Source organism: Ixodes scapularis, unplaced genomic scaffold, assembly GCF_016920785.2.
Source record: "Ixodes scapularis isolate PalLabHiFi unplaced genomic scaffold, ASM1692078v2 PGA_scaffold3__209_contigs__length_174095766, whole genome shotgun sequence".
NCBI classification, from domain to species: Eukaryota; Metazoa; Arthropoda; class Arachnida; order Ixodida; family Ixodidae; genus Ixodes; species Ixodes scapularis.
Window position 1 is genome coordinate 25,513,205 of NW_024609868.1, and position 72,089 is coordinate 25,585,293.

The 72,089-nt window shown below is 46.6% G+C and overlaps 1 protein-coding gene across 1 annotated transcript; it reads left to right on the forward strand.

The window, feature by feature from the left end:
* The first annotated feature begins 23,981 nt into the window (after positions 1–23,981).
* Positions 23,982–52,825, forward strand: LOC121837038 (tachykinin-like peptides receptor 99D). The gene is made up of 2 exons (XM_042292357.1): positions 23,982–24,045; positions 51,309–52,825. The coding sequence occupies exon 2, from the start codon at positions 52,412–52,414 to the stop codon at positions 52,823–52,825; it is 414 nt and encodes a 137-aa protein (XP_042148291.1). The 5' UTR covers positions 23,982–24,045; positions 51,309–52,411.
* Positions 52,826–72,089: the final 19,264 nt, after the last annotated feature.

A 72,089-nucleotide genomic window follows, 5' to 3' on the forward strand; every position in this document is an offset into this window, starting at 1 on the left:
CATCGGCGCGTAACGGCGGCTGCGCCTGCGCTCTGATTTACGTTAAAGTGAAGTGAAGTGAAATTCTCAGCGTCTCGGGGACAACGTCACTCCAAAATGCTCGCTATGTCAAGCCCGAATTTGAGGAACTCGGCCGAAAGTATGCGATCTAAAAGTTATCGCGATATCCTAACACACGTCTTGTTAACCGGAACCGTTCCTTATTACCCTCTGTGGAACTCTTAGAGTACAAACGTACTACCGGTTAACGGTAAATCGCGTTCGAACAGAATTTGAGACCGTGGTAATGTCAGGTGATCGCACGTAGGCATTGATATTGCCGTTCTTCGGCTCAGTTTCAGCTTTCGTCCGAGCATTTATGTGCGCGAGGCGTCGTTGTTTGTCGTTTAACTGTACCAAAGCGTTCCTTGCAGCGCTCTGCGCGGTGAGATTAGTAGTTGAGAAATTTATGCGCAAGTATCGCTTTTTTTGCTTTTTTTTTCAGTACTTACGGCGATTAAACGTACGCTGTGGAAAATCACCGGCGAAGCTGACTGCCATTTTGAGAGGGGAGAAATAATTAACGAGGACGGCGTCGGATGTCGCAATTCACTTCCCTCCCATTTTTAGCGCCGTACGCTGTTCCGTCGCACGCACGTTTCATCGCGAGAGTGGTCGCCCCCGCCGAGCGTGCACGGTGAACTTGATTGAGGTCGTCTGTCCTCTCGTCAGAGGATTATAATTTATGAACGAATCTGACACAAACCCTTTAGCCGCCCCTAAGTGCGAAAATTATTGAAACTCTTCGGGTTTGTAGCGCTTTGTATCCCTTTCGAAAGACACACGCGCGCGAAGGTTAATGCATTGTCCCGCTGAAGCAGTACAGCAGAGTTGGTGAGGGCTAGCTTTCCCAGTTCCGTGTCCGTGGACAAATAAATCTCGACACAACCTTCCGGATAGCTACCACCATCTATGAACTACAACGGATACCAGACAACCAGCTTGCCTGTTGTCTGGTTGCCGCTGTCGATCATAGATGGCGGCACATAGTATAGCTCCGCTGCTCTTCTTTCTTCACCAGAATAAAATGGCTGAAAGTTTTTTTTTTTTTTTTTTTTTCCCCATTTTGCCTTACTATGAAGGTTGAATGTAAAGTAATACCTCCAGTGCTCGGGTGATTAAACAGCGCTGCGAAGGAATAGAAATAATGACGCTGAGAGTAGTAATTAAGACGACACCGCGAAATGCACGAGTTAACGCAATTCCTCCATCTTCGTAAGCAGCAAACAGATGGCAGATCTGACCCGCGACAAACAGTAAATTGAAGTGTGGATGTTTTTCTTGTTTTAGACCTTATTTGGTGTGAGGTTGTTACAGTGATTGATTTGTGGATTTATATTGAAGAGAAATAAAAGCTCGTACAGGACCCTCGTCATGATGATGTATTACTAAGTATAAGCAAGATAACCGCGGCTTAAGCAGCGTGCTGGCATCGGGTGCTTGACAACAGAAGGTGTCACCCCAGCGAAAACTTACAGCGCGGTGCAAGCCGTTTGTGGTGATTGTGTTGATATGAGGACAGTGCGCTGTCGAGTCTAAAATATGCGATGATCGCAACACGAAAAGAAATTTTATTGTATGTAAGACTTTATATGAAAAGGCTACGGCAACACTTCTTGTTGTTGCTGTTTTGCGCAGATAGATTTTTATATGTACGTTTGATATACTTATTTAAAATATTACTATCGATGGACTATATTAGATATAACTTAGCCTCATAGCCGAACCTTGCAGTCCGCGTAATGGTTGAATGCAGTGTATATTAGTTTCCAGCTAACCAAACAGCTTCAAACTTTCGAGATGAGAACGTCCCCAGAGAACGTTTTGGCGCCAATTTGTTCGCGTGTATCAAATTAATTGGCGCGCACCACATGGAGCTGGTGGGTATAGCGAGGAATCGACAACGCGTGCACCTGGGAATTCTCACTCCTTCCCTTAAGAAAAGAGTTCAGTTGGAATAACAATAGGGAAACCTAAGTTGTACCTAAGCCCCCCCCCCCCCCCTCAAAAAAAAAAAAAAAGGAGCGATTAAAATCCAATCTTGTTTAAAAAAAAAGGAACGTAATTTTTATTTTTTTGCACGAAAAAACGAGGTAGGAAAAGAACGCACGCTGATGGCGCGCAGCCGGCTGCAGCACATCTTGCCTGGGCTTGTAAATTTTCCCCGGATGTGTGAGTTACGCTGAAACCCTAACGGGGCCATCTATAAGCTACGATCCCAGGGCGGCGATGATGCCTGCCTTTCGGGAGATGAAAACAAAAAGAGACGTAGTAAAAAGGGTGCGGAAAATTTTTGCGCCGGCGAGCTCCCGTCAGAAGAGCGCCCCTCCGAAAAACGACCTTCCCCGAGATGGTCATAACTCTGCCAGCGTTTCAATCGCCGCGTGGCGTGCCCGCTACGACCCTTTTTCCGGACGCTGCTTCGACACGCGGAGCAAGATAGGACATTCCTCGCGGAGAAGAGGGGAGACACGCACGAGGTGCTTACAGGAACATGACTTTGTTCTGTTCTAGAATCATCTGCACCCTCTCAGTGTAGCTCGAAACACAGCCAAATGTTGGAATTAACGGAAACACGGACGGGTAACCTGAAAAGGTAATAAGAGTGTTTTGAAGCGGCAGAACTGAAAAAAAGGCAGAAAAAACAAGGTTTCACTCCCAACCAAATGTGCTGATGTGCATTAGGCATGAGGAGTTATTTTCTTTTATTTATTTTCACGATAATTTAGAGGAAACAAAACGAACTGAATCATGTTTCTCTATTTTCGCTGCGTCAGAATGCAGGTGCATTCATACTGAGTAACGTATACACTCTAAGGAAAAAAAAACAAAAAAAAAACTAAGACGGTATAGTTTTACACCCCATGTCCCATATATTACACCCTAAACCTTCAGTTCGACGCACAGCGTAATGTCGTCGAACCAACGAAGCCAACCTTCACGAGCGGCTTGATAGCCGAGTGGTACAACGTATACTAATAACTAATGTACGTGTTACTGACTAAACAAAATAAAATCCTAGTTTTCTTGGCTTTACTGCAAAACCTGAGTGGTTTTTTTTTGTTTTTTTTTGTAGTTTTTGATACGTAGTTTAGCTATTTAATTAGTTATATCGCACCTTTATCAATGCCCTCGTGAAAGATGGGGCCGTCAGCTCGACATCAGTGCTGTTTACGTCGAACTGAACTTGTGTGGTGTATTATGTGGGACAAAAATTGTAAGCCTACACCGGCCCTTTTCTCTGAGAGTATAGCTAATCAGTTATATCTAGGGTTCCGCGTTTTCGGTTATTATTTTTTTCGAAATTCGGTGTACCTTTTTCGGTGTTTATTTTAAAATTCAATTTTCGGTTTCTTCGGAGTATATTTATGCCCATGAAAGTTTACCGTTTTTTTTTTCGTTTTTTTAATGAATATGAAATAAACACTATACGACACCGGGTCAGATGATCCTTGTAGCTCTGATATTTGTGATCACTCGAAGAATAATGCACATATACATACGTGGTCTTCGTTACAACTTTCGTCGGGACACACTTCAAAATCGCGCAATTCGCGGGCATAACCTTAAGCGCGCTCCTTTTTCCTTCCCATTTTGACGACGTGACCGTCTGAGGTGATGACCGTACAGGAACCAGCGGAATGGTAAAAAAAAATTTATTGTGTTTATGTTCTGAACCAGGGGTAGTTTGAAAGAGGATTCTGAGAAAAGTATTAGCGGCTTTCCTCGACGTCATCTGAAGTGCGTGAAACAAAAAACCATATACTAGCCCAAACCCGAACATTTTTTTTTTTTTTTAGGACCACGAACTTGACTTACAATGCCCGATCACAGAAAGGACACCGATGCCCCGCGAAGGCTAATCCAAGACCTCTTTTGTTGCATGCTGAACCTCGGAAGATGGCAATCACAAAGAGGTCACACAATGTCGAACCTTGCAAAGCCCTCTCTCTCTCTCTCCTTCCCCCCCCCCCCCCCCAACCCTCCCCCCGGCCACCTCGATGCGGCCCTAAAAAAAAAGGACCTTACTTGGTTAAAACCGAATTTTAGAAAATTGATTAGACGTACTTTTATCGGTTTAAACTGAAAACGCCGAACCTACCAACTGACCCTTTTGGGTTAAAACCGAATTTCCGAAAATGAATTCTGCGTACTTTTATCGGTTTAAACCGAAAACTCCGAACCCCAGTTATATCCTTGATTTCGACTGCGAAGCATCAGCCGTATTATCAAGGAACCCGGCACCCACTCTCTCTTTTGTCTTAGTTAGTAAATAAAGAAAGGTGTCGCGCATTCCAACAAACATTCTTGTAATTTCCGTAATACATTTCGAGCATTGTCACTGCCAGCAACATCCGATTGCGAACTTTATCCGAACCTCTTAACATTTCAGCGCACAAACTGATTATCTTAGAGCGTTTTCGTGGTAGCTCGTATAAGTATTTCAGTAGGTTTCTCGATTTGTACAATTCAATTAAGTAAACATTAATTATTACAGCGGATCTACATTTAAAAAAATCCAAACTACAGACCCGTATTACTCCCGCTCCCGTAGTGCTTCTTTTTTTTTTTTCTTTTTCAGAAAAAGGAAACGCCGTTGGTAGTCCATAATTCCTGTTCTTTCTTTGCAACGAAGGTAAACTCAGAAAAAGAAAAAAGAAATCCCACGTGAGCACTAACCTCTGCCTTCGTTGCGAAAGAGAGTGAAAGGAAGTAGAAAAAAGCAAGAGAAAGAGATAGAAAAAGATAGAATAAGAAAGAGAGAAAACTAAAATCTACAATAGGGGCCTTTGCGTAATACCGTGGGCGCGTATACCGCTCCGGTCAAAACGTTTCGCAAGGAAACACCTGCTACGGCGTCCTCGGATCAATGTCTGTCTGGGGCGTTCCGGGCCACATACTAAGCATGCCCGGTCGGAGTCCGTCGACACCAGATTTGCAATCACGTAGCCGTTCCGTGACGCGTTACGATACATGGAGTTCGGATTACGCGCGAATAAAGCATATTAGGCGGCTGCAAAGTGTAATGAGCGCTTGTACCGCCTGCGTGTTTCTTCTCCTTCGTCCGTGTTTGTTTGCGCTGTTTTTACATTGTGTAATGACACATACGAGAAGTGCCCATCGCGGCACACCTCGAACCCAATTTCAGTGCTTTTTTTTTTTTTTTTCGGTTTTTATTCGAATAGATATTGTGAACTCGCAACGGCTGCCTCGCGTGCCGCGCCACCATTTGTAATCGATGTAGTTTAGGTTTTCTTGTTTTGTCTTTTTAATGCTGAAGGAGGCTGACTTACACCTTCTAGACAAGAAGGTCGTATTGCTAAAGTTTCTGCGTCGCCTACTGGAGGCTAGTGCGAATCGCAGATAGGCACCTAGTGAATACCTTATATGCATAGCTTGCTAGTGTCGCCATTGCTAGGAACTGACGGTTATTTCTTTTTACGGGGTTCTCCCGAACTCCTAGTTCTGCGATGTGAAAAACGGTGAAGCGAACGCTCACGGCACATAAAATACCGGCATGGCCGCAAATGACTTTACGGGCAAGCTATGTACTGGCTATAGGAAGTACAGTCCTCGGATATTACTACTAGGCGAGATTGACACGCGTTGGCGCCACCAAGCGGCAATGCTCGCAACTACAGTACCCTTGGCCATGCAGAGGCCCTTGACGTCACGAACGCAATACGCGTTGCGCTCCTCGCTGGCCGATTTTGAAGCGACAAGTAGGGAGCTCGCGGCCGCGTCATGTCGTTTCCGTACCCCTTTATTCGGCAGGAGATCGAACTGTGGGGGGCGCTTTATCGAGCTTGTTGTCCCCATAGTTCGGGGTTTGCTAACACATCATCACAAAGAAATTAAACCTGGCCTAGCACGATCTGGTCACGAGCGCTTCGCTCTGACCAGTGCTTTAGTCTCATGAGCGGCGAGATGTTTTGGTGGCGCCCTCCTATGGTTCCCCCTTGTGACGTCATTACTTTGCGAACAACAAGTTCGATGGTGTTTGTAAATAGCACGGTGGAAGCCTGAAATCATTGCGCTCTCAAAGCAACACTGCCAACACCGTCGAAATTAAAGTTCTTTCATTCCTCTTATTTCCGTCGATGGTATACCCTTTCCGACGTCATAATCAGCTTTTGCGCCAATCGTGGAAGGCAGAGCCGTGTATTGGGAGAGTTTGGCCAATAGGCGGAGCAAAGGCCGCCGCCAGCGCCGAATATTCCCCCCGCGCTTAGAGCGTAAACTAAATTTGTGACATAGCGTAGACCAATCAGGAGACCGCGACGTCGCAATATTGCAAACGGCATTCAAAGCGTGAAATAGAGGCGTTCAATCTCGGCCTTTCTGCTCCATCTCACAAATGTCGGCAGTGAAGACAAAGGTACAGGCGCGTGAACCTATAGCTCAGCAAAACGCTTTTGTTTGTACGAGAACTCGTGCATAGGAGCCACTTTCCAAAGCCACGCGCTCGTGCCCGTGCCTTTCTCTGCACTGCTGATGTTGGCTTGTTATAACAGCGTCTTGTGACTGGTGGAAAGAAAACAGTGCAAAGGGTGAGGCGCGCGAGCGTCTGGAGACGCGGAGTCCCGCTCGGCTCGTGCGCTGGCTTTGGCAGTGCTTTCTTTCACCGTCTCAGCTGAGACGCTGTTTCTAACAAGTTGGCCCTGGTTTGGAGCGCACGTTCGTTTATTCTACAGTTGAATATTGGCGTGACGAAAACCTCGCACGCACAAAGTTTTCAGTCACTGAGAGTAACACCTTTTAACTCTAGCGACGCTAAAACGGCTTAAATTAGCCGTGTCACAAATTTAGAGTTCACGACCACCGCTAGGGGCTGTTTCGCGGCCTGTGGTTGGCCCCGAGATGCTCGCCTATTCAAACCAATGTATGGCCAAACTCTCTCGATAAACGGCTCTGGTGGAAGGCCGACCACAGCGACGCTTTCGGTCGCGCACGTCGCCAATAGACCGATCTCACCAGCCAGTTTGACAACGCCACCGCTGCCCCAATGCGTCGAGGGAACTTTAGTATTTCTGCGCGTGCGACAACCTCGCTGGAGCTCTGCGCGTGCAGCGCACGAACAGTGATGTGCACTGCCATTTGCCTTCTGTGAAGTAAAGTTGTGGCTGCCTTGCACATGCGTCGAACGATTGGTGAGATCGGTTTATTCTCATCTTCGATTTTTCGGATCAAAACAACAATAAAATATATTGTTGTCTCCGCAGCTGAAGCGTAACAGTAGAGGCGTGACTGTTCGATCTCCTCCCCAATAGGGTTGCTGAGCCAAATAAATAAGTGCCCATAATAAGTGGCGCAGGACGTTTCCACGAGCCAGCTAGCCCCTGTTGTGCGCGAGCACACGGAACGAAAATGGCGTCAATATTATCCATTCACACTAAAGATGACAGTTAAATGTAAGGGCTCCGGGCTAAAGAATAATAAAGAAATACTTTTTATCTCCACAAGGGAAAGCTACGTGCTCGTTTGGACAATTAATCACCTACCTCTTATCGCCAGACCCCACAGTGGAGAAGAAAAACCTGTCCTTATTCTCTTTTTCCCCGGAGCCCGCACATTTCAAACGGAGGATACTCACGTCAATATTGTTGCGTGTGCTCGCGCACACCGGTGACTGGGGTGCGCTGGCTTTTTTGAAGCATCACTTAAAAGGAGTCTTGAAACAATTTTTCTACTTTCGCTAAATACTACTTAGAATCACTCCCTAACTTAAAAAAAAAAAAAATCTAAAATCTTGCCTCAGTATTTTTCTTTTTTCTAGGCCAGTGGCAGTCGCCCCAAAAAATTCGAGAAATATGAGCATCGTTCGTCTCCTCAACTTGGAGCTATACTTTGTTTCATCTTAGGTACGAGCGCGGCCGATGTTAAGAGCCGAAGGGCCCATCAAACAGCGAAAAAGGCACAACGTCATGGCGTGCTCTCTGCAACAAGAGGACCAGCCGTTGTTCGCCGTCTCTCTGTGTGTGCTCGTCCGCCGGCTTGTCCTATCAAAAGGAAAAAGCACGCCATGACTATGCGCTTTTTGTGCCGTTTGATTGGCCCTTCCGCTCATAACATCGGCCGCGTTCGGACCTGAGGTGAACCGAAGTATCGAACAAGCGGCCACGTGGCCTCGTGTTTATCCTACGCCGCCAACGTTAATCATAGCCACGCGCTCGGGTCGGCAAAGCAGAAAACGCGTTCTGAGCTCCAGGCATATTAAAGGTCTGCGTCGCATTGAGAACCGAAAGCGAGACACCGGCACATCTTTGCTTCATGTGAAGCGTGGAATCAAATTTAAGGAATCATCTCGGCACGCGATATAAGTTGCAGGGACGTTCTGGTTTCTCGCAGCTGCCACGCAGTCAAACGGAACTGTCTGAACCTAAAAATTGGGGGGTTGTGGGGATATTTATACAGCGTGTGGTTGGTCAGCCATTAAAGTTGCGACGAGTCACATGCTGTAGATGAGCAATTTAGCCAGTGCAGTACAACCGCTAGCCTGGGGTCTTGAACGTGCACCACGCAGTAGTGATACACGACCGCACGATGCTCATCCAGATCGAAAAGGGCAGGGGTGCGGCTCGAACCCAGGATCCCTGGGTTCTATAGCGCGAGCTTTCGCTCCACGCGCGTCGAGCTGGGTGCGCGCTTCAGCCCACTCGGCCACCGATCCCCCCACTGTCTGAACCTGGCTTCAAAGTTCGGCAATTTTCATCACTGCAGTGGTTGGACACGAGCCGCTGCCCGAGTGTCTGCCGAGGTGTCGATTGTTACTATAGCCAAAGTCAAGTGCTCACGCAGTTCTCGTGTCCAGTCCACAAGCCGCGCTCGACTGTCGTCAGGTGAATGGTGTCGATCCCACAATTACGTCATCGAGCTTTCGCGAAGGCAACACTGAAAGAAATATGGACACTTTTTATCCTCGCAATATCACCGCGACAAACCAGCTCCTGAATCACAGTTGCTGTCCGTGCGAGTATACTCGAGCCAGACAAGGGCCAGTATGCACGTCTCTGCAAAGTTGTGAACATTCCAAACCCGATATAGTTTCACGACCCTGTTTAAGCGGCGTTAAACTGCATTGTCACAACGTCTTTGTGGGTTTTGCTATCAGCGGTTGAACTAATCAAGCATAAAGAAAAAAAACTGCAGGACTGCGGAACATTCGATGTGCGCGATTGGTTTAGTGAGTTACTGATGGCGAACGCGCAAAATCGACGAGCGCGGTGACTGTGCACTTTTGGCGCTGCTCGAATGGTTCCCTCCGACGGTGGCGTAGGTTGCGGACGAACTTAGAGTCAAATGAAGTATAACAGAAACCTAACAATTTCCTTATATTTTGAGCAATATTTTCGCATTCCCCTAAAGTATGCTTTCAGGCTGTTGTAGACACTTCCGTTTGCCACAAAGAAATAGGTATGTCGTTTAAAACTTGTCGTAGGCAATCGAACACCAATACTGCGAAAACACTGGATTTGATTTGCCCCGAATTTGTGATGATTAATCGTCACCCTATACCGTTAACACCTATCGGCCCCCTTCTGGGCGAACAAAGCGTAAAACACGACAGCCGTGGGTTGAACGCTAATGTGCGCTAGCGCGAAGCTTCTTGGATCGATAAATCGAAACTCGCATTGCCTAATTCAAAGCGGGGAATTGTTAAAACATTATTTGCTGCGTGTTTCTTTTTTTTTCTTTAAGAAACCATTTTTGAAAGAAAGAAAATGTGCTGAGTACACGATAAATCCTTTTGCGTAATGGCGGGTACCTTTTATGTGAACACTTTTATTGATCAAGTGAACGGCTATATACATTTAAGTTTATTTTATTACGTGGACATTTGGTTAGAGTGCAGGATTCATATTACGTTTGGTGTTTCGCTGGTCCGCCTGCAGCTTTGTCATCCCCGCCTCTATCTTAAGAATCACGGGGATCATAAAGTAAACTTTAAGGAAAAGCTGTTTTTTTGTGTGTGTGATTTGGAGTTTTACTCGAGCCGGTTGCCTTTCATCGCATTTTTGCGCGTGTGTTCATCTTGGAGGCTCACACGACGGCGAAGCATTATCGAAAGTAAGGAGCTCCCCCGAGGCGCGACAGCTGAAAGACCTCCCGGTCGTTCTAATCCTCTCCGTGACTTTAGCGTGTTCGAAGCTTATTTCCCTTCGTCGTGCACAATATTCTGTCGACGAAAAATGAACCCGAACTTAAAAGGCTTTGCGTCGGTCCATTCCTGATATTTGTCACGCAACCGTTTCCACAACGCTTGTATATTTGTCCACTATCAACATACCGGTTCTGCGGAAAATGCAGTCGACAAATCGCTCGGGTTAAAAGGCTAAAGACGAGGCATGATGAAATGTCAAATCGATGCCACTGCGATGGACACCGTGATGCCACGCTACCTAGGAAACCATAGCGCGAAATGAAGCAAGATGAAGGGACAGAGCGGAAAAGCACGATCATAAAAATCTCCGAGGTGAGAATGGGCTCACTGTCCTGGCTGGCTATTATATTTGTAAAATGGGCGGAAAAATATTAAAAAAAATAATAAGATATAGATGAAGGTAACACTGCCTGGCGCGTAAAAGCACTGGCACATACAGCACTGAACGCAAGAATTAAATCTGCCTTCTAAAAGTAGAAGTTTGGCGTGTTTCTTTATAGGCAACGAATAACATTTCAGAACATGATTGTAAACCTGAGACTGGGGCAGAAAGAGAACACAACAGAAGGTAGTAAAAGAGGAGGCAACGTCTCCTTTTTTACTACCTTCTTGAGACGTTGCCTTCTCTTTTACTACCTTCTGTTGTGTTCTCTCCCTGCCCCAGTCTCAGGTTTACAGTCATGTTCAACTTATACCAGCTCGCCTGCACTCTGACAATTTTTTTTTTAACATTTCAGACCTTGGATTTTCTGTGAAGGTTACACCAGGGCCTCTAAAACTCGTCAAACACAATGTTGGGGCCAAAGTTGACCGAGGACGCCGATTGGCCTATCACGACGATGACTTCGCGCTTTTTTTCCCCGACGTCCAATTGGCGCTTTCCGCAAACTTTTGGATCCAACTGTGTGTTTGACGAGTTTAGAGACCCAGGTGCCGACTTTCACCACAGAAAAATGATCAGTTGTCAAGTTTGTGGACAACCTGGCGATTCCAAGCGCTTGGCCCAGGCTGCCCCTCCGACAATCATGAGTGGTCATCTTGACCACGAGGGGGCCAAGGGCAACTGGCCACGCGAGCGGCGCTCCGCCGCTGATAAAAGGCAGTCGCAGCGGATGCGCGGGGGCTGTTGGGATCGCGGCGCAGGCGATAGCGCTCATTCAATGTTTACTTGTTGTTGAACCGGTGTGCTGTGTCATTCTCCGAGACGGGTAGCAGCAAGGGAAATCCCACAAGTTCCGCCAAGATACTCTTGAACTTCGCTCATTCGATATCGTCAAACGTGCAGTCACGTGGTATGTAAGTAGTTGTTTCATCCCAAACACGACGTGGACTGGTATAAAACGTACCAAGCTAAACATTACAGAGCACACTGAAGACTGCTTACGAGTAGGAATGCTTTCACATTCATACACGCAGCGCATTCCTACAATTAACCAGCGCGTCACGTCTTTATTTTCTACAGGAGCTCCGGCGATGCCATCACGCTCCCCCACTGCGGAAGCGCGGCACCGCCGCCGGCTCCACGGCTTCCGTGACAATGCATCTGCGTTGCTGTGCTTTTCTTTGTGTTTTATTTCTGAGGCGCTTCCGCTTTGACCTCGAGCGGCCTCGCCGGCTTCCGTGACGAAGTATCTGATATGACGCGTCGCAGCCAATGGGACTTCAGGGGCCGTTTCGCTCAGCGAATGGGAAATAAGATTTTATGTGACGCTTTTCGCTGCTACAGACATAGACGGCTTCGCTCCAGGGGACAGTTAATGCTTTCGCATTAATACTGAGGGTCCTTTACCTCAAAACGCTTAGTAAGTGTGACAGTACGACACAGTACGTGTCGTACTGTCACACTGTGAGTAGGCGGTCTTGTGTTAGCATGAACGGGTACAACCTGTGCTCGGTTTGCGCTCTCGTCACGCAAACGACAATAAACAAATGCTGCTCCTCAGAGTCGTATAAACGGCAGCTTGCTCACAATATTCATTTTTTCCCTCAAGTTTAAAACGGGCATTGTTAAAGGGCGTATTTGTTCTTGTCGGAAAACAAAATTCAGTGGTTGTTGCCCTAGTCCGATTAGGATATCAGACAAGCGCCGTCTGAAGAACAGATAGCCAGCTAGTCCCGTTGGATCGGACGCTTGCTGAGAACACTGGGAGCTCGCCGAGGCATTTGGTGTGAGTCCGTCACATACGAAAAGTCACTGACATTATGTTTTTGCTCTGGTGGCAAACGGTCATATCTTTCTTCTTATTGAACCGAAGAAATTAGGAAAGCAGGATTGATGAGTGGACGGCGACTATAATCACCCCCTACCACTCCTATGCATATCAGCTTCATTCTGATTATTTCCCGTCAACCCTGTCTCCTATTTGTCTTGCGTTGAACATGCTGAAAAATAAGTAGTCCGAAAGACAGATAAGGACATAAACACAAATACGAAACTTAGTACCGTCTGTGTCTATGTCCTTGCCTGTCTTTCGCGCGGTGCATTGTTTATAATGCTTAACCAACACACCGTGATGTTTTAGTTGAAGAGTGCGTGACGTAGCGTTATCGTCAATTTATTAATGTTATTTTAAAATAAAGACACTACACGCATGCACAAACACACACACGGGCGCACGAACACGCACACAAACAGTGTGCAAAGAGGACTTCCGTGAAAATTTGTTCGTCTAAGCTAAACAATCATGCACAAATATATCATCGCTAAATCCTTGATGCTATATTTCTCAATATACTTGAGGCTGAAGGAACGTGCCGTCAACTCAATGGAGGTGGCAATACAACCCGCCCAATTGACAAACCCAGACACCCTTTTCAATTACGCGCTCATCTTGGCAGCCACTCGCGCTCATCTGGGTTCTGTCACAACAGTCGCCACTCGTCGATCGCTCCATATATGCTCCGCCCGCTGGACGCTTCAGCCAAATTAAACCTTCGAGGCCATCAATTCAATCGGAATTTTCGGACAAATACTTCCTCTCAATATTAAACGTCCTAATGATCCATTTCCGGCGTGGGAAACGCGAGTCAGAGACGAGTACGAGTGAGAATTGCGCGTTCCTTTTCTCGCGCGACTGAGCTGCACTCCACGAACCCAACAACTACAGGCTCCGTTTCGTCTCGCAACGGACCTCGGAGGACGCTACAAAGCCATCGAAGGTAATCCAAAGCCGTGCGGGTATCACGCGACCTTCGCGTAGGGACGCAGCGACACGCAGAGTGCGTAGTCACGTGACAGATTTGCAGCGTTGGAACGGCTGCGATGGTTCGTTCCGTCCTCTGAAGCCCGCCGTAAGCTGAAGCGAATTTGACTTCGGGTCCAGCAACAACACTGGCTGGCTGTCACCGCCTTGTGATTCGATCAATTCGGGCCAATTCTTTTGTTTTCTTTGAGAGGGAAGGGGCGCCCTCGGTGACAGGTCGTCTTTTTCGCTTAGGGGGGTCGAGCTCGCGAATCGAGCCCGAAGCGCATTTCGCGGCGGCGATCAGGATTTAGGACCCCGCTGAGGACGGCTTCGCTCGACGCAGCGTCGTCGCCGTAGCTTTTTTCTTTTTTGAGAGAGCCTAGGTTTTAGAGAGCGAGCAACTCAAACGACGGAGGGTGTCTGCGATTTAATGGCGGACGCCTCCTGCACGGATAGGTCGCAAGTCCGCATGCGTTGCGTTTTCGAGTGGTAAGGAGAAAATTGGGTGGAAAAGTGGAAACGCTTGCGGACGATCGACTCTTTCGTCCCTTCGTCCTCGCAGCTCGTATTGCAAACGTAGCCAATGAAGCACGTGACCCCCGATCAAACAGTTAAAAACATCTCAGAACGCGCCAAGGGATGTGCAGGGGCAAGGAGGTGGACGACACGGGGCGCCCTGTATAGTACACCTTCTTGTCCTTTTGTATACATTTTGTTTTGTGCTTTTCGTTTTTGTTTTAATTGTGAACCGAATGGTCAAAATTTCCGTTTTAATGCAGTTGGAACCACTTTGAAATGTAGGCACACTACTTTCTTGCCGCGCCCAGGGCACTGTCAAAGAACGGGAGGCTTGACGACGACTGGAGCTGACGCGCGCCGAATCTCCGCTCCTGTCAAGTCCGTTTTCGCGCCCCTTACAAAACCCGTTCCAAATCTTTTTTCCTTACATTTCTTTTTTTTTTTAAGTTTCTATACCTTTCAAGGTGTTTCGCCTGTTTGGCTTCGATTCGTTTTATTTTGCGAGTAACAAAGAAGTTTTAAGTTATTTTACGTTCTTTCAACGAATGCATCTACAATAGAAGCCTGTCCTTCCGGTCCGGAAGAGAAACTCTAAAAAAAGCATGTAGCGCTTCAAACTTCAAAAATGTCACTTAAGGCTGAAGCTGTCCGCATTCATATATTTATTTACGCTATAAACCAGCATTATCGTTTTTCAAAAAAAAAATACAAATAAAATAAAAACTGAGGCATTTCGACAAGCGTCGAGCCCACCCCGGCAAACCCGAAGGTGGCACGTGGCATATATACACGGGCAGTTTTTTTTTTTTTTTTTTTCTTATTGTCGCAGTTTTGAACGAGTTCACTAATTCACGCACAACGTATACTCACTTTGGTTCGTTTTAGTCGTTCATCAGATTACTCGAGTTTAGGGTTACTGTGGAGACCGGAACGGGAATCGGAAATGACTTCGCAATGTCCGCTATTTCGTTATAACCGACTTCGGTTATAACAAAGCGCAAAATAGAATAGAAAATCGTGATCGCTTCGCTGTAGCCTCTATTTCGTTATAACCGACTTCGGTCAACGAAGTGCGAAAGTGAATGGGAAATTTTGATCGCTTCTCTGTAGTCGCTATTTCGTTATAACAGACTTCGTTATAACCGGTCTCGACAGTTTTCGGTAAAAGAAGCAACTGGTATACCCAGCCCAGAGCCGCAGACACACTGCGTATAGCCCATACAACTGACACGGTGTTTCCTCCAGACAAGATGACAGGATTGCCTGTTGGAAGCATGTTTGAAGTATGTTCGCTTCGTACATTTCTTTGCTTTTGAACGTATCTTCAGGCAAGTTTTGTATGACCAATGTGAAAAGTTCGTTATACGAGGAAGATACATGCTCCAGACAGTGTCTGTATCTTTTTGTGATGTATTAGCAATGTGACCGCTGTCTAATGCTTTGTAATAACTACTGCGTAATCACGCCAGAAAAAAAAAAGTTAGGTTGACACGAATAATTGAAAGAAAAAAAAATAAGTAAGAATATATTTAAAAAAAAACACGAGACACTACTTTATGATTGCACGTTTTCTTTCAGGTGGGAGAGTCAAAGTGAAAATGTTGTCACGAATGACATATGATGAGGCGGCGAATAACTGAAGGAATTGAATGTTTAAAGGGGCGAACTTGTGCCCACAACAGAAGACGAGGAGGGTAGCGTCTCAGGCGTCGATATCGGCGAAACAGCAGGATCGAGCGCTGGGGCGAAACTGACCCCGTCTCGCCACGCGGAGCCCCTTATGTAGACACGCGCGCTTCTGGAACAATCGGCGTAGAAGGTTCGGCGCGTAGAACATTCTAATCTCGAATAAGCAACAGGGTTCTCGAAGTTACCACAACGCGACGTTACAGAAACAACACAAAGGGGTATCCGGGGCCAGGCATTGAACCTCGGTTTTTCGCGTGGGAAGCAAGCACGATAACCGATAGGCCACGGGCGCGTTGCCTCCTTGGCCAGCTTCGCGCGCGGCAATATCGCGTGAGTGCTTTGGTCGTGTTTTGATCCTCTAAGCCGTGCGGATCAAGAATATGCCGTCCAAGAAAAAAAAAACTCAAACAAGGAAATTGAAAAAAAAAAATGAAAAAAACATGTATGAGAAGTACAAACATGGGTTCCCGACTGGTGCCCCATGCGTGCAAGCAGGTGCAACATGCGCGTGAAGATAGCTTTGGCAGGCTTGCACTTGCACGTGCTTGCTCACACGAGCAAGAACATGGTGGCGAGCATATGCCTTGTTTTAAATTGTCTAAACTTGGGGACGACCTTTCTTAATATTGAAGACAACGCTATCGGCTCACGTGCGCTCGCGCACATAGAGCGCCGATCCTTAACAGAGTACATCCAGTGTTCGTTTAAAATGACAAACACTTTCGCGCAGTGATTCGTACTTGCTTCGCCTGTCACCATTGGGATACCCACATTCAACCGGACATTGTATAATGAAGTGTGATTTTTTTCTCTGTGTTTATAAGTGTTTTTTTTTTTTTTTTATAAAAAATTCAAGAGGAGTTGAAAACTGTACCACTAAGGAGGCTTCAAGGTGTTTGTGGACACTGAAAATGAATAAATGAATGAAGGAATGAAAATGGAGAGCCTCAAAGTATAATAATAATAGGCCACATTCATTTTCAGGTTCAGAACATGCATTTGGTTTTTCTATTATAATATTACATCTATATAATATAATATTAAAATATTTTTCAAAACAATAATGATTCTGTTGACATTATATGTTTTTCAAACATAAAAATTTAGTTAAAATACTATTACGGAGGGGAGATACAAATCTGCAACCAACCTCTCACACGTCAATCGCCTCTCCATCCAATGAGAGATGTAAGCACCTTGTAACCACGGGGCGGAGCTAAGCGGGCGGCGACCTCCACCTTTTACACCCAAATTGCTTCTAGCAACGTAAATATTGGTAAAAAAAATATCTTTTTTTTAGTTTTTTTTTAAATATATTTGTTCCTTTAGAAAACAAAATTTTGTTTCATTGCAGTGTCCCTTTGAGAACACGCGGTGCATATTGAAATGTTCTCCGAGGGCTCCTGCCCAAATATAATCCCGTGAAATCGGCCGTTCGTTTGCAATTCGATTGAAGAATTCGCGCTTGCTTCTCTCGACAGCCATTGCCGGTGCTAAGCCCCAGGTTCCGCACAGAGCCAAAATAAGCAGAAATCTAGGTCGCTTCTCGGGCGCGATTGTGCAGCGCCGGCAGAATCTACTTATGCTGCGTAAGAAGATATTCGGAGCGGCTCCTAAGAGCCCCGCTGTCACATGAATTTTGTTTCAATAACTAATAACGTCTTCGCAAGAAAAAAGCAATTCTTATCGCAAGTTTTGGCTACGGCGTATCTTCCAAACTTTCTGGGGACTGTACTCGGTTTCACCTTCAGATCGCAACGGATGATTCGAGCCAGTAAGTGTAATTAAGTAGATTCAAAGAGGCAAGGTCATTGCGTTCGTCGTCTTTTCGAACGTGTCCTATCACCGGCTAAACAAATCGAGCGCCGTGAGTTCCCGGTGGCTTGCGCTTTAGTGCGTTCTACGTATGTCGTGGTTCGCACGTTTTCGGGCCTTTGACTTTACGCCATGACGTGTGACGGGAAACAAAATATAGCATGATATAGATGAACAAGTTGAGAATGTCACGAGTGCGCGTCTGTGGCTGCTTTAGCGCCCTCAGACGCTGCGTTCGTAGGGAATCTGGAGGAGGTGAGAAGAAGGCGGCCCGGGAACAAGAGAATGCAGAGCACTGTCTGCAATGATTAGTGGATAGCCGCGAAGCTAGTAGCTGCCTTTGTCTTTATTCAGCGTTCCAAAGCCACCACTGGAAGGCCGTACGCAGGAGTTCGTCGTTTCAACGCGTTCGAAGAGTGAGGAAAGATAAAGGCCCCTGGCTTTTCTTCTGTCCACTAATCATCATTCCAACCGGAGCTCTGCCCTCTGACGTCCCGCTCGCGCTATCATCATCTCCTTTCTATCAGTCTCTAGACGCGTTGCTCTACGCCCCGGAAGCGTAATATGGGTCACGACGTGGCGCTACGTGTTTGTGCATTAAACATGACCCCTCTATATTCGTACGAGTAGCACTCTGCCCAGAATTACGCCTTTCTCTACTACCTGATATCAGTTTCACACGAGACCCGCCGCCTCGCCATGACGCGAGATAAAATATGCATGCCACCACATCCGACCTCACGGCGGCGTTCGGGTAGATTCTAAAGGCGATGATCAGATTACAGAGACTTCCCATCTTCCTCGGCACGGAAAGCTTTCCGAATTTCAAGGGTATGCGATTAGAATTTTTACAATATACGGACACCCGACCAGCTAGCTCCTTCGATCCGGGGATATTCGGGGAACAAATACCCTCGTGGATTCATCGTCGAAGATACGCCCAAGAAACTAGTCCTATCCCGACAGACACACCCTGCCTCATGCATGAATATGCCTTAATTTGACCGGAAGAAGGAATCGAAGACACTGATTTAATTAGACGGTCCCTTTCGATCCGACTTCGACCGCTCTAGACCGATGCAGGAAGCTGTCTGCCGAAATAGGACGGGGCCCCTCTTGACACGTTCAAACGTCTGCTGTGTCGCGCATATGCAAAGTAGTTCACGGAACGAAGGCCGGGTCATTTCTGCTAAAACAACGCGACACGCAAACAAAAAGGGGATGTCGTATTGGCCTCTAATAAGGGACCTGCTTTGTAAACGACTTCGCGACTCAAATGCTATCGCCAAGAATAGATCCTGCGAATATGTTTCCCTATGGTAAGAAAAACGTAGCCTACCATCCTTAATCGCGGAGTTTCGTGCCGGCGAAATGTTCCCGAATACCATATTTTGCCGAATACGCCAAATATTCAGCCCGCGAAAAACAATTCGTTTACAGTATTTAGGAAAATGATTAACGTCCGGTATATTTGGGTTATTCGTTATTTTGCAGTACTTTACGCCCTAAGCACTTCCGGGGCATCATAGAAAAACACTATATTCGACCGCTTCGAAAAGAAAAAGAACTACAAGACATGCCCAGCATTACGGCGTTCCGGGGAAAAAATTATATCGATTTTAACGCGTTTCTAAACGAGACTGTACATAATTTTTTTAATATGACCTTTGGCAGAGACCAACATGAAATCAACCTTCTATGTCCGTGATCTGTGCTCTTGCCAGGTGCAATGTGGCCGACGTTCCGGAAAACATCGTGTATAAACACGCGGGCACATCCTGCACCCGTGTATAGGCTGGTATTAATCTCCATCAAAGGCGTCCTGCGTTTATGCTAGCGCTCCTAGTTTTTGCATCTTCGGTTAGCAGGAAGAAAAAGCGAACATTTGTTAAAGGCTGTAGAGGTGCCTCGCTAGAGTAAGATAGAGATACCGAGAAAGAGCCAAGTGAGATAAGATTGCAACGCGATGAATAAGTATTAGTATAGCATGCGATCTCGTGTCGTCCTGACAAATGCGTTTTCCTTACATCTCACGAACATCGTGCCTCAATCGCCACGTAATTGATTGTACGTCGAAACCGTCTCTGTCATTGCGAAGTAATCACTCAGCAGCGCTTAGCTGAAGCTGTGGCCATGGCTGGAGCGCCGCTCGCAATTTCTGCGATTCCATATCGTTGCGAAGGGAGATGGAATCTGTCCAACCAGAGTGTGTCGATTTATCTTGGCCACGTTACCCTGTTTTCCTGTCATCGGCATGGCGATGGGGAGTTTTAGCAGGGAATGCTTTTGTATAACATTAAGGACTGGCAATCAAGCAGCGCCATAAGTGCATTGTCACAGCGCCCGTCGTCTGCGTGCGTTCGCTTTCACCGGCTAAGCAAAACACGCAGAGAAAAAAAGCTCAAAGCCACAGCGCATTTACTGTGCGTAATTCCGGTCAGTCCGCCATAACCAACTCACAAAAAAGACGTGCTCCGTGACGACACACTTTTGGCACTATACTTGAGTGACTCCACCTCACACCACTTGGTATGAAAAAGGAGTATAATACCTGAAGATCGTGCAATGGCGCCACTGATCATCGTCTCGGCCATTTACTTCGAGTAAGGGTAGAGAAAAAAACTAAAAACATTTGCATTCGTATCTTGATCTTTTGATGAAAGCGTCATATGCAGAATTGCATTTTATATCTTCCATGCACGCGACGTCGCGTCTAGCGTCGTCACGTCCAGCTTTTGTACCGATTTCTTTTAAAGCTTTTGCAGCTTGGGAAGTCTTCTCGAAGCGTCTCGGAGTCCTCTTCCCTGCCTCTTTTTTTTTTTTTTTCTCTCTTCATGGTTGCGTTGTGTGGCCGTCGAAACTCGCGCCGCAGGTGTTTGGCAGCCGGCCACCTTTCTTCGACCGTGGCACGCTTCGCATGTCGAGGCTAAATCAGAGTTAGGCTCAGTAAGAATGTTATTCGGCATCAGATTTGAAACTCTCGTGGTTTCGTACCGGGAAAAGGCACGGACACCGGAACCTCTTATCTGGTCGGTCTAATTAAGACTAGTATTGTCTGAACTTGCCAAGTTCCTGCCACGTGAATCTGCACAAATTGCCTTACTCCGGACACTGATCATTCATAGCGTTTCCGCCTTCCAGGAACTTTTGCAACCTTTCCTCCGCCTTCTTATCACGCTCTGGTGTTTTGAAAAATGTTTTTGTCGTGAGATCAATGACTGGAGGAGAACTAGTCGCGACCCTTATCATTATCAAGAGGAGCAGGAAGTTGATGTTTGGTCGAAACTACTGCGCACGTTTTGTGCAGATAATACGTAGGTGGAGAGCGGGTGGCACACGAGTCCGCGTTTTAAAAGCTAGCATACCCACCGCCGCTTTCGTTGCTCGCTGCTGAGCGGTTTACGAAAGCTGTAAGATGCAAAAGAACTTGTGAGCGAGCCTCAGGGTATCCACCCTTTTGTGCCATTCGCATAACATTTTCACACGCAGCTTTGTTGTTTGGTTACTCATTGTCAACAAGATAGCGACAAACCTCCTCGCTTACAGCGGAGTTGGAAAGCCATATCAAAAGTTTAGAAGGTTGTCGGACCGTATCTCTAAGTACTAAACTCATTACAATTTTTTTAGTTACATTAGACAGTGTTATTAAGTGCCCGAGCATTTGGCCCTGACGCTAGGAACGTAACTGGCTATCTGCTGGATGTTTTCGTGATTTGATACTCTTCCTAATCACTAAGCAACTTTCATCGTGGCGCTAAGTGTTTTTTCGCGTACATGAAAGTGATTGTGGAGTCAATCCCTCTTTTTTTTAATTGGTTTGAGAATATATTTATTCTGCTCTTTCGTGGCTCTATCTTCCTTTCTTTTCTTCCCTTTCCCCAGCACAGGGCATGCACGGCTAGGAAAAACATCTAAGCTGATCGCCCTTTAGTTCATTAATCAAGTTCAATCAGTCGATCTGGCAACCTCAATCAGTCGATCATCCAGCTGGCGCGGTGACTTCGTTTACTCGTTACCAGTGACAGAAGCATAAGAACTCGAATGTCTAAAGTCAAAAGCAACCTAATACTTGCCAACTTCGCAGGTGAAAACGGGACACTGATAAGAACTTGAACGTAAAACACATTAAAACGTTGCCCAACCGAATGATCTCAAATAAAAATCTCCCGGGAGCCGCCGAACTTCAGCCCACAATGTTCTGTACTGAGAACTAGCTAATGGTCTCAACAAAAAGACTGCTATCTTCAAAGGATTTTAGAAAGCTTTGTTGTTGAGCTCTTACCAAATTTATGACTTACGTAACTTGGTTGAATAAGCAAGAAGTCGGTTCGAGTCGAGAACTACTAAAAACAAGTAGGACCACCGATTTTAGTGAATCGTATCCTCCGCGGACAACAAACATATGCTGTATAAGTACAAATATAGCTATACTTTCAACGCTCATAAGCCAGGACATCCGATATAAATTTTAATTTAAAGAAACACGACGTCCGCGGTTGCCTCAAAACATCAAATGGGCAAAGCTAATCCTGCGATTACAAAATCGCAGATTATGTATTTTATAAGAATACGAACCAACGACAAAAGGTGTGATGCAACGCTTCTGAATTCTTAAAGTATCGTGCTCATACCCTAAACGAAGTTTATCAGTGCACAAGGAATTGCGATTTTTGCTTGCTTGGACTCGTAGATCGAGGTCGCCTGTCAGAACGGGCATCTTTAGACAGCTCTTGCGACTATCTGTTTAGAAAAGTGTGAATGACGAGATTGGGGCCGGGGAATAGATGGTGGGCCGACTCTTTGCGTACCCAATAATCTCTTGGAACGGTCGAACGAAACTGTCACCTTGGTGACCAAGCGCACTACGAAACGCTTTGTCACCTTGTTGCCACGGCCACATGAAATGTGTTTTTTTTCTTCAAGCTTCTAGCATTTTTCGTACTGCGGGTATTGTTAGCATGGCATATGTCATCATCTGGGCGTCCCTACACTTGGTGTTTATTTTTATCCTAATAATTGACGGTAACTATACTCATGTTGTATCCGTTATCTTTTCGCGTGCTCAAGTTAGTGTTTTGACTATCTATAAATACAGAAAATATTAGGAATCAATACCTTCATACTCACGAGTTGACGTGTTGTGAAGATGAAATACATATTTAATAACCACCAAATGCGAAATATTCAATGTCTCACTTTCCCAAAGATGAGGCACGAACTTCTCATACGTTTTAATATCTTCCTCCTACCTTTACTTTGTTGGCAAACTATAATTATAGATGACATTATAAATCAATGCCTTTATACTTGCGGGTTGCAATATTATGAACCAGAAAGGCGTATGCAATAATTATCGAGAAATAAATATTCGAAGCACCACTCTGACTAAAATGAGACATCAGCATCAAGCACGTTTTAAGCTCTTCATCTCACCTATATTTTGTTGGCTAACTATAATTGTAGATGATGCAAACAATTCATACCTTCGTACTGGCATGTTGTAATATTTTGAAGAAGAAAGACATATTTAACAACCATGCGTGTGAAACACCCGAAGCCTCTCACTTTCGGAAAGATGAAACATAAACTGCTCGTGCGTTTTAAGCTCTTCCTCTTTTCTTTATTTTGATGACACTACATCCACCCCGAAATCAATACAAACGAAACCATTGAACCCCGATGATCATTTTTTGTAATCTTCAATGATTTGGAGAAATGACGCCATCACACAGCTTTCGCCTGTCTCAGGGTTCCCGAATTTGTGGGCCTGTCGTCACTGGCCCGCCTCTCATGGTTTCGTTAGCGGTATTGTTTTTTCTCCTCGACATGAATGATCTTCCCGCTTGTTGTTGAAGGAGTCGCAATTCATTCTCGGCTTCTCTTTTACTTGTTATTACGTTTCGTCTCAGTCACTGGTGTTGGCAAGCGGCCGAAGAGAGCAAACTGCTGAGACCACCGAAATAATCGTGGACGGATAGACAACACTATTCAGGAAGACAGAGATCGCTGGTCTCCTAATCAGAACAAAAAAATGGGCTCCTTGATGATACGATGCCACGCTATCCAGTCCCAGAGGCCATCTTTTTGAAATAAAGTCATAACCATGGTATTGGACGTCGCAACACTCGGTCCATTTGTCATTAGACCTTGCGAAGGTCAGTAAACAGTAGAGCGACTTTGAGAAATGCGACAGAGCTTGCATCATCATGAACGAATAAAAATGCGCATGGCTCGTGTATTTTTTTTCCTTTTTAACATTATTACGAGTGCTCGCGAGTAAAACAAAAACAGACAGATGTTGCAAAACGCGTTTCAAAATATTCAGCTTACGCTTCTTTAATGTATGTTTTTCTCCGTTTAATAGAAACGCCTTACATATTTACGCTTTAGATGTGTACGAATGGTGAAATATAAGCTCGAAATAAAGTTTGAATTGAAGAGTGTCAAGTAATGGTAAAAAAAATCCAATATCGAATCGAATACGAATGCGAAACAGTTTATTTTATTGTTTACATTACTAACCAAAATAGCCGCATAGATGAGAAAAAAATTAAGTTGTGTTTATTCTCCCGCAGGGGCTTACGGATATGTCCACCCATCCACGTGTGGATCGCAGCGTTGTGGATTAATGAACAGGTATGTCTAAACCGTTTGAATTGGGGGACTTGTTGCGTCACCTAACCCTCCTCACTTCGACGCTGTGGGGAACGACGGATTAGCGAAAGAGACAGGCAGTGGTATTTGCATTTTGATAATAATTTGTCATCTTATTGACGTGACAATGGAGAATAGGTTCTCAGCACACTGAGCTGGCTGAAGATGACGCAAGATTTTTTTATTTTTTTTATTCAGAAAGTGCGTGGTTTTCGGGCTTTCTTCGAGCGCCTAAAAAAAGCTCGGTGCATGACCGCCTCGCTTGAGAAACGCAAGAAGCGATTTATTTTCTGTTGAAATTGCGCATTAGTCAAAGCTGTTGAATGCAGGCTTGATTTAGATCTAGCAAGAGCCTCTAAGGACTATTACAACTTACCATATGAACAGCCTTCGAGAACAAGCCTTAATTGTTTTGCAAGAGTACTGTGGATTCGATGATTATAATTATTCGAAAACTCCAATAGTAGGAATTTGGAAGTCCAATCGAATTATTCGGATAATATATTTTATTCGAATTCGAAACCCGAATATTCGAACACCCCCAGTATTCTTCATTTGTGTCGTTATGCCCTACCCAACAAACGTGGAGGATGATAGTAAGATACGTTTGAAGTTGTGCTTTGTATCCAAATGTGTGAGCGACATTCCATTAACGCCCCTACGACATATAGTTCGCGTTCCTGAGATAAATGACGTAATTTTTTTACATCTTTAGAACATGATATACATTCTCGTGTACTCAGACAGAAATACTCTACTAAATTATAGCATACTTGGGTAATAAATCAATTACAGTAAATGAATTACTGTAGTTTAATTACTTTTGGGTAAGTTGTCATTGTAATGAATATATTTTTGCTACAACATTGAAATTGTAATTTAATTACTTTCTAGCCAGTTGCAAAATTTCAAGCACAATTACAATATCTTTTGCGACACTTTGCGCCGCCGATGGAAGTTTTCTGAAAGCCTCAGCGCTCGCACAAGCGGCCCAACTCTCGGTGAAACCAACTACTTTACTAGTGGAATGCATTCCATCCGCTCATTTGCATTAGACAGAACGCCTACAGCGTCGAATCCAGCTCTGACGGAGGGGAGGTCCGCGTCAATCCACGCGCAGGTGCACCTGGATGTTCGCGGCGGCCGCGGCGGTGTCGTCTCCGATTCCAGCTAAAGCCCCTCCATGTTCCAAAAGTAGTGCAAGGTGCGTCGATGCACGAGGCACGTGCAATGTGCAACCCTTGGGAAGATCATGGCGGCACAGCGCAGCAAAGTATTTGGCGCAGCACTGAGCTAGATTTTAGACGCCATGTTCTTCCTAGAAGTGGCGCGCGGCACGTGTCTGGAGCATTTCCACAACAGTGAATTTGGTATGTAGAACAACCATCTTCATCATAATCATTTACCGCCCGATAGCCGAGACCACCCCACGATAGATGGCTCTCGCCAAGCTCAGAAAACCTGTCCGCGCCGAGGCTATTGTATTTAAAAGGAGTGAAATGTATTCCCCCTAGTAAAGTATTTGACGAAACACTCGCACGCATACACACGCACTCACACACACGCACAACAAAAATAGCGTGGCATTGTTTCTTTTTTTGTTGCTTACACTGCGGGCTGAGAGGAAATCCTCTTTGGAGCCTACCTTAACGGCGCCATATGTAGCGCCGTCTGCGGTGCGAGCAGAAAACAATTGCGCAAACATGCCAAAATATTGAAAGGAAAAGAATTTGCTTAAGCTTTCAATCAAGGTTGAGAATTTTAATTTTTTCTCAAGTTATTTTTCTTACTTTTTTGCTAGTTTTTTACGTCTCTCTTCCTGTACTTTTGCTTATTTGTATCCTCGTATTATTTTCAGGTTTATTTCTTGTTCGTTTTACTTCGCATATTATTTGCATAAGCATTTTGCAAACTGACCTCACACCTGTGAATATTGTCGCCAAGGGTTCGACAGCCCGATTTGGTTCTTGTATATTTCTGAGCCATTATAATTTTAACTCAATGTAAATAATTTACAATAACATGATGTTTGTGTGTGAATGTAGTCGTATTGGCGCGTGTGGATTTTAGTTTTAAATTAACACTTGTAAAATATTCATATATGACTAGTTGTCACATCTTTATTTGCCTGCCTTACAAAAGTGTGTCAACACAATTGTTTTTAGCAATCTGGCGTCTTCCAGCATATGAACTAATTTATTATTATTTCATGAAAATATAAGAGCGTAGTACTTCATTGTCCCAAACGGAGTTCAGACATGAATTTAAGAAAATTCATAAAAGGAAAGTACAATGCGTGATATTTATGCAGTGATGCCTTAAGACCTACGACCAGTTCGCGCTTTCCACTTTTCCCCCACTTGCTGTTTCCTCCTCTTTCATGGTGAGGAGGATCTTCTGCCTTGCAGAATTTCGAGTCTGGTTGTCGTCCTTTAAGCCTCCTCAAACATAACGGCAAGGAAGGAACAAATGGTTGCATTCTATACAACTCGTTCAAAGTTATATGGCTCAAGTCGGGTCGCTTTCAGAAATAAGTAATTGTAAAGTAGTTGCATTACTTTTTAAAAGTGATTTATAATTGGAATAATTACTTTTCACGTAGTAGCAATTTTAATATTAGTTAAACTACTTTTGAAGCAAATAAAATTTCTTTGTAATTAAATTACATTTTGGAAGTAAGTTACCCATGTATGAATTATGGCATATTTCCCGGAAGCTTTTTTCGTTTATTCCGATTACGGCCAGAAATTAATTGAACATTGATCTGTCCTTTTGTGGCGTTTTGCATACAAATTCAGAAACACGGGAGGGAAAAAAAGAACCTAGGTTTACAAGCTGATTGGTTTCAGAGGTGCTTGACATTGCTGAAGAGGTCTGGGGAAAACCTCAGCCTGCAGTGATATTGCCCATATAAATAAATAGAAACAAAAGCTGCGGTGTCCGCGCAGATAGGACAGAATTATCTGCGCGCATGCTTCAATCACGTTCGAAGCACGATTGCTTCATACATAGGTATGCTTCAAACATGTCTGTAAACAGTTTTTGGAAGACAGATCTAACAGAACCATCATTCGAGGAACGCACAGGTCTCAGACATCGTCGGCAGGTTGTCTTTTGCACGATGTGAGAGCAATGTTACTGCTGCTTCAGGCCAAGTTACTGAGGGCAGGCGGGAATAAATAGCCACCAGATCATTGCGGGCAAATCGCTGTATGGTGTACAAAAAGTGAAGGAACGTCTCGTACCTCATTAAATAAGTTGCGCGAAGCTCCTTGAGAAAACGCAGGGCGGTGTCGCGGATCAAAAATACTTTCATCCCGGGAGCATTCGCATAGATGGGAAGATCTTTCTAAATTTACCAATATGTACCAGTGCTTCATTCTACCAGGGAGCACGAGCTTCGTGAAAAAAAATAGCGTAACGTCTAAGGAAAAAAAAAACCTAGAATTATTATGCTCGGACGTCGTTGAGGAGTTAAGTTACACGCAAAGCGGTCTTGCTTCTGACTTGAAAATGCAAATTAAATCACTCGAACGCGAAACAACAACATCTTACTACTCGACGTCAGTTTCAGATCTAATATTAGGCCTCACTTTCGAAAATCTGCCCCGAAGCGAGCTGCTTTTTTTTCGCATTTCCGTGTCTATAGCGTACAACCCAAGGCCGGCTCATGCAGCACCGCTTGCTTACGCTGCGTTATGTGACGACATCTTGCATCTGCTCACGTCGAGAACCAGCGGGACATCTGTACTTCATATTAATCGGGGCAATCAGTTCAAGAAGTAGCCTTGCACGCTGCATTCGATGCAGGGGTATTTCGGTGACTTGTAACGTAAAGAAACGCAAGCAAACGCTCCTGCGTTTGCTTGCGTTTCTATTATCAAGTTTCGTCACCTCGCAGTAGAGTCCTGAAAAGCCGAAGAGATGAAATCAAAGAAGTGATAGGCACCTTCTTCGCCTTCGTGAACAGATGCGCAAAAAATCACGCAAATTTAAAAAAAAAAAAAAAATTGATTGTTTTAGGAAAAAAAATAATTAGAGGCGAGAGAAATACGCGAACCCTAGTCCAAGAACAGAGAGAATCGAGAGTGCGTCGCCCTGCTCCTCAGTAATTAAAGCAATCCAAATAATGGAGCACGAACCGCCTGATGGGATGAGATGAGCCCGCGGCTCTTTTCTTGGTGTTCTCAGGAACAAAAAACGATGGAAGGGCCTGTGCCAGTACCATTTAAAAGACAAGGCCTGCGCCTCACGTCCTCTTGCGTAGATCACCGACCCGCCCCAGCGAGAGGCGGACGCGCTGCAGCCCTACGAAAGCCACCGCGAAGTGGCAGACGCGTCTGACGTCTTGGCATCGCCGCGTCTCTGCGTCTTAAGGTCGCACTCGTTGTGAGATGATGCAATTCACACTGCGGACGACGATGCTGACGCAAGCTATGGGCGGCGCTGCGTGTATCCACTCGTGATGACGTTTTGGGGAGAAAGTCTCGGGCCTTGTGTTTCATAAGTGGTATTGCCTTAGCCGTGGCCTTTTATCCCCCCCGCCCCTAAGCAGACAGCGCACTCGGGCCAGGCCAATCGACCGCCTCCCTTCCTTCCCTCACCTGACCCCGGCTCTCTGCACGTGGATATCGGCGCGAGGGTTATCGCGTGGAGAAAGGGAGATATATATATGACCGATTCAACGAACACGTATAGCTTCCGTGGCGCTGTCAGCTTTGGTGTGAACGGAGCGTACGGAGAGAAAGTGAAGGAGAGGAGGAGATAAGAGCGTGCGGTGACGTCGGAGCGTCGCCGAGCTCTGATTGGATGGATTAGTGGGTAGGCGCAAAGGCTAGCTGCTTCGGCCTCTGGCCACCATCTCCCTCCAATCAAAGCGAACAAGAAGCGTCGCCTGCTCCTCGCGCAGGGCCCTGCGTCTATCCGTTGTCTGTACCTCCTATCCGGCCAATCAGAGCTCGAGTCATATGACGTCACTGCATGCTTTTTTTTTCCTATTTTATGCTCTCTCCGTACATTTGCAAACTCTGCGTATGGGCTCCGATGGCCGCTCGTGATTCTCGCGCTCTGGCGAAAGAAGCGGGCGCTATTAATCGGCCACTTCAATACACAACGCCACTCTCCATCATGTTTCTCCGCTCTCCTTCGACAGGCTTCTCGTGTTTGCGTGTTCGGCTGGCGGCGCGGTCGATATGGCCCAGCGGCGCCTCATAATTGATTCCGTCTTTTTGTGCCGACGCGAAACAAGTCGCCGCGAGCTCTCTCTTTTGTTTCTTTTTTTTTTTTTGCGTTGAAAGAAACAAAGCAAAACGGGTGATTTGGGAATTATTGGCGATCAGTCTTCCCACCCCTGCCCGCTTCAATATGGATGAACATCGTATATGGCGTGTGGTCGTGAATCACTATACTCTATCTCACCCTATGATTTACCCCAGGAAAGGTTACAAGCGCGAACTCGTTGCTCTAGGGAACCTCTCGGCGGCACAAGCTCTCGTGCACTAAGGGCTGCTGCCAACGCTATGAGCTAGCGCTTCTAGCCTTCACTGCGGTACAACATAAGGTGAAACGGACTATAGTGTGGTGCACGTTAAAGACCCCAGACTAGCGGTTGTGCCGCACTGGCAAAATTGCTCATCTACCGCTGACACACCAGACGCCCGCTGTGGCGAACTAGCGTTCAGCCGTATAAACACAAATACACCAATTTTACTACCGGATTTCTTTTTTCTTTTTTTTAGAAAAAAAAGTACAGTGTCCCTTAAAAAAAATAGTTTTTTTTTTCGCAAAAATAAATTTTGCATTGACGAACGCTCATTTTCGTACCAAAGGTAGCGCTAGAGGTCACAACCAGTGCCAACGTTTCAGCCCGAACCGATGTCTTGTTCAAAAGTTATAAGTGATTTTCTGAAAATTTCAATGGGAAAATTGGACTCATTTTTGCTCGTTTCCGGTTTCTGATGCTTAGAGTTCCACGCATTCGAGAGCTCCATCGACCGCAATTTTCCCTTTGAAATTTTTAGAAAATCGCTTATAGCTTTTGAATAAGATATTGGTTCGGGCTGAAACTTTGGCATCTGGTTGTGACCTCTAGCGCTACCTTCGGTCGAAGAATGAGCGTTCTGTGACGCAAAGTTTATTTTTGCAACAAAAAAATAAACTGTGATTTTTTTTGGGGGGCGACACCCTGTAGACTGCACACCGGCATGGTGCAAAAACGTTACGTGCAACCCATGTATAGCGCTAACTCGGTCGAACTTGCGTCTTCTTTCCTTTAAAGCTTCGCGACGCCGCAGAAGAAAAAAAAAATGCTGAGTTGGATGACCACATTCACGGTTGTTACGGGATCATCATCAACGACCGCCTTGGTTCACGCACGTACCGATTGTGAAAAACATGGCATTTCGAGACATGATGTAGGTTGAGATTGGAAAATAAAGTTCTTCGACCGGTACCGCCTAGGGAGGCACAACCAGTAGTAAAGCTAATTCGATATAAATGAATTGGATCCTTGGATCAAGTGGAAATTCCTAAATAAAAGTCAATTTCGTAGAGAAATAAAGAAAACCGGGGCTGGCCGAAAGGAACAGCACGGGGAAGACCAGTGGGGAAGGGTCCATCAGTGACCGACCCCATCCAACTTCAATGGGTTCTAAGCATGTTAGGAATCTATAAATCATATAACGATGCGCGGCCGATTTCACTATTAAAAAAGCAATCTAAAATTGAACACACCGAGGTCATCTCGGGCGATGGGAGGAATATTGTTCCAAAAGCCAGGAGGACATGTGACCAATGAAAGCGTGAGATTTCATTGAGATTGCAGACGCTGGAATTACGAAACGGGTATGCTTTTGTAGATGAAGAGTAGTCGAAAGGGAACATAATACTGCAATATTTGTCTCAAAAACAACGCTCAATGTTGTTAAGTTTTTTGTGTTTTTTTTTTTTCTTGCGGTTGTGACGTGTCCGGTCGTCAGCTCTCGAGCGCGCGCTCACTAGGCTGGATCGTAGTCCGAGCTCTATGGATACAGTGAACTAGCATAAGAATAGTGGAAAATTAGCCGGCCTCCAGGTGAGGCGCTTCGTGTAGGATCTACCATGTAGTGCTGGTGTTCGATTCCGGAGAACTCCTGCAAGCGAAGTTCACGCCAAGCGTAGCTGTTTTTGATCTTAGCGGTTCTTAGCAGCTCACTTGGGGAATGTAGTGAAAACTGGGGTAACCAGTCTTGCATGCTGGCACGTAGCGGAGTGTGTGAAAAAAATGTTTTATTTTAAGGTGGGGTACTTCTTGCCCTTGAAACTCGTCTTTGGCTACAGGGGGAGGGAAAGGAGGGATTGGGGTTGAATGTAAATATCAAGTCTTGCGGACTTGATGTACTCTATCAGCGAGTCTAAAATTGATTTTCTTTGCTCGGGGGTGCCGTCTGGAAGAACCCATTCCTTTAGGCAGGATGGTCTTTCTTGTGGAGGTAGAGCATTCAGAGCTAGTTTTCGCATGATATCACTTTTGGGACAATCCCGGATGATGTGTTTGATGTCTGCCAATCTTTGGCAGTGATCGCACATGTCAGTTTCGGCGTCTTCCCCGCTGTTGCTTTTGCGGAATTTATACTTCAAGGCCGGTGTCATGGCGGTTTCTGTGCGCAACCTTCGTAGGCATACACGCTCCCACCGACTGTAAGAGGTCGATAGAAGTGGGTGTTCGTCTGGCCTGCGTTGATCGGCGAGTCTTTGGCTTCTTTCTAGTCGTTCTTGGGCTTTGATTTCCGATGGGTCGACATCTTCTTCGATGTCTTCACCTACGACAGGGTGCACTGAACCTTAGCCGGGTGGGGCTGCCTGTAGCTTCTCCCGTGCGGCTGCACGTGCCTCGTCGTTTCCGTGGATACCTTGATGTAGTGGTGCGCATCCGTCTTCTTTATCTTCGTTTTCATTGCTTAGCGACAAAACTCGAACCTATGTAATCACAATGCCAAGCATTTGACATTCACCAAAAAGAAAATTGCGAAAATGACCATAGACACTACAGAAACCACCTGAGAACATACGCGACGCCATATCCCATGTTACAGTAGCCATGTCCTCTGGATTTCGACAACAGCGCCACTCGCGGCAGTCTACACTTCTGGCTTCACACGGCCGATGGGGCGCCGCCGACGCTTTTTCCACTGCCCCTGTACACTCTAAAAAAGGTTTGTGCGTCTACTTTCACGCACAACGCTCGGAGAGCCAATCACTGCAACTTACGGAGGCAGCTCAGCGAATGACAATGCCGAACATATGTTTAGACCCAAAAACGCAGTCCGAGTTGTGACATTAAGCAATGCAAAACGTCACGCTTGCACTACTTAAAGGGCAACTCCGGTCCATACTTTCGATTTTGGGATTATGACTGTCTTTAGTGCAGTCAGCGTCCCTAAATTGCAAGGTATAATTTTTTTCTCGTTATTGTGCGTAGTTTTAAAGATATCGACGCCTGAAAGTTTTGTTTGGGTACGCGGCCAACAAAACCGAAACTAGCCGCTCGAGGCCCCGGCAACACTGGAAATCAGCCGCTATGTGAACGTGACGTCACGATCGTTCTCGTTCAGCGAGTACGCAGGCCGAGCGCCACCTACCTCTGTTGCGTTAGCCGCCTAAAGATAGTAGGTAAGCTGTTTGTGTTTTAATTCTGTATACGTGATAGTTATCCAGCATATGTAGCAAGAGTTAGTGCGTATAACCAAAAGCTAGCGACTGGAAAACCCGTGAAATCGTACGGTGCCGTACTCGGCGGCCACCGCGGTGCGTGCGCTATGCCGTACTCGTCGCTTGTACACCCAAAAGCTAGCGACTGGAAAACAAGTGAACTCGTTCGGTGCCGTACTCGGCGGCTGTCGCCGTGTGTGTGGTCTTCCGTACTCGTCGCTAGGCCTAAATTGTCATCTGGGCTCCGTGGATGGAGCGGCGTTGCTTTACGCCGCGCTGCCAGTGACGTGCCAGTACTTGGGGCCCTCTCGCTTTCGCGCTGCGGGTCAGTCCCAGAGACGAAGGTTTTAGGCTCCGGCGCGGGCCGCGGCGCCCGAACACACGTGTCCTGGGCTGAACACGACTGCTTTTCCTTCTTTTTTCCTCGGGCGCGTAAAAGCCGAAGTCCAAAGTTCACTCGTCGAACAGCGTTCACCCACACCTTCTCCAATTTCCTGTCCGTCGGACACTTGTGAAAAAGCACCTCCGGGTTGTGCAGCGGGTTGTTTGAGCAGCCCACAGCGCTACAAGTTGCACTCGGCATCTTTCGGGGAACAGCTGGAAAGTCTTTGGCGCACCGAGTTGTTCGCTAAAACGAGTCATGGAGTCCTCAAAAGCAAATAAACCAAAAGGCTATACCGAAGCTACACGGGCTACAGATAAAAGCAACTGCTAAACACGCCAATCACAAGCCGAAGTAGCGGTGGTAGCGGCTCGAAGAAACGCACTCCGCGCAACGCCCGCACCGGAGGAAAAAAAGAGAACGATACGGACGTCATGGCCCAATGTTGCTTTAGCGATCGGCAACCCGCTGGCCGCCCGCTAAGGAGCGGCGGCTCGCGGCGGGTCGCATTTTTGTTATCGGCATTAGTTGAGAATGCGGCGTCCTACGGACGTAATATTTTGGCCGGAGTCGTATTTTGTGTCACTACAGCGATACCAGTAATTTATTTAATTTTGAGTTTTGGCCGGAGTTGACCTTTAATGTCACAACTCAGACTGCGTTTTTTTTTTTCTCTAATCATATATTTTCACAATGTCATTCGCTGAACTGCCTCCGTAAGTTGCGGTGATTGGCTCTCCAAGTGTTGTGCGGGAAAGCAGACTCACGGGCTTTTTTTAGAGTGTATTCATTGGCACCGAGCCGCGATCATTCGAGATGTCACTCCGCGGTTCCACCGGTCGGTGGCGCGAAGATCCCTCGCTCGCTATTGGCTGACAGGGGTCCTGGTTTCGGAACATGCTCCTCCCATCGCTGTAGATGACCTCAGTGTGTTGCCAACTCTGATTGTTTTTCTAATAAAGAAATCGGCCGCGCATCTTCCTGACTCAGGGATTTCTAGGATCCCTGAATCGCAACTGTGCGTAGGGGGCTTAAAGGTCCCCTGGGTGACCTTTCAGGTCCCTGCGCACAGTTGCGTTTGAAAACGTTTGAGTGCGTTTAACTGCGTTGCATCAAGAAACGAAAGCGGGTGTCCGGCAGATCTGTGCTTTGTATGAAGCGTGGAAGCAAATTCAAGGAACAGCTTGGCACACGGAATAAAAAGCAATGATATCCAGGGGTGCTATGTTGCGCTTTTTGCACTCCCAGGAGACTTGGAAGAAGGAAGCGACGTCAACGACTAGAGCAAACGCAGATTGGATGTTGACAGAAGAAAACAAAATCAACGTCCAATCTGCATTTGCTGCGTTGTTGACGTCACTTCCTTCCCCGTAGTCTCCTGGGAGTGCAAAATGCGCTACATAGCCCCCCTGGTGTCTCGCAGCCTCAACGCAGTCAAACGCACTCAAACTCTTTCACACTTATCTCTGCGTATGGGTCTTTAAGCTGAGACTGCAGACAATGTCTTAAACATGAAAGCTCGAGGTCTCTGCTTTAAAGCGTTCTTTCGCAGAACGAGCGCTTCTGCTATTGGGCAGGAGATCGAACTATAGGGGGCGCTTTATCGAGCTTGTTGTCCCCACAGTCCGGTGTTTACTAACACAGTATAACAAAGAAATTGAACCTCGCGAGCACAGTCTGGGCACGAGCGCTTCTCTCTGACCAGTGCTTTAGACGCACGGAGAACGGCCTTCGAATAGTCATCTTTCATTTCTCAGATCAAAAGCAAACATGAAGATACGGTTTGTTGTCCCCACGGCTGAAGCGTACCGCTAAAGGCGTGGCTGTTCGATCTCCTCCCCAATACTTCGTTTCTACTCAGTAAAGACGCAGCCGATGCTACAAGCGCGAGCATGTGGTCCTGAGCAGTGCTTGCACTGCACGAGCGCGCGTGCTTGGCAGCGACACTGAAAGCCCGGAGCACGGGCTTCTAGCATCAGCTGCGTCTGAAGTTGAAACGAAGTTTAGAAATGAATGCCTCAAAGCCAGGAGCGCGGACTAGCTTACGCTTGTAGCTTTGGCTGCAGTTTCAACTTAAAGGGGTACGGAAACCAAATTCTGGAGCTCATTTCTTTGTTTCAACACGACGCAGGTAGCAGCACAACCACAGAAACATAAATATTGCGCTAGAAAACGCAAGAAAACATATTTTAAAGTGAATTAAACGATAATCAAAAACCACCTGGTAGTTGGTTATGAAGCTTCAATGGAATGTCGTGACGACAACATGCCTCTGAAAGCAGCGCCGCAGCGGTATGTCCGCTCACTGGTATAGATTGCCTAGGCCTGAACGCAATACCGAAGCGTCTTGGTGGAAAGAGCCAAAACGAAGTGAGCCACCTTGGTTTCAGCTCTCGCGCGACGTGCAAACGCGTGGTTCGGTTGTTCTCAGGTTTGGTGCGCGTGCTGGCCCCGCGATATCTACAGCCCTTGGGTACTTCGACAAAGCGAGATTGTAACGCGTTGACGCCTCCAAGTGGCAAAACTCGTCACTACGGTACGCTTGGTCGTCCGAGGCATGATGACGTCAAGACGTCTGCCGGATCTCCCGAGATGCATCGCGCTCCTCCATGGCTGATTTTGAAGCGCTCGCCAAAATCGCGGCATTTAGAGCATAAAATATAGCCATCTGCTCAAAATACGACCGTGCGATTATTCATTACAGGCTTAGCTGATCATATTGAACTCATTTCTTGATGTTTTCTCTATATTTCAAGTTTCGATTCCGTATCCTTTTAAGGCTGAACGCAGTGCAGTATGTCAGCTAAAGCTGCCATATACAGTGGATCTAGATACAGCGCATTGCTACATGGTACGGACTAACGGAATCTAACATCAACCAGTGGTGCTGAACGCTCCCTTCGTTATCAGAGACTAGCTGCGTGAAGCATCGCGAGAAACGTTACACTGTTGGGAAACTCGTTGGATGTCAAACTGTCGGGAGAGAGAGTTTACCATGAGAATTTAACAAAATACTGACATTATTGACCGAGGAGAACATATTCTCATTTTAAAAATTCACCTCACTTATGTTCTGACGTCTAGAACCCCCCCCCCCCCCCTTTTTTTTTGTTTTTTTTTTCTATTAATTAGTGATTCCCTTTTATGGCCTTTTGCTTATTTTTGCTCCACGCCAAATACTCAAAAACATTTTTTTTTAAGTGCGAAAAAAAAAAGTTTTATTTGACATCATGTCTTCGTCTTCTTAGCACGTCCTGCATCCCTCCAGCAGCCCGGCTGATGGCTGCGCTGATCTTGAGAAATTATTGAGTAACTCCAAGTAGTGGCAGGGCGACGAAGAGAGTCTTTAACAAAAGAAGTGCTTATAGGCTTAAGGCAAGGGCGGGGGAGGCTTCGGTAGAGTAATTAGAACGCGCATGAAAGGGCTCCGCAGAAACAAGTTGAGCAAAGGCAGATTACCCTCGTGTTTCTTGTCTTTCTCCTTCATTCTTCTTTTTTTTTTTCCGTCTAGATCGTTAATGAAAAATATGGGTTGTGTCATATTTTTGTTTCATATATAAAAGCAAACCGAAACTTGCATGAAGGAAGCGTCTTGATCGGTAAGAAAAAAAAAGGAAAAACTGTCGGATAAATTAGTTTTTGGACCTTGAACCAAACTTTCGTCTTGCTAGAGTCAAAATAGCACAGGCTAGGGCTTGGGAGCTTTTCTCCCAGATTTAGTTTAGCAAACACATAATATTTGTCGGGCTTTTAGATATGCCGTTATTCTAATAAAATCGATAAAAGTAAAAACTGACGTGTTGTTCTCAAAAAGGTTAGAACTTATTTGTGACAGTTTTCTCAGTCGGGTAATATTTAGCTGAACGACATTTTTCAATGTTTGTATCTTTGGCCACAATACTATTAACGCGCTTACAAGATCGATATTTTTCATGCTGCTCAATATTTTCGTTTATCAAGGCAGTGAGAAGAAGAAACAAAGTTGTTAATTGGACTAGTTGGTTTGTTGTTTAAAAAGTTATAAAAAGCGCCGTAACTAACAAGTACCAGAACGAAGTAAGAGAAATCAAGGCTCTTGTGCTGCATTCCTTCGTGTTGGTCCTCGCAGTTTTCGGCGCTCTTATGTTTTTTAGAGAAGAAGGGTTTCCAGGAAAAACGATATTTTTAGAGGCCCTTCAAGAACTTGGAATGCCATCATACGTGAGCGCTTTCGTAGGGTGATTATGTCTCGGCAATCTTGCCGCACGATCGACCCTTTTTTTTTTTTATAATTTTGGAACGTCTACCCACTTCCAAGTTTCTTGCGAAGAATGCGTAATTGTGGCTAGCTTTTCTTTTTTTATCTCTTTTCGCTCAGCGAAGCGCAGGAATATAATGAGTTTGAAAAGTTTTCAGACGAAGTGTACAAAGTCACGCGGAGTAAGAAATCAAACCACGCTTAAAACAATTTTCAATCTTAATTCTTTTTATACAGTTTATTTTCTTCCATCTTTACCAATTAATTTGAAGGGTACAAAAGAACGGAACAATAATCTGACGTCGAATCAGTAAACTAAATAACAAGGGTCTTGTGCATTGCAGCTGATCTTGAAGTGAAAACGTTCGGCTCGCCAGCTCGCCAGAAACTAAAATCAAAGATGTCAATTCAATATTTTATACATGATCAATGTACGGCACAAAAAGAGGGGGGGGGATGTAGGGATAGCTGTGTGAAAAAGAAAAACGCACTAGCCACGCAATAATGTCGCTAACCAATTAGTGTCCTTCTAAAAAACGCCATCAACTGGCGTTCCTCAAGAATTTTATGAGCGCGCTTGTAGTGCCATCACAAAATGTTTAGCACACTGTCGTGCGTGTCCAACACTATTTCCTGTGGTATCAGGTGTTGAGTGTGTCTGGCAGGGCGCTAATCATTTTGTGAGAGCCACGAGAGCACTCATATACATCTGCCAGCTACCGCCTGGTTATGACGTCTGCCGCCTGTAATTCTGGATTCTCATTTCTACTCCGCATAAATTACACAGTCGGAGATAGGCTGGCTATACGTTTCACTTTGTCCGACCGTAGCTCACGCTATACACCACCACAGTGTTTACACACAAGCCCGCTTTGCCTACACCAGTCGTGGGCACTGCGCACGCGCAGAAACCACGTTCGGGAGGAGTAAAGCTTTTGCGCATGCGCAGTACCGACAGCAGCGCAGCGCAGTGATGTGACGTCAGTGAGTTGAGTTGGTCTACACGATCTGACGTAGAGCCAACCAAGCAACACCAAATGTGCATCGTCATAACGCTCTTCTTTTTTTTGTGTGGTTGCGTTAACGAATAGTGCACAGAAAAAGAAGAAAAAATACTTAAATCGCGGGACATTTACTGTGCGTAATGGGTTTAGTCGTTGATATGGAACGCACAAAGGCGATAAGCGGCCTGAGGCTAAACATGTGGTGCTGCTCGATTCGGCTTCATCGGATTGTACGCGGAGCCCAAGTTCGTCTGCTTCTTCTTTTGCAGGGGTGGTGGTGACGTCAGAACACCGAGCTTTGATTGGCTTTGATCGAAGTACAGGGGGTAGACCTCGAGGCAGCCTGCTTTGAGGTCTCCATTACCCTTCGATCAGAGCCAATCAGAGCTCCGCGTCTTTCTGGCGTCACCACCACCCCTGCAAAATGAAGGAGCAGACGAAGTTGCGCTCCGCAAACGTCGGTTGCAGACGTGAAGTGAAACGGAGTATATATCTATCCCCGGGGGCATTGGCGGCTGGGCAATGGGAGATATATCTCTTGTTATGCGGAGCAGGAAGTCTAGGGTAAACGTCAAGCCATTCGAATTCTGTGCAGCACTGACTCGAACCTACGTGGGAGTCGCAATCGGGGTTTAAATTGGCGCCGCAACGATATTCAAATGAAATGTTTTCTTGCTTTCATTTTTTTACACGAGTTTATTGGCACTAGTGGGACACAAGTATACCCGCACGCAACGCCATTGACCGAGAAACCCCTTTTTTGCGGTTTCATTTCAAAAGTAATGGCGCATTCACACTAGAAGCGGATCCGCGTTCGCAAAACGGTTGCGAACGCGATTGTATGAAGATCCAGTACAATGGCACGCGCATTTGATATCATCAAATGCGCATGCAATTGTACTGGATCTTTATACAACCGCGTTCGCAACCGCTTTGCGAACGCGGATCCGCTTCCAGTGGGAATGCGCCACAAGAGATATGGTTTTCTTTCAATTTCTCATTCACAAAACTTGATGACGTAGTTTGGGAATCGCAGTGTACCCCAATGACGATATTTACGTAGTATCCCCGGTGACGATAAATGAGTGCGGCTCATAGATTAGACCTAAACATTGCGTGTGCACTCGATTTGGTGTCGCGATAAATAATGGCTCGACAAGCATTCTGGTAGTGGGCGCGTGCCCAGTGGCAATAGCGAACCCATAACAATGCGTGGAACTCAGCGATTCTCTTGTCCATGACCAACTCCAGCGCGTGTGGCTATGATCAACATTGTCGGCATGTAATCGGCTCATTCACGAAGCCGCTTGTTCTGGTTGCGGGCTGGGGGGAAAACGCGCTCGTTTTTCGTTAATTTTTTTTTTTTTTGACTGCCATTGCGCAAAGAAGAAAACTATAACCTATGCTTCATAAGTTATGAAAGTCAAAGGTTCATTCAAAGTGGTAATTTGCGCAGAGTACAAAAATTGTTGCACTGTCCTTTTTTAAGGGTCCTCTGTTTATGACGAGAGTACAATCGGGTGTGGTGGCACTATGAATCAAATCACAACTGGGACGTCAGAGGCTTGAATGCGCACTGTAATGTGCACTTATGAGATTGCATTTGATTAGAAACGTAGAAAAGTTTCATAGCGTTCTCATTTTGATAGGTCCGACATCGCCGCTGCGTATGCTGCCTCGCTACCAGATATCGCATAGATAGCTGGGAAACCATTCTAGATGCAGCTGGTCTCATCTATCTTGAGTTTGGCTCAAGAGTAATATTACAGTCAAGCCTTGTCCGTGATAAGCTCCAGAATTTTGTACTGAAAATTCGTAAACTGCAGAATACTAAACCACGCTTTGGAATCGATGAAGATGGTTCATGTTTACGGCTGTTGCCTTGTCGTCGCACCGCTTACTGATGACCATGGCTTTGTAAATACGGTTCAAAATGTCTCATAACTACGTTTGAGTGTATGTATCAAATCGTTTTCACCAAACCCGTCTTTTATGGTCGACCTTTTCCCGCAAGATTTTCGGAGAAAACACAACTATTTTCTTAGCGTTTAAAGCACAAATGCATTTGACTTATAAAAACGCAAAGAACTTTATAGCCATCATCCAGATTGGTTCAGTCAGTTGTTGTCGAATATGTAGTTAGTTTATTTAGAATGCATCTATTTTTATCAACAATTGTTTTGAAGTTGCAGATCTATTGAAACAACGAATAATGAATCAGCCACATAAAATTTTTAAACATAAAAATAGAAAAATCAATACATTATACGATTTAAAACAAATAAATTTGACTGAAATAAAAACAAATCGTAATAATTATATTTCTTTATTATGATTTTTGTTTACTTTGTTTTACAGGCTTCAGATTTGTTGAAATTGCTGCTTCCGTTGAATTTTGGTCTGACTCCGTCTCCTCGCCTTTTCTTTGTTCGCTGCTGTGATGTTATGATTTCGCTCGGAGGTTTAGATCTCCCATTCGTCTGCACGTCCTTGTGATTTATTCCTGCGGCCTGCGTGCTTCATTGAAGCCGCTGCTTTTCAAGAGACTCCGAGCTCTTCCAAGGTCCCAGCGGGGGCGTCGTAAACATGCTTTTGAGCGAAGCACAAGTGCTTAAATGAGGTCCCTCGGTACCGAAAGGAGCGTCGCATTGTGCACGCTCTCGACGCTCGCTTCGGCCATCAGAAGCCGACCTCTCGCGTTTTGCAAAAGAGTGATTGCTCATCCGTCTCTTTTCTCCCTCTTCTCACTCGCCACAACGCGGGATTCTCGGGCGCGTTCGCAAATGATTTCTGAAAGGCTGCGTGAGCGCTGAAAAATATATAGTAATTTTTTTTTTTTTTTTGCCTGGGCGGCATTGCCGGGTATTGCGCTGCCTCAAATGAACCTCGCTTGTTCTTCGTAAATAGGCCAAATAGGGGTTCTTGTCGTTTTCTTCCTTCAGTGTGAGCATTTCGTTCACTCTATTCGGTTACAGCCCCGAAGCGAAGGACGTAGTCAGCATGAACCACATCACTTAGTAGAATGAACATTTGGGCAATTTGGTACGAGTTCACCGTGAAAAAAACAGCGCGAAAAGGACAAGGACGAAAATGGAGGACTACGCAGGACAAGCGCTGACTAACAACTGATTAAATCGGTTGTTAGCGAGCGTTTGTCCTGTGTAGTCCTCCCTTTTTTGTCCTTGTCTCTTTCGCGCTGTTTTTCTTTTTTTTTTTTTTTTTTTTTTGACGATGAACCATATTGTCATAGGGAGGCATAATATTATGCTAAAATTTGTAAGTATTTTTAGAGAAATTGCGGAGGCAAAAAGAAAATATAGAGATGTAGTAACTACCAGCGACGTAACCAGGAAAGTTTTTCGGGGGAGGGGGGGGGGGGGGGGGTTGGGGAGAGGACAGGTGGCTGGCATGTCCATGACTTCACGTGGAAACAGGGGAAAGGGGGTGGGTCAGAATGCATGTGTATATTATAAGGTCGGCAGAATTTCGCCCCCCCTCCCCCAGGCTACGCCGCTGGTCACAACGTTGATTTTCCGAGGAGATCAGTGACTTGCTTAAAAACACATTTATTGAATGTTTGAAACGCAAAGGTTCAGTATTTGTGTGAGGTCTGCGTTCCCACTAGGCTTTTCCCGAAATTTATATTGACCTCTATATTTTGTTGCTGTATTCTCCTCCTCTATTCGTGCAATATAGGTATATCTACAGAACATAAAAATCATACGAGAATAAACCACTCGTCTACGTTTTGAAGTATAGTTTTGTCGCTATTTCTTTCCGAGCCTTAGGTATTGCTATTGAACAAACTTAAATAGCAACGACGAACCGTGTGGCAGACACTTTGTACCTAGTGCTAAATACCCAACACTGGGTGTGGGTATAGAAGAGTTGATCACCAAGTCAACTCGCTTTGTTCAAAACCTTTCGTAAGAAAGGCCTTGTGAATTGAACAAGTCTGTAGCGTGTATCGCGGCAGCTGCTTCAAATGGTGCTCAGCCACAATTCAAACGTGCATTAGGCACAACAACCGCAAGGGACGTCCGACTGCCCAGGGAGAATTTTTCAGAAATCGCGTCATGAAAAGATGTTTCGGATTGTTGGCCAACCCACGTATATTTTCTTAGACGCCGCTTCGAGAAACTGTGAGGCCCGTAACTGATTTCTCGCGACGAACACACGCATCAACGGAAAGCAGCATCGTGCGAGATTCCTGCTTTGTCTCAATACATCACCAACTTTCTACCTCGCTGTTTTCGTGTGCTCTTTCTGTGCCTGCGACGAGCCATTTTGCGTTCTTTGTATTCCATGCACCAAAATAACCCAAAGTAACTCCGATGGGGTTCACTCAGTTCATTCCAAGATACTTCACCCCAAAACACTTCATCATGGACTGTTCTCGCATCACATGTCGTGGTATGGATTATCCATGGGATAAACTGTCTTGGGGTGAAATATCTTGGGATAAAATGACTTTAGTATAATGCGTCTGAGATGAACTGTCCTGGGATTAAGTGACTTCAGAAAAAGTGTGGCAGAGCCGACGTCGACACCATGGCCAGTCATCATGTTTTATATGTTCAGACTTTTTAACACAGCATGCATTTAATGTGTCGTTTTCTACGAAAAAAAGTGTTCATGAACGAGCGTCGTGAACCAGCGTGATGAACGATCGACATGAACGCGGGTCACGAACGAGCGTCATGAACGAGCGACACGATGGGAGCGTTTACATGACGGTAGGTGCAGTGGCAGTCGGACACTATAGCCACTGAGCTACGTAGCACAACTCTTCTGGAAGCGTTACGCTCGTGGCAAGACGGGCCGGTGGCGGCGGTGGGACGTCGTGCGATGTGACCACTCGTTTTATTGACGTCACGCGTCGCACAAGACCCATACAAAAGCGCCCGTGGGCCGCACTCGTTCGCTTGGTCTCGCTCTGGCTGACATCTGGGGTGCAGATTGAAAAAACTAGCCCCCTAGGCCCGTTTTCTCGAACGCGAACCGTGGTTTAAAGTTAACTATTGTCCCTAGAAGGGGGAATTCCAGGTCACGTGACTGGGAGAGCAGGGGCGCCGAGGGAGGAGCAGTACCTAGAAGCAAAATGGCCGCGGCGTCGCTTAATGAGGTCTAATAGTTCTGCTTGGTTCTGCTGAACATTCATTTCGATCTGGCTGTTATATTAATGACTTACCATCAACCTATAAGCACGTCAAGCAAAGCGATAGTTCAGAGGGACTACTAAACTAACCGACGGCAGCATTCCGCGAACGCATCACACTTCAGCAGTCCGGGATCCAAGACATATGACAATACATAAGCCTTGCAAGTGTTTTTATGGTGAGTAAAAAAAAAAATGTTTTCCGAACGAGTGTTGGTACATATTTATACTAAGACGTTTAATTTGTTGCACTATGCACGCCAACTCGTGAGCAGCGATTACTTTGCGGAGAAAGGGGTTATCCTCAATAAAGTCTTCGTTCCGGGTGAACAGCTGAGACATTGTACTGTTTTTTTTTTTTTGTTCACAGTGCGCCGACAGTATGTCGACAGCATTGAGGTTTCTGCATATCCCCGGTGGCCAGCAATTCAACGGTGACGAGAAGCTTAGCTTATCGTCACCGGTGAATCGGTTGGGCAAACGGAAGAGAAGGCAAACAGTTGAGATCAGCAGGAATCGCAGAAACGTGCTTCGCAACTACAGTGGTCGCAAGGAACGAAAACAAGACTACACACCGGCGTTGCCAGACTGGAAGAAACACGGGAACGTTATGCGTTGTTTATGGCGAAACATATTGAAGGAAATGTTTCTTACATTTTCGAATATTCGTCGACAAACTCTAGCGTAGTAGCTAGAATTTGTTCTTACCATCGGAAGCAAATAAATTGGTCTTCAAGTACAACATTATCATATTTTGACTTAAAATACCATACTATATCGATGACAACCAGCGGAAAAAGAGGATAAACAAAATGACTGGTTTCTTTCACTGATAGATGGCGCATCTTATTGCCCAATCAAAAATAATTATTTTTGTTCTATATCCAGCCGTTTATTACAGTACCTAGGTACTTTTCCCTTCCTAGGCACCGTGGTTTACCAGAATGGGTTTACCATTGCTTCGAGAAAACCGGCCTTGGTCTTTGTCGGCATGATCAAGCTTGTTTTCTTTTTCTTTTTTTTTTTCAATTTGCTGTAGGACAATATAAAGAACATATAAAAGGCGCGTACCCCCCCCCCCCTTTTTTTTTTGGTGGGAAAGGGGGGTATAATCTTTGTGAGGCCATTAATAAACTGTAATCGTAAATTTACATAAAATCTCTTCTTTTGACTCTAATTACAACCAAACATGAAAGAACGGAAGTCAGAACAGATGATAACTGCGCAACATATTTAGACACAACAAACTGGTGTGAAACACTTACGAGGCTAAACTCGTACCATGGCCGCTCTCTCCCGCGAGAGAAGGGGATCGAGGAACCGTGCTCGGGCATTCACCTCCAGAACTGTAAGAAAGGAGTCCGGCTTCTCGCGGAACGTTACTAATTTCAATTTTCTTGTGTCGAATTAATTTATTAAATGAAGTAGAATCAATTGATTAATTAGGTACATCTTAGATTAGCTTTATGTTATTTTATCAAGACGTTACGAAAACCAAAATCATTGCTTGATTCTTTGACTACCAAATCTTGTGAGAACTACTTTGCGCATCGCATTATAATGCGCAAAGCACTCTTTTTTATTGATGGGACAATGATTATATAATCATCTCAAAAAATGAAAAACGTTTACAATTCTCTAGTGTCGAATTAGAGCGCATCTCTTGAGGAGGAGGAGGGGAGGGTATGCCCCTCCCCCCCTCCGTCCCTTCCCCTCCTCCCCACTAAATTTAGCGCAGAAATTTAGAAAATATTTTCCCGCCAAAAATAGCGGGAAAACTGATTTAGTGTTGAGGTCACGTGGCGTCAACTTCCCCGCTAAATTTAGCGGGGAAACTTAACTGGCTAAATTTAGCGGCGAAATGTTCCCGCTAAATTTAGTGGGTTAAGCTTCCCGCCTAAAATTAGCGGGAAAGTTTTCCTGCTAAATTTAGCGAAAATTTTTACCGCGACATTCAGCAGAAAGTTTCCCCGCTAAGTTTAGCGGTTTAAGATTCCTCGCTAAATTTAGAAAAAAAAATTTCCCCGCTAAATGTAGCAGGAAAATTTCCCCGCTAACTTGAGCAGGGAAACATCCCATAATAGGGAGTTTTCGTAGACCGCGTTTCCCCTCCGCTGAGCTCTCTGCAACGAACAAGCAGCTACTGCGCCTGCGCGCCGATGGCCTTGACTGTAGAGTGCCGGGTATCGTAGCGTGATGCGGAGAGCGTTGCGGGACGGCGTAAACGATCTACGAAAACTCCTTAATGCAACGCGCGGTTACGCCGACGCCGACGCCGACGGCGACGCAGCTCATCCCGCAAACGGGCGCCTAAGAGCTGCGCTCTAAAAAGTATTTCTGGTGACCGTATAAATTCAATTGTTGTACGGATTCTTATAGAGGCGGTAGTGGCAAGGCACGAGAAAGATCGCTATGGTAGGCGGAACCATTATTAAAAGTCTTATTCAGCAGCTTTATTCCAGAATAAAGGAAGAAAGATGGCCACGAAGGAGGAAGAATGTGTTGTTCGGCGATTCGCCGTCTAACCCACGTTTCTCCCGTTTCTCGGGACGTCTGGTACCTGAACATTACCGCCACAGCATCGGGAACACCTAACGGACCCCTGCACGCCGACTTTTTGGAAGAGTAGTATACATATTGGGGTCTATCCTGTTGGCCATCTTTGAAAGGCGTTCATCGCTCATCTCGTGGGAAGCCGAGAAACCGCTAAGTCTACCCGGCGGCCACGCCGGAGCCCGCCGCCGGGCAAGGGAAAGGCGAGGACGCCTACGTCTCGACTGATCCTCGGCGACCTCGATGACCTCGATATGACGTCGATGGATTCCCAGCTGTCCACGGCACCCGGAGTCTCCGCGGCCGAGAGCGAGGATGCTCCTGCCCCGTCGAGAGTGACGAAAACCCCGCGCAAGCGCCTCCGAAAGGAGGGAGCTTCGAATAACCCCAAAATGGACACCACCGAGGAAAGCTCTTCGGCGTCGATAAACGACACTTCAGCCGAAGACTAGGATAACACCGACGGCAATCCGAACCCGTGAATTGACGTGGGTAGAAAACAACCGCCATTAGGACGAGAAAGTGCCGCCTCTTTTCCGCCGAGACGCTCCACGCTCATCGTCACAATCCGACCGCGAACGAAATTCAACACCGACAGCATTCCGAGAAGAATGATCGCTGCTCGACTTCTCAGAGCTTTGGGCCCCGGTGTCAGGCTAGACCTGTGTGAACGAACACGTTGTCGGTGTCCGTGCACGAGCCAAGACACCTCGAAAGTCTCCTAGTTATAACCTTATTCCAATCAACAGATGAAACGGTGGAAGTGCATCCGTACCAAACACCCACGCGCGGAATGGTACACGGAGTCATCTACAAAGTCGATCCCGACGAATCGGCCGAGATGCTGACGAGCAGCATTAGCTCCGAAACCCACAGTGCTTTAAGCAAGACCCATGGGAAGAAGCGGGACTTGCCTCATCCCCTTCAAGGGGGACAAAATTCCCTAACATGTGCAATATCACGCGGCCATAACAAGAGTCACTCCACACTGTCCAGCAGCGGTCGTCTGCAACAGGTGTCACGGCCTCGGCCACAAAGCCGATATCTGTACACAAACGGAGCGATGTGAGCACTGCGGAGAAGTCACTAAAGAAGGTCACACATGCACCAAGCGCATTTGCCGCAACTGCAACTCCGATGAACACGTCGCCACAGACCCCGGCTGTTCGGCGAAAACGGAGATCGATAGAGGACTGCAGTCGCGCATCAAGCCGAAGAAAACGCGCCCTCCAACCTGCAGCAACCGCCGACCAAGCGATAAAGAGGTCGTCGTCGAGCCCGATGCACTCAAACTCTCCAACCGCTTCGCACCACTGCTCTCACGAAACCGCAGTCGTTTCAAGTCGAGATCCTGGTCATGCGGGCACTCCGCGTGAGGAAGGTCCTTATCCCGCAGAGTCAGGCGCGATGCATCGAGGACCCGGAGACGTCAATCACCCGACCAGAGGTCACCTTCACTACCGCCGCAGGGGGTCCTGAAGAACCCAGGCAAGCCGTCCCACGCACAAGCCATGCGTCGGAAGCATGGACATCACAGAGATCTTTTCCAGCAAGAACTGAGAAACTGGAGCGAAGAGCTCGAACAACTCAAGGAAGAGGAACAACTTCGAGCAGCCGAAGCATCCGCGAGGTGATAAAGAGTCGCTAAACTCAAGAAGAAACTGAAGGACCACGAACCAGTATGGCTTGACAGGGTGTCTCACACCCGCGCGCCTCTCACTGGAGAACCCGCACCTGCCGCAGCTGTGAGTGCAATGCGGGAGACCCAATCCTCAACTGCCCCCCTTGGTGCAGAACGAAGCTACGCCGACACTGGAACCGCCGCCGACGCCACAGGCGCCACCTAATATTGACGTCTCCAAACTCGCAGAAAACATGGCATGCGTGATGCAAGTTATTCAGGACTTGCAAGCGCAATAATTCAGTCTTATGGCACAGTTAGCGCAGCTAACTCAGGCGAATATGACTCAGGCCTTCACAAGAAGGTCTTCCAGACGCTAGCCTCAGACCGTGTTCGCCTTAAGGACGTTGCACTGGAGAGTGGCGCAGACGAAGATTGTGCACCATAATAATAATAATGTCTTTATTGCACGAAGAAAATATGCATCATTACAAACAGGTACGCAAAAGCACATGAGTGCTTGTGCAGACCTGTTTGTAAGTAAGTACTATAAAGTTGCGTTGAAAACAGTATGACGTGTGTTGAAAACGGTATGACGTGTGTTCATGTGAATGTATTATTACTTTTGACTTGGATTGTACCCGAGTGATATGTGTATTTATATTACTTCTAGCGCTAACATTTTAGACTTTGTCCTATCATTGTCTAAATGCTGTTGAATTTTTTTTTCTTATTTTTTTTTTTACGTGTTTTTTTTTTTATTATTTCCCTCTGCTGCTGAACGATGTACACGGCTGGTGGAGCCTTGTCAGGCGGCGTTAGATCGCCTTTTGCCCCACCAGCCAAGACTACTGAGTCTGAATAAAGTTTATTATTAAACAATGCAAACGTTAGTAAACTTCTAAATCAAGAATGCGAGCGAGACGATCTAATCTAATCTAATCATTTTAACTCTGGAAAGTGCAGATAGAAGGGGCAGTTTCACACGATTCGGGTTATGTTGTCCCTTTTTGTTATCATTCTTCAGGCTTAAAATTTCTACGGAGTATGACATTCTACGTATTTGCTCTTATACGTACTATCGGGGAAAAATGAAATGCGAACAGAGGAGCGCGTGGCTTGCGGTACAGGCTGCGCCGCCTGGAAGTGAGCCTCGGAGCGAGGGTGCGTGGCCTACTTTGACGTGTTCATGCCTCTCCCTCTGCGCCCCCCAAGCTTCAGCAGTGCGCCTCTTAGTGCGCTGAAAGCTATCACCGCTATCTTTGCTGGCTCAGCGCGTGCGGTTCAAAGAAGCTGGCCGCACTCGCCGAGCACGCAAAGATAGCGGTGACAGCTTTCAGCGCACTGAGAGGCGCACTGCCGAAGCGGGGGGAGCGCCAATCGAGGAGCGTGAACACATCGAAGTAGGCCACGCACCCTCGCCCCTAGGTTCACTTCCAGGCGGCGCAGCCTGTACCGCGAGCCATGCGCTCTTCTGTTCGCATTTCATTTTTCCCCGATAGTACAGTAGTGCTATTCTGAGTATATAGTAGATATTAACATTTTAGAATAGGTTTATTCGACATGCTCAGTAACATGAATGTATTCTCACGTCTTTTTTTTTTTTGTATATATTAAAATAAGGAGTGTGAATACCGTTACTACATCTGCGGTTCGGAACACGTGCATTTAAGAACTCCTATACGAATGTCATTTGTTTCTTTTCTAGTATGCTAAGATATCTAGAGAATAAATTTGTAAAGACTAGAACGATGACAGTCCGTGATATTAGATGTCTACCACCCGGCTGCGATATATCTGGTACAGCCCCACTTAGCTTCCTTTCTTTTATTTATTTTGCAACAGCAGAAGTTATAAGGCCCTGCTAAGTAGTTCCTTAGTATACTGTCGAAATATGAAAACAAAGCTAAGACTAAACGGCGTTTTCGGGTTATAACTATGATTTCTTGTTTGCGAAGTTTATTTCTCACGAAAATGGGGAGGTGTTTTTTAGAGTTTATTTTAGCTGGAAAAACGAGGTTTATGAGAGTTTACTTTTGATAGATTTTCAATTATCTAATATTTAGTGTTCAGTTTTGCGGTGGTGGCAATTTAAAAAAAAAAAGATATGCGGACAAAAACGTACCCCAAATTCATGCGAACTTACCTGTATGGAGTAATAGTTACGCAACAGCATTTGCCAGTGGCGACCTTGCTATTGGCTATACACACTATCCCACGACAAATATAGCAGAGAAGTGTTGCTTCAATAGCAATGGATACTCTGAAATAACCGAACTCTTCAACGTTGTCGCTGGGATGCATGTAATCTTCACCTTCCATCCCCCTTCAATTAAATCTACGAGTTCATAGCTTTCGTTGTTATTAAAACACTACGTCTTCTCCCCCCAAGGAGCATAAACGCTATGGTCAAAACTGGACATAAAAAAAAGTGAAAGCCGTTTACAACTCCCTGTAACACCGAATTAGAGCGCAGCTCTTGAGGAGGAGGAGGAGGGAAGGGTAGTGGGGGGGGTGAAGTGACCTGAGGGGGGGGGGTCACGTGACCTGGGGGTCACATGACGATGCCGATGATGTCATCAGTGACGTCACTGATGACATCATCAGTGACGATGACGATGCGGACTCCGATGACATCATCAGCGATGATGACGATGACGATGCGGATGTCGGTGACCCCCAAGTGACGTCACTGATGGCGTCATCCGTGATGATGACGATGACTATGCAGATGCCAGTGATGTCATCAGTGACGTTACTGATGACGTCATCCGTGATGATGACGACGACGATGCGGATGCCGGTGACGTCAGCAGTGACGTCACTGATGACGTCATCAGCGATGATGACGATGACGATGCGGATGCCGGTGAGGTAATCAGTGACGTCACTGATGACGTCATCAGTGATGATGACTATGCGGATGCCGGTGACGTCATCAGTGATGATGACGTCATCGGGGAGGTCACATGACCCCGGGGGTGGTCACGTGACTTCGGGGGGTGTCACGCGACTTCGGGGGGGGGGGGCACGTGACCTCGAGGGTCACGTGACTTTGGGGGTCACGTAACCTTGGGGGTCACGTGACCTTGCGGTGACCGTGGGGGTCACGTGACCTTGGGATGACCTTGGGGGTGGCGTGACCTTGGGGTGACCTTGGTTACGCCGACGGCGACGGTGACGCCGACGCCGCTCAAGCCGGGAACGGGCCCCTAAGAGCTGCGCTCTAAAAAAAAAGCTTTTGTCATGACTTAGAGGTACCATGAAACGTTGTGCTGAGCGAACCTTGACGACCTTAAAGCAAAAGGCAAACTACTTTTTGTCAGCAGTCCGAGATTTCGATGGAAACTGAATTGGCCTCCCCTCGGGACCACTAACCGAGTGCTCTTATCAAACTTACTTTAAAAAAAGACGTCGCTTTAGGTTGTTTTCTTTTTTTTTTTTGCGTTGCGGGTTCGAAATTTTGAAGTTTTTTCGATAAATTTTAATGAACAGAAATTTTACCGGAGAGTGTTTTTCAGGTATTTTTGTTCTGATTTATCCGAAGACACTGAGCCATAGTTATTTATAACCTTGCAACTATTTTTTCTTCCTTATCGCAGATGCAGGAGTGCCTTCCGATCCTCTGCCGAAAGCATCCAGAACAACTTGAACACCGCCGAGAGCGTCGAGGCAAGTGCACTCTTAAGAGCACCCCGGCTCTGAACTTGGTGTGCACCCACTGAGCAAGCCCCCTCGAGGCCGACAGGACATCCGAGACGCGTCACCAGATTGCGAGCTTTCGCCCCCGCCGCCTCTCCTGCCGGTTAATAGGACCACGACGCCGGCCGGAAGTCGGCGAAGCGGCCAGATTATTGTCCGCTTCCCGTCGAGATCGCTACCAGTCTTGGTCGGGAGCCGACGTCGGCGGCGGCGACTTCAGCCCGGACGACCGAGCACGACTCGAGCGCCCCTCGCTGCGACGCGGGAGCCCCACGACGCCGAAACCTCCATGTCGTCCCCAATCAGGGATCTCAAACCCGGTGCACGGACTTGCGACTCGAAGTCCTGGCTCCTTTGGGACTGATCATCCGCGTGTTGCCCGTGGAGACGCCTCTCGACTTGGCGGTTCGCGGCTCACCTGGTCAGTGTCCCTCGGTAGATGTGTCGCGTTTACCGGTCATGCCGACTTGACTAGCCAGCGCTCGTGTTCTTGTGCGTCTCTATTTCTGTTGACGTCTTTGTCTACGCCTCCAGAGCTTGAAGAGCGGCCTCTTCGACAGGAGCACCTGAATGTGATACAACAAAATAGTAGTATTTCTATCTTCCTCTTTTCCCAGTTTTAGACGTTCCGGCGACGCTCGACGAAGCTTGCTCTTGATATTTATGTCATATTTTTGAGGGCTCAAGCCTCGTTGGTGTCACAAAGCCTAGCCACGTCGAGCTCTGCTGAGAATTAGGTCATCAGCGATCGTGGCTGTGGCTCCATCCTTTTAAGCGATCCTCCGTTTGTAGCAAAGAGAGGTGTTTGTACCTCGGACCAAATTGGAAGACCTCCGCGACTAGTCATCGTCTTCAGCGGTTCGGGATTTTGTGACCAGCAACGGCCAACAAGTTGGCCCCTCAGAGCGTGCTTCGTGTGGGCGGTTTGTGCAGTGCTCAAAAGTTTCGCTTTTCCAAGGACCCCTGTGGAAGCGAGACGGTCGTCATGTCGTGCTGAGTTGACATGGAGCTGAACGAGAGCGACCTGGGCAACGCCAGCGGCGACGCCGTGTCCCTGGTGAACCTGAGTTCGGAGGACATTATGACTGAGAATGTGTACATCATGCCCTGGTGGGGCCAGGCGGCCTGGACTCTGCTCTTCGGCTGCATGGTCATGGTGGCCACGGGCGGCAACCTGATCGTCATCTGGATTGTGCTGGCGCACAAGCGTATGCGCACTGTCACCAATTACTTCATCGTGAACCTCAGTCTGGCGGACACGATGGTGTCCACGCTGAACGTCATCTTCAACTTCATCTACATGCTGAACGGGAACTGGCCCTTCGGCACAGCCTTCTGCAAGGTGTCCAACTTTATCGCCATCGTGTCCGTGGCGGCCAGCGTCTTCACACTCATGGCCATCTGCATTGACAGGTGAGCTCTTCATGACTGTCGAGCTTTGAAAGCTTTGAAGGAGAAATGCGGGGGACAAGGAAAGTTGCATTTGTTTGCCACGCAGGCTCTAGCGAACGCTAGAAATTGAGAGAGAGAGAGAAAAAAGATGTGTGTTTATTAACACTAAGAGGTTAACCTGCATGACTGCTAATTTGCTACTTCGCCTAACTATTTTTTTTTTTCGAGAAGTATATTTACAGTTTACTAGCGCTGAATGACCTCGGTACTTCGGACGATGTAGCGCTTTTTGTAGTGCGCCAGACTGCATGAATTTGTAGTAGAATATCCAGGGAGAGTTTGATTATTTTTGCCAATGTGCGATACTAAGGAAAACTATGTTTTAACACTTCCAAGTAGTAATCTAGCAATGAGGTTCACTACCAAAACCAAGAAGCATTCGGTATATTTTGGCACGCCCAAGAAGCAATTCATCAAACGGGTTTTTGCTCTCGAAATTGGCTCGAATTTGCGCACAGGCGACATAGACTGGACAAATTATTAAGCGAAGCAAAAACTGTAATTCTTACTCGAAGTTGAAAATTACATAAATTTTAGAAGCAGAGGTCCTGAAATATACTCAGAATGATCTAATCTTCTCTACTTTAGTTGACGTTACAAAGTGTCCTAGCGTGATACCCTATATAACATATTGTCACGCGAATGACAATTGATGAGGCGATGAAAGCTGAAGCAAACTGAACGTTTATTGGGGCGGACTTGCGCCCAAAACAAAACAGACAAGGGCTAGCGTCGCAGGCGTCGATAGCGGCGAAACAGCAGGATCGAACGCTGGGGCGGGACTGCCTCCGGCTCGCAATGCGGAGCCTCTCTTATGTAGACGCGTGGTCGTCTGGAACAATCGGCGTAGAAGGTTCGCGTAGAACATTCTAACCTCGAATAAGCAACAGGGTTCTTGAAGTTACCGGAACGCGACATTAGAGAAACAACAAAAACGTGTATCCGCAGCCAAGCATCGAACCTCGGCTCATCGCGTGGGAAGCAATCACGATAACCGTTAGGCCGCGGGCGCGCTGCGTACCTGACCAGCTGCGCGCGCGGCATTATGATGCACGTTTACTTGTTCCTTATAATGGTTCCGGTCATCTTAGGTACGTTTTTGTAGGTCTTGGCGTTTTCTTGAACATTTACCTCAAAGTGCCGCTGCATTTTTTTTTATGTGTGCTGTGATTTCACACAATAGATAAAAATTAGGCCACACTTAAAATTTAAAAGGAAAGATTGTCAGACCCAATACGTTGAGATCTATTAATTGAGAGGGGGCGGGGTAGACTTTGCATGCATCTAGCGTAAAGCCGCGAGTGCACGTTGCTATAGAAAATTGTGATGGGACCGTAAAACGTCCCGGTATTATTACTATGAGCACACCTATACGTGTGAATAAGGACGCTTTATTAGATATATTTTAAACAACCTAATTTACACCAATGGATGCCAACCGGACCCAATTGCTACCTAACACTCGGATCCGCCAATGTGCAAAGCTTGTTTTTAAGCGCTTCACGAGCGGCGCAGACAACCCTCACCAGACTGTCCGGTTTTGTTGTGTCCAGTCTGAACGTGTCCGCCCAGTCTGGCAGGAGCCGCGTTACCTATTGTTGTTTCCTAGGTCGTTCTTGATGGCTCCCGAAACACTAAAAAAACAAAATTACTATAAACGAAAACGCCGAAGTTTCTTGTCGCCCATGCGCGCACAAGTGTATACTTATGTTCCCTCCAACGAATATAATACATGCTTAGAACCTGAGGCTATCGGGCGTAAAAAAAAAAGATTGCGAGATTAAACAAAAAAAGAAAAAAAAAACGATGCATCGTTGGCGATGCCGTTAGTAATCCCTCGCACGGTTGGGTGCCATGGAAACGCCTGCGGCAGGTGAAAAAGTCCCCGTCAGACAACCTGGGCCTTTGCGTGCTGGTCTTGATCGATCGGCGTGCACAAGCACGTGCCATCTGTCAATTTCCGACGGATTGTTTCCTCGATGGTTCGCGTGAAATACGCGCGCAGGGGTCGGTCCGCCATTTCGCGGCGGAAACGACGCCGTGCAGAGATAAAAGACGCGGACCGAAGCACAAGCCACGCGCCCTACATGCGATAGGCCTCTTGCGCTGAAGCTTTGAACAAACTGTGGTGCCTTCATTTTGGGTGGTACAAGCTCACTTGATTGAGCGTCGCACTACTTATGGCACGTTGGTTGAGCTTTTTGTCTTTCTGCGTGGTGTTGAAGAACGGAAAAACTCCTTTGGACGCCCTACATCCGATAGATTCAACGCCGTAAAACAATCAAAAGTGCCAAAATCATGCCACCACCGCTAGGGTACGCGCCTCTTATCTCTAGGTGGTGACGTCAGAACGTCTATGTCGCGCCGCTTTCCTTTTTTTTTTTTCATTTCTACTTGGGATTACATGAAACGGTGTCTCTTGGCTCACACTCTTAGCGTCTTATCTTTGACCTGTGCTTCGACGGCGTTCGAATTTTTGTGGTTTCTTTGTATTTTCCTCGTGACCTTGCGTTTCGCAACAGAGCTGGCGCGATTCTGCACGCGTGACAGTTTTAGACGCTCATGTTTGCACTACCATAGCTTCTTCAGTTCGACGACGGAGCCATAGAGTGCCCGGTCGCAGATTTTGAGCGCGACATCTGGAAGCACAGAGCATCAAAAAGACATTTCTCGGAGAACCTGGATGTCAGCACACAGCTTTTGCAGCGGCGAGGACCCGAAACACACTTGTTCGCTCGGGAGAACTGTGTTTCGACGTCTCGCCGCAGCGGGGCGCCAGTCACTTCACTCTCTTCTCATCCGTTGTCTGCCGCTCCAACTTTTTCATTCCGGCGGCCGCTTCTCGTGGCGATCTGCTAGGTTTTGTCAGTACATAGGAGACTATGGTACTACCCAAAACAAGTCCGTTTTCGTAGCGCCCCCTGGGCAAGGCAGGAAGCCCATTGCTGTACACGTCGAGCCTTCGCGTGCCGTCATAGAATACTAATTGTGTAGTGCGTATGTGCAGACAGCAGGAGGTTGGTCAGCCCAAATCAGCGTCTGGAGTCTCAGCCGCAAATGAGAAATTTTGTCAGTGCAGGACGACTGCGATGTTGGGGGTCTTTAACGTGCATCACGCACTACTGACTACGCGAGCGCACGGCAGTATACGACGGTCATTCGAATAAGGACGAACAGGGGTGGGGATCGAACCCAGGATGACGGGGTTCTGCAGCGCAAGCTTTCGCCGCACATGCTCCGAGCTGCAGTGCGTGTTAGCACGCTCGGCTACCGATCGCCTACTTGCTGTCATTTATGGGTTCATAATTGTTGACAAGTGACATGTAGCAACGCACTTATATCCGATTTATTTCGAACCGTAAATTATGGCGCTACTGATACACAATCACTAAGTTTTCTCACAATGTTCGCCGAAGACCTCACTCGAATAACTGTTGTAGGGAAAAAAGGAAATTGAACGTTGCGTGTGCTACACAGCGAAAAAAATGTTCATTCTTCAGCAGCTTCCTACATTTTTTTAAACTTTATCCAAGTTCACATGCATGTATGTTCTGTATAAAGTTTTATTTATATTAAAAAAAAAAAAAAACTTTGCCGTCCATTTTTTTATTATTATTATTGTAGCATTTTACGTTTTGAACCTCGAAAAGCGAACGTGCTTGGGCTGTTCGTTGGTGTGGCGTGGAGTCCTTTCGTGTGTATTCAATCTTGCCGCGAAAACAAAATTCCGGAATGCTTCGAACCCTCGCTTTCCCGATTATAATAACATCGTTTGCGTCTTGTTTGTTTACCGCTTTCCGCATCGATTTAAGAGAAAGGTTGTTTTCGCCCAGAGCTTGCAGCTTTCTTGCCCCGAATTTCGGCGTGTTTTACTAATCTCGAAGCGAAGCTCTCCCAGCCAAAATGCTCTAATTGCATTCGATCGAAACGAACGCGGAAAATTTTCTCCAACAGACCCCAGCATCGATATACTCCGTTTCGTCTTAAGATGGACCAGAGCGAACGATCCATCTGAACCATAATACAGCGCAACGAACGTACTCCATGAATACGGGGCCAGAGCACCGCTGCGTCCTTCGCAGGGATCACGTGGCACTTGCACGGCGTTGAATTGTCTTCGTTCGCTCGTAGCGTACTTGGCGGTTCATTGTAAGGTTAAGCGACGTATAGCAGATTTTGGTACGATGGCGAAATCGCCGAAGAACAGTGCGAGCTAGGCTCTATAGTGTCCACGGTAAAAGCAATCGCGCCGTTGCTGCCATTAAACTCACAATCCTATAGTTGTCTTGCTATGCCTTTAGGTATACCTTATACAACGAACCTTCGTGAAATCGTTAAGCCTGAACTAAACGCTTACTCATAATTTCCACTTCTACAGAAGCAATTTAAAGTTGCGCGGACTAAGGCCATTTTCTGCTTAAGGACTGTTTGTTTGCTTGTTTTTGTTGTGTTTTCTTTTTTTGTGTGGGAAAGAAAGATGGGAGGTAGCGAATACTTTTCTATAGCTCAGGCGATGTTTAAAGATAACACAACTGTGGGCAGTGTACAAAATCAGTAGTCAATGTTTGTAACGGCGAAGCTACAGTTTTACTCCTTACCGACTACATTTGTCCTGCTTGCTAACTGTGCGTAGGCTTATATTTTGCAGTTGAAAACAATTCCAGATAAGGTCATCCGTACCTCAGTTAATCTGACCGCACGGCATCTGGAAAACGCGGAAAGTGCCGCTTTTCGTAGGGAGTTTTCCAAAGGACGGAAACGGATTCCGTACAGTGGCACGAAACAGGATATAATTGAACGTGCGTTTGTTTTTAATAGCCGTCTTAATAGGCTCTAGTTGATCATTAAAGAAATATCTACATATACATCGCTATCCAGGTGTAGTAAAAAATGCATAGCAAATAGCCGGGCAATTGTGTTGCACGTCAAACCTGTGGCGTCTACGCTCTAGGCGCTCTCCGTCGGTTAGTTTAGCGACTGGCTTAACGTGTGGCATGTACACTCGATAGAAATTCCCGGAATGGAGATATCGGCGCTAACCCCGGTTTCAAAAATGTGTGACAGGGTGTCAGGTTGGTATCTGTCGGACGCTGAGCGGATGCCACGCGGGGCCTTCGCGCAAAATGGCACCTCAACTCACGGCAATGTGTCGTGATATGGTGGAAAGAAACTCACTTAATAATCAAAACGATTTAGATTCGATTCCTTCCTGGCGCAAACGCTTTTTTACGGCGATAGCCCATTCTCTCTCTCTCTCTCCCCACACACGCACACACACACAACCAATCAGTGCCGAGTCCCGCGGCCACGCTTTTATCCGGGCTTTACCTTGATCTAGGCTTCACGAAATGCCGAACACCTAGCCAAACAACGTTTCACGTTAAGATCTCCCGCTTCACAACAAATTTAGTAACTTGCAGTCAGTAAAGAATAGCAGTTAGAATAGGGGGCCCTAATGCGTTGGGTACTTCAAGCGGCTTGGGGAGTTGTACTGCGCATGCACAGTACTTCTGCGCATGTCCACTGCGACGCTCAATTAAGCTGCTTGGGGAAACCAAAGTCTCGGGTCCCCCTATGCTCTAAAACTTTTTAATGAAAAATTTTATGTCGTGAACGGAGCGCGGTGGAAGCTTATTGTCTTCCAGCACTTTTAAAATCACGAATTCGGCGTATGGAGACCTGGACACGTGCTTCTGCTCATCAGCGGTTTCCTGTGAGTTTCTGAATACCCAGTACCTAAATGTTTATTCACACGGGAGAGAAATATCTTCCTTTTCCGTCCAATATACGCATCACGCGGTAACAACGTCACGCCTTTGTACGTAGCCGCGCTGACGTAGACATCCCAGAGGGGTGGGGAGCTTTTACCCAGGCTGCACAAAGAGTACCCCGTTTGGTGGGAGAGCTCGTCGCGATGGGCGGTATTTTTTTATTTTTTTTTTTTTTCCGTGCCGGGCATCTTTACAGAATTTGCTCGGCGGGATACTGGCAGTCGCATCGGCATCACCTAACTTGTTGTGGCTTGCGCCGTTGCGCATGTATAGTCCGAGACATCCGAAGGAGTCTTCAATATTCATCAATATTGTCCTCAAGTCGCTCCTTATGACACCGGGCTTCAATTATACTTTCTTTGTATTGCATCCACCCATTCATTGGCTCTTCCTTTTTTGGCAGAACCAGTTCGCCGTCTTCTGCATCTAACAGCGCTCCTGGCATAATCACCTATCGCCGTTCCCTGTACGCCTCCATTTGTCTACTTGTTTGTTTGTCTCTCGTCAGCGCGCACCGAAACCTGCTGACGAGAGTGCGACCGTTAGATGCATCTGACAGTGGCCCTGTTCCAAATATTACTCGATCTTGCTCCAGGGTAAAGGGTTTGCATATTAGAGTTCTAAAACCTACTCGTGTCCAGCGTTTTTCAGTCTCTGTTGTCATGTAACACGACCCGCCGAAGTAACTCGGATCGTAGCCTCCTCTATACTAAAAAAGCCTAGCAGATCGCCACTAGAAGCGGCCGCCGAAATGGGAAAGGTGGAGAGGCAGAAAGCGGATGAAATAAAAGCCACGTGACCGGCAACCCGCTGCGGCGAGACGCCGAAACACACTTCTCCTGAGCGAACAAATGTGTTTCAAGTCCTCGGCGCTGCAAAAGCTGTGCGCTGACGTCCAGGTTCTCCGAGAAATGGCTCTTTGATGCTCTGTGCTACCAAACCTTCGCGCTTCAAATCTGCAACTGGGCACTCTATGACTCCGTCGTCGAACTGCCAGGCTTTGTGAGAATAGAGGAGGCTATGCTCGGATCCATTTGGGTAAGATTTGGAACACAGCCAGTGACATCCCCCTTGGCTCGCCGTCGACTGAATGCTGGAGCCGGGGAGGGAGTTCCGCTGGTTCCGCCGATTGCTGACATCACACACATCCCTTCCCGAGGGAGCTCCCCGTGTGAATACCCCTTAAAGTGCTTGGATAAACTTCGCGCTTGGTGGGGGATCGGTGGCCGAGTTGGGTAACGCGTCTCGGCTCGGAGCGTGGAGCGAAAGCTTGAGCTGCAGTACCTCCTGGGTTTGATCATCATCCCCCGCCCTTTTCGATCTGAATGAACTTCGTACCGGCACGCGTTCATGTTAGCACTACTGCGTAGTGCACTTAGGAACCGCAGGTTAGCGGTTGTACTGCGCTGGCTAAATTTCTCATCTACAGCTGATAGACAGCGTATCGCCGTTGGGGCGTACCAACTTCGAGGCATGTTTAAGCACACAAGCAGCTGAATTTTATTCACGCTTCGTGTTTCTTATTAAAACCACTAATCATTGGTGTGCAAATGCGAAAGACACGTGTCACGCGTGAATGCTCCACTGTCATTTCCTTCCAAGAGCCGCTCATTTTCCTGTATCGCCGCCATTTGCTTCCAAGGGCCACACGAGGCACGCGTCTCGTGCAATGGTGCATTTGATGCTACTTGAAAACACAAACGCAACTAGGAGCTTTACAAGTTCTTGCACCCCGGGTCCGGTTCGCCCCCCTGCGTGTTTCGATCTGATTGAGCATCGTACCGGCGTGCAGTCATGTATCACTACTACGTTGTGCACGTTAAAGACCCCAGGCTGGCGGTTGTACTGCACTGGTTAAATTTCTCACCTACCGCTGAGAGACAAGTCGCCAGTTAAGGCACACGAAACTTCAGGCGTCTGAACATACCGACAAACACAAGCATCTGCACCAACAACAACAAACGTGGCCGCGTGCAGGAGCTCTTAGCATTATGCCTCATCTTTATACCCCCATAGGGGCGTGAGAATCACTCAACAGAATGCTTTGTTTCTAAAAGAACTCGCACATAAACGGAAACTTCCACAGCCACGCGCTCGTGTCCGTTACTTTATCAGCGCAGCAGATGTTGCAGAGTATAGACGCTTTGTGACAGCTGTGCTTGGCCGCTGCCATAACCTACCTTGGGTGTTTTTTTCCTCTTATTCAGTTTACTCATATTTACGTTCTCCTCTTCTCTTTGTGCCAACTTTCGTATTTTCTCAGTCTAAGGTTGCTTTACAATGTTTATTTACTTCACTTCATCATTACCATAGCAGGACAGATTATTGCCATTTTAGAATCCACTGTGGCCTTCTCCCCAGCATTGGCGTTGGTGGAGGCTCATCAACGCCCGCTTTAGTGGCTCAGCGTCTCGGTAAGACAAGAAGAGGTCAGCAATGGCGGTTTTAATCTGGCGCGTTTGCAAAGCGTCTTTACAGGTTACTTCCTGCGTACTAGCCTGAGGTTGAACGCCTGAGGCTCTGCGGCCTTCAAGTTGTTTAGTGTTAATTTGAGCGGTGTTCCCCCTATTACCGTGATGCTGAAATCTCGCGGCTTATTAAAGCGTGAATTTTATCGAAAAGCCTCATCGGCCGATAGGTGTTTGGCGTTAGGGCAATCTGCCCCTGTTTAAACCAGTGCGTCGTGTCGTTCTTGCCGAACCAGTGCGTCATATCGTTCTCCAAGGTGGGAAGCCGCGAGGCAAACCCGATAAGCTTAATTTCGATCCAACGCCACTCGAAAAGGGTGCCATCGCTTGGCGTTCGCCCGTCCAAATGATGCCACCGGGGGGAGTCGCTTATTCACGTCGGCTGTCGCTCGCATCTTGTCGTTATCGCCATTCATATTTGAAACCAAATGTCCCGATGAACCGGAAGCTGGTCCGAGGGACAATTTTAGGTGAGAATAAAAGTCAAAGCCATGGGTGCCCGTGCGCTCGCTCATATACTGGGTGTCGATCACAGCGTGCGCGGGAAGGTAACTTTGACACGCTCGCAACTGCGCGTGCTTCCTCTTTTTCCTGATGACCCAGGCACCAAGAAGAAAGCTGCCAGCCTATAGGTAAAGGTGCGGCACGGCCTCGTATCCCCTATTTTAAATGTTCGAAGTAAATTGGTAAAATAATTCGTTGACAATCGCGCGTAAAAAGTGCCATTCGTTTTAGGTGTTTTGCTTTGAGAAACGTTAGTGGTGCTAACTCATGCAGTGCCCAGGAGACAGCTTCAAAAGAAGCTGTTTCCTGCCGCCGTTAGAACGTTGCGCTCGCCTAGTATGGAAGGTGGAGAGAGTGAGTTTCGGAAAGGGCCCTGTAGATAAACACCGAACTAGACTCACGATAAGCCCGCGATTGGCCGCGACGGTGACCCGCTTAAACCAGGATTTGGGCCTGCACTATGAGATCCATCGGTATCCGACGCCGCTTCTACCGTTCAGGGCGCGGTTGTCAGACCCGAGTCTCAAACACGGCTTGTGCCTCCGGCTATAAAACTTAAGCCCCTGGCTCAGCGCGAGACCAAAGTTGCTAGGTTTCTCGAACCGATTTTTCTTTATTTTTTTTTCTTTATTTTTTTTTTTTTTTTTTGCACAATTGGAAGGTTGCAGCACGAGCTCAGTAGACCTATTTCTATATTACCAAAGCATGGAGGTGAATGCAGGAATTGGTGTTCCACGCGCCGCACGTGCTGGCCTCAGCGGTAGTAATGTTTCTAAAGCAAATACCTAAAACAAATAGCATCTCCCACGCGCGTTCGTCAACGCTTTATTTTGGTTATTTACTTCGAATCTTTTGTACAGGGAAGGCGTGCGCGTGTGGCGCGTGGAACACCAATCCTTGCATTCTCCTTGATGATTGGATAATATAGCAAATGGTCTATAAAGCATCAATTTGTCTGTTTTGGTTCAGCGGAGCGTTCGAAGGCGCATTGTTTTACGACAGAGTGAAGTTGGTGTCAACTCTGGCCTGACACTTACTCGGCACTAATTTAGTTTTGATGCCATTCGTGTTTTTCCCTATTTTTGTTTTCTTCCGGAAGGGGGACTTTGCAGCAAACAAATGTCACGGTGCTTGTGATCCCCGTGACATATAAGCTGTGTTCCAAAGTTTACTCGTTCCTACTCCGGAGTGAAGGTTTCGTACCGTGGCGTTTCAAAACTCTCTCGCACTTACTCGATGACGTCAGAGCTCGCGTTCCAGAAGCGGGTAGTTTACTCCGGAGTATTACTCACGCTACCCTCCTCGATCGGGGTGTTAAACGTCGGACTAAATCGAGTAAATAAGTCACGTGATCTGTTCGTCGTCTGCTTCCTGCGCCAAGAGCCTTCAAAGCTCGCTTCCTTCGTTGGCTTTGGTGGCGGACGTTCTAAATCACAAAGAATAAAATGCAGCCATTCTTGTGTGGTTATTGCGATTTGCTGCTTTCAACGCAGGAATCGACTAGATCCCTTCGAGACCGTGCACTTTCTTCGGGAAGGTATACCTGATGTTATTATCAGACTGCGAACGTAAAGAGGAGATTCACAGACTTCTCGGCGTTGAAGGAAATTCCGTATTTTCACGTTCAAGGCTGAAAATATTGCAGTAAATTATGCGGAAGTATTTTTGTTGTCCTCAAAGTGTGTGTAATAAGAGGATAACGCTTGTAAAACAGCGAAGGCTTCGAAGATTTCAGGTGTATGATCAGTCAATAACCCTTCCCCATCTCCCTCCTCAAGAAATTGCCTATAGCGGTTTGGACGTTTTCTTTTTGATTTCGTAATCATATTCCCGTCAAAGCGAAGGTAAGTTGCATGTCACCGTTGAGAAAGCCCCTGCGCTGTACCGCTATACCGTGTGGCAGCAATTTCTGCAAAACATAATTGGTCCAAATCACGTTGCTTGGAACATATGCGTTTAGGGCACCTCGACTATAGAATTACAGCGATCGCGCTGATTAATAAAAACAAATTCTTGATGTCTAACTGAAAGGAGTAAGTAATTTTGATATCAATATACAGCCCAAAAGGAAGGTGAGCAAAAGGAACTGGTGGAGCTACCTCAGAAAACACCCCGTTGTCATTAATATTATCGTCTCTTCGAGTGCTTTCTCCAAGATTGAAAGAGATCGTCTGCTATTTTCTGCCGTCGCTGTTGTATTTTCTTTTTGCCGTAGCCCAAAACTAAGCCACTCCCGTAGTATCCAGGTGATTATCCCGGCCGTTCCAAAATCGAGTAGCGGATCGTTTACTCCCGATGTCACGTGGTATTACCCGCTGACGTATTGGAGACAGGTTCCTCGGGTAAGATTTGGAACATAGCCGTAGTATGTCGTGACCAAGTTCGATTAAACGCGCAGAGAACTTGCATGGACGCACAGTGCTCAGTCCCAAAACTGTAAAGCCACAGTCGCATTGCTCGTACGTGTCATTCAAAAGACATTGTGTTCACTGCAGACATGCTGACAAAACTCCCTGAGGACACGTCTCATACATCTTCGAAACATGTTCGTTTCATACATGTGCATGTTTCGGACATGTATGCAAACAGCGTTTGTATAACCAGTGTGACCTCATAAAAAGAAGAAACGCACCCCGGACAGTATCTGCAGTGTGTATTTTGTATGACATAGTAGCAGTGTGATAGTGGCTTAAGCCATTCTGAGCACGAAATCATATTCACTGTGAAAAACCGGCAGGAATCGTAAGAATTTTTGAGCCAACCCTCAGAACGCGATCTCAGTCCAGTCCCATATTGTTGGCGCGAAAAGGTAAAGAGTGTTTTTGTGATATTAAAACATACAGCGCACAGACCCAAGACAGAAGAAAGAGGACACAGAGTCGTTGAACATACAACTGAAGTTTACATCCCGTAAGTACAGCGATTGTGTGTCCTCTTCTTTGTGCAGTGTACATTTTGATCATCGTGCCTTACCAACACGCCCCTGCTTACATTTTTATTTTTTTTTTTATGTTTCGCTTCTTTTCTTTTTTTTTTTTTTTTTGCCACGGCCGAGTAGGCAAACACGGCGGTGATAAGAGAAAATACATCGGTGACGCAGCGCCGCGCAGTGCTTGAGAATTGGCCTTTCGCTGCATCGCGCCGTATACGGGCGCGCAAGTTGTTCGAACTATCGACCGAGCTGACAGAAGCCAACTTGTACCCTATACACAACTTGGAAGGAAGGGCAGTTGTCTGGCTTCCAATGCCGGAATCTCTTCTCCGTCTTCAAATAACGCAATCCGGCGCATCCAATATCGACTCTCTTCGGGGACGGTGGGCAAGCACAGTCGGCCGCACCGCACGCCGGTTGGAAACACGGCGCCCGGTTATTACACTAACCGAGGGCAGAGGCCGACGACGTCCACCACCGCGGGAAACGTCCTTTGGGCCTGTCCGCGTCCGACACTTACCGAAGACGGGCGAGTACGGTGAACGCGAACGAGACGCCCGAATAATTGCCCTTTCTACGAAGTGGCATAATTAACTTGCGAGCGCCGCGCACTCCACGCGAGTCGCAGGGCGGAGTGTGTGACTCGCGGCGTCGGGAACTCTAAAGACGGGTCCCCCGTTTTGATTGTTGTAATCGGAGCGGCTCGAATCTTGAATTATTTATTTCGAATTTTTCCCCGGAACAAGATTTTGTGCGACCGACTGCCGCGGAATACGCTACCGTCATGTGGGCGTGGGACTGTTGTTCGTGCGAACTTGAAAGACGTAATTCTGCCTGGTCGCGAACCGCGGGATTTATAATTAGTTGTATAAACGAAAATATACACATTTCAGCGGCAGTGATTTGACTGCAACACATAATTACATGTGTTTCAATACCGTACCGTATTAAGAATCACCTAAAACAAAAACAAAAAACGCACTATATTGGACAGAAACACTTACGAATGACCTCGCATACATACTTCAGCGGGGTTCTCCCGGCGCCGGCGCCCGGTTATTATACAAACCGTGAAAGGGGCGGTACAATAATATTCGATTGAAATGTTTTCTTGATGTTGTTGTTTTTGACTTTACACAACTTTATTGGCACTTGTGGTACCCAAGTATACTCGCACGCAACGTCATTGACGAAGAAACATCTTTGTTGCGGTGCGATTTCAAGGATAAAAGCGAGCACTTTCTTCGAATATCTCCTTTGCAAAACTTAATGACGTGGCGTGGGGTCTTGGTGTCCTCCAGCGACGGTATTTTAATGGGGCTCATAGATTGGGCCTGAGCAGTGCGTGAGCACTTGATTTAGACTCGTGATAATTATTAGCTCGACAAGCATTCGGGTAGTGGCCCGTGTCCAATCGCGGCACTCACAACAATAGCCGAACCCTAACAATGTCTGGAATTTGGCGCGTGTCATGTTAAACCCAGGGATCCTGGATTTAATCCCCACCCCTGCCCGTTTCGATCTGGATGAGCATCGCACCGGTGTGCGGTCGTGTATCACTACTGCGTGGTGCACGTTAAAGACCCGAGGCCAGCGCTTGTCCGCACCGGTTAAATTGCTCATCTACAGCTGAGACACCAGACGCCCACTGAGGCAGACTAACTTCCGGCTCTATAAACATACACACTACAATTTGCTTTGCTTGCTTCGCAACGATATTGGGTAAAGTAGGGTAGGGTGCCTTCATGTGCGCTTTGCTTAGGGTGGAGACATCTGGCCATTTTGTTCCCACTTTTACATTTATTTTTTTGTTCAGAAGCGCGTGAAAGAGCGTGTCCCTGCACGCGTCTGTGGCGCTGACTGTGCTATGGCGACATTTTATTTTCGTCGTATTTCTTTGTATTTCCCCCGTGAGCGCGTGCTGTCGGCATCGGGTACTACAAAGGGTGGCATCACTCTAAACAGAAGGTCATTGAGGCACCCTAGGGTAAAGACGTTTCTTACTTTACATCAGCTTACTGGCACTAGTGGGATCCAAGAATACTCGAACGCAACGCCCCTGTCGAAGAGGCGTCTTCGTCGCGCTGGAATTCCAAGGATAAAAGCGGATCTTTTCTTTCCGTCTCTTCTTCGCAAAACTTGATGACGGAGCAGGGGAGAAAATGCCAACAACTTCGATCCCGAGGAGTGCGTCATCGAGTTATGCAAGCCCCGCTGCGACTATATTTAAATGTTGCTCATGCAGTAGACACCAAGACTGCGTACGCATTCGATTTCGGCTCGTGACAATCAATGGCTCGGCACGCATTCGTGTTGTGGCTCGTACCCAATCGCTGAGACGACGGTAATAGCCGAATTTTAAAAATTCGAGGAACTGAGCGCGCGTCCTGTGCCCTGCCGACCCCAACGCGTGGCTGTGCTAAAAACATTGGCGGCATAAAATCGGCTCCAGATCACGTAGCCGCTTTTTCTGGCTGCGAGTTGACGGGATAAACGGTGTTCGTTTTTCACTGATTTTTTCTGCGACTGCCATTGCGTAGAGAAAAACATCAGCGTGAGTTTCATAGGTCATAAATGTCAAGGAATAATTCTAAGCTGTATTTATTGAAAGTAGAAAAGTTTTGCACCACTCCTTTAATTTTTTTTTTTTTTTGCAACGTTTATTGCGTGAGGAGAAGAACGAACGCGTGCTTTTTTGGTCATAAACGTCAAGGATTCTCTCTAATCGGTATTCGCGCAAAGTACATAGATTTTTGCACCGCCCCTTTAAATTATCCGGTTGTAAAGGCCCTTTCGTGAACAAACCTCCACCGGATCACCCTGATAACGTACCAACTACAAATATCCATCGCTGCCTACGCAACCGAAATTCATATCAGGGTATTTATACTTATGTCTCACGCCATCCGAGTCTACTAGAACATCAGCGTGCTCGTGTTAGAAGAAGAAGGACTGAAAGACCTCAGGGACCCTATGCTAAACGGCGGGACAGTGCGGGACAGGGATTCCAGGACATCGCCGCCGTCTGCGATTAGTCAGTGGTCCGGCGTTGACCAATCGCAGACTGCACCGATATCCCTGACTCCCGGTCCCGCTTGGTCCCACCATGTGGCATAGGACCCCAGGTCGCTCTTGTAGCGTTCGTTTCGTGATTGAGTTACGAGCTCACGTGCCCTGACGTGGCGACATCCAGGCTGAAGAACCTTGGACGACGCGCCCTGGCTTCCGAAAGTATTCACAGCTCCAGCAAAATGGACGGCACCAAGCCGAAACACATCGAACTGGCCGGAACAAGTCCTTTTGTGATTTCTGCTTGTCTCTTCTGGCTTCCGTGATGGCATGTTGTAGGCGGTTAATGCAATGGCCACCGAGGTAAAGCAATGGAGGTTGCGTTGGTTGTGTCCGCAGCAACGAAAACGGCAGCAGCAACAGGACCGAAAAAAAAAAGGAACCGTGATTCAGAATTTTCTAACGAATTAGGTACGCCCTGCTTGGGTTCTCGTGTAAGGTGAAGAGCTTTTCCGTTGATTGACGTTAGTGTCGTGTAGGCGCTGGGCAGGGTTTCAGAGCGTGCCACCGGATGAATGAATGGACTTTGAATCGGGCGGCGGCTAGCGCCCACCTAGCTAGCGTCTTTTTTTCCTTTTTTTTTTCTAACATTTATTTAACATAAATTTATTTATAGAGACATTTATTCTTAAAAGCTGTTTACGATTCATACGATGGAGGCTGGCTCCTCTATGCAACTGGCGGCACACACATTGCGCCCTACGGGTCGCCCGGAAGGGAATAAGATACTATTCATCCTTCCCTCAACCTATTCCACCAGTCAGATAATCTCTTCTTGGTTATCTCCACCTTCCCCATGTTTACTTTGTATTACTATTCCTAAATCATAGTGCGTTTGTTGAATTTGTCACCGCTTCAGCTACTACAGGCTGAAGCCCCTTACAGTAAAGTATCAAGTGCTTAGCCGTCTACTCCTTCTCCCCGCAAGCTCCACAAACCGTACCTCCTTCCTGATATCTAGCTCTATATGCCAAAGTTCGCAACACTCACGTTCTCGCCTCGAACAACAGGGAGCCCCCCCCCCCCCCCCCCCCCTAGAATTGCCGAAACCGGGCTCCTTAGTAATGTCCTTAAACGATCTGTAAATTTCCAAGGCCGATTTAGTCTGCCATGCCTGCCTCCCATATTTCCCTCTCAGTTTCTTTAACTCTCTTTTTAACTTTTATTTTCTCATCCGCCTTCCGGCTATTGCTTATAGATTGAGATCTAAGTTTTCTAGTCCGCTTTCTCAATTTTGTAACGACGCTTCTCATGTGTAACCAGCTAAGAACCCTTCGTGCTCATCGTTCTGTATCTATTTTTTTCAGCCTATCCCCAAACGCTATCTTACTGTTAGCTTCCCTGCCTTCGAGTAATGACCATCCCATATCGCCCTGTTCACCTTGATTTAGTGTTTTACCGATTTTTTCCCAGGGACAACCTACCTACTCCACGTTGCTTTATTTTTAGGCTTGTCTGGACGTCCAGTTGTATGCCCAAAACTGCATTTCTAACACTCAGACTCGCAACCATAACTCCTTTCCAGATCTCCTTCACCACCGGGTCATACCTGTTATAGTTCTGCAGTGCTTTATTTTTCATTACAGCTGCATTTATGTTGCCGCCCTTACCAGTTATATATTTTGCATGTTCATTGATGTAGTTTATACCTTCGTTAATCCATACTCCTAGATACTTGTATTTATCAACTCGCTCAACCTCTGATCCTTGTATCTCTAGCTCTGCGATTCCGTCATCATTGAACACCGTGACCGGTGATTTGTCACGACTAAATCCTAACCCTAACCTGTGGCCCTCTGAGCCACATATATCTATAAAGGACTGAAGCTCTATGCAGCTATCGGCCAATACCACTATGTCATCAGCATACATCAAACCCAATAATGACTGTTTGACCTTTTGACCTTGCCTGTCGTATTAAAAGTCAAACCCATGGTTTCTGCTTTTTTTTCAACTTTTATGTAATCCTTGGAGATACAACATGAACAACAATGGTGACAGAGGGCATCCTTGTCTAAGACCCCGTTTTATTTTTATTGGCTTTGTTCTCTTTACTTTTCATGCTATTAGTGTAACTATGCCTCGAAATTCCACAAATCGCCTTGAATAGCATTGCCATAAGCACCTTTTATCTCTAAGAATGCTAACCAGAGGGGTTTACCTTCCTTTTCTGCTACCTCAACACACTGAGTAAATGGAAATAAATTGTCCTTTAACCTGCTTTTTCTTAGGGGCGCATTTTGTATCTCTCCTAGCACATTCTCATTTTCTAGCCATGCCTGTAATCTCTCCTTGATAATCTCCCTTTCCAACCTGTAGACTACTGACGTTACTGTTATGGGACGATAGTTACTTATGTCAGCTTTGTCCCCCTTTCCCTTGTATATTAAACTTATTCTGCTTATCCTACATTGTACCGGGGCAGTTCCCTTGATGATAATCCTACCTACTGCTTTCCTTAACGCTTCCTTAGATTTGGGTCCTAACTGTTTTATCAACTTTATTGGTATACCATTTGCACCTGTTGATATGACCCTTGGAACTCTCAGTTCTGTCCTTTCCCATTCTTTTTCTCAGATAACCTCAACATCAGTACTTGAACTTCCCTCCACTCGCGGGCGCTTTCTTTGTATCCTTGCTGCTTGATCTTATCTGTCATTAGTGTTCCTACATATTGCATTGCCTCATCCCCTTCAAGTTGATTACCCTCAGGCATGGCAATATACTTTTGCTCTGACTTTGTTATATGACTTCATTAATTCAAGTGGTTGATCCCCGTCGATTGATCATCACCGCCTCCGTGGCCAAATGGGGCAACACTGGCAAGGCTAAAATCGACAGCGCCGCCGGCGCACCCTAGCGAGATTACGTTATTACCAGCTCCAAACCGCACTATACTACCAACCGATTTCAAAATGTATCAAACGTTAAATCTATTAATGTGTATACCTGCGTGGTTGCGTGGTTCTAGCGTTAGAGAGTTTTAATAGGTGCCATCCACGATAGGGTGAGACAACCCAAAACGGAAAGTAGAGGCACGAAATTGAACGTCCAAATATTACGGCCGAATTTCAGATAATTCAAGTAAATAAGAATTTTTTTACGTTGTTTAATCGCGTTTTAAGATTGTCACAAAAGCTGAGACCGTCGAGAATTTCTGTTATCCTTACCTCTACACAGCGTTCAGGATATCCTAAGCAACTGTCTTGCTGCACTAATTTCATTGCTTCTACCCCACTCATGTCACTGCCATTGTTTACACCGAACGAGTTCAAATGTGAACCCAAATAACCGATCAGACTGTCCAGGTTCGTGTCGAGGGCACCATCGCGCACCCACGCCTCTCCTACTAGGCGCTTCACAGAGGTGCAGTAGTGCAACCACTTCTCTTGGTTTACAAGAGCGGTGCCTTCGTGCAGCAGTTTTTCCACCCCGGCAAGAGTGAATGTAACGTTCTTTGTACAACATGTAGCGGAGAGCAGGACCTAAGCCGTTTTCTTTCACTGACCGGATATCTCGAAAAAAAAAAAGGGACGGGCCTAAACCCATGAAAACCCGTTGTAATTAAAAAAAATCTTATATTTTTTCTTTTTTTATGTTTTAATGGTCAAGATTAACAACTATAGGTTACAATATAATTCAAATGACGAATACTAAAATTATAATTTAGATAAACGCTGAACTACAAGTTAAAACAAGGGACTATATTCGACTGTGTAAGAAGACGACGTGCTTCGGCTCTGTAAGTTGGGCAGCATTGCCGAGAAAAGTAGTTCGCTCTGAACGCGAGCTACGCAACCGCGTGAACCAGACATTGCGCGTTTATCAACGTTTCTCGGCGGGGTAGAAGGGCGGTAGGCAGTCCTTCCACCCGTCTCCCGAAGAAGGCTAAGTTTCTGGAAGCTGGTTCAACCAAGCGCCTCAGGTTTTCAACCAAGCGAATAAAAATCGGGGCAAACCATCTTGAAGCTAATGCTTGCCTGCTTCAGCCCGAGCATTGAGCTGGCACGTGGTACGTCACGACCTGTTTACAACCTTCATATTTGTCGAGAGTGACGACCCTTGCAGGTCGGACAAAGGAGTCTTGAAAAGTCGGTAACAGGTTAAGAACCTAGTAAGTGCTCCTCCTTGAGCACGCGCTCGTGGCCTTCCGGTACTACGCTAGCGACGGAGTTTTATAAAAGGCAGAAAGCTCGATCTCGTGGCGGAGTAACTATTCTGTTCTTAACCCGTCACCAACTATAGCTCAATCCATAACAAATTAGTAGAGACAGCGCCATGCGCTATGTCTATACTCCTTAGGGGGATCGGTGGCCGAGTGGTCTAGCGCACACCAGCTCGGAGCACGTGGAGCGAAAGCTCGCGCTGCAGAACCCAGGGATCCTGGGCTCGAGCCCCAGCCCTGCCCGTTTCGACCTGGATGAACATCGTACTGGCGTGCGGTCGTGTATCACTACTGCGTGGTGCACGTTAAAGACCCCAGGC

Bases quoted from the DNA above. Each gene is read 5' to 3' on its own strand.
- LOC121837038 (XM_042292357.1), top strand. From the start codon at position 52,412: ATGGAGCTGAACGAGAGCGACCTGGGCAACGCCAGCGGCGACGCCGTG.